We start from the raw sequence: 72089 nt of genomic DNA, 5'->3' as shown, positions 1-72089 counted from the left end.
AAGTAATCCTGGTTGTAGTTGGGAGGATGCAATAATGGTGCATGGGTCAACGTGTGTTTAAATGCATCAAAAGATTTGTTAGTTATCTCATCCCAAAAGAATGGAGTATTCTATTTCAACAACATAGTAAAACCCTTTGTTATCTTGGCATAGTCAAGAATGAAACGACATAAAAAGTTTGTTTTCCCTTGCAAACTTTGGAGTTGGCGAAGAGTCGAAGGAGGAGGCAATTTGACAATAGCTACAACCTTCGAGGGATCGACACGAATTCCAGCTTTTGAAACAACAAATCCCAGTAAATCACCCGTTTCTATACAGAAAACACATTTGTGTGGATTCAGCGTAATTCGTTAATGCCTACATCTCATAAAGATTGCTCGTAAATGAGTGAGATGATCGGCTCTACGTAATGAATAGGTAGATAAATCATTGAGATAGTGCTGCACAATGTGCTTGATGTCATGAAACGCGTAAGACATAGCTCTTTGAAAAGTTGCTCCGGCGTTCTTTAATCCAAAAGGAAATTTGCAGTAAGAAAATGTCCCCCATGGACAAATGAAAGCCATTTTTGGTTGATCAGCAGGGAGTATGTTGATTTGATTGTAACCAGAAAAACCATCCATAAAGGAAAAAATTGCACTGCCGGCACAATCATCAATGATTTGATCGATATAGGGGGTTCGATAATTGTCTTTAGGAGAAGCTCGATTAATATCCCTATAATCGATACATATTCTTATCGTTCCTTACATTTTTTTTAACAGGAACAATATTCGATACACAATCCGTTAAGGGAATTGGATAAATGAAACCTACTCGAAGTAATTTCTCAACTTCAGCTTTAATAGTAGCAGCTTTTTGCGGATGTATCTGACGCAAACGTTGTCGGACAGGTTTAGCATCCAGGTAAGTTTTAATTTCATGAACAACAATTGCTCGATCGATTCCTAGAATTTATTCATATGACCAGGCAAACACATCATGAAATTCTTGAAATAGGGCTTTATAAGTTTGGAGTTCATTATCTGTACAGGAAGCACCTATATGAATGTTTTCAACAATTCCAGGTTTAACTGAAATGTCAATAGGAGTTGTTTGAGAAATATTTCCCAAATTTAACTCAGAATCAGGATGTTGCAATGGATTCTGTGGTTCTTTGACATAATCAGTTGTAAAAATAGATGAAAAATCATTTTCAAAATGATCAAGCTTAGGTAAAAACGAAGATCGATGATGAAGATCTTCCCATGGTAAATCATCAACAGATAAAATTTCATGAATTTGCTCATCAGTATTGTTACAGGGAAAAGTGTCTATGCAGAACTGCTAATCCCACTAAGGCGGGTAGCTACCTTAGAGATAAACAAAGTAAAACTACTTTCATTTTCCTTTATGAAAGATAGATGAGAGAAGAATAAAAGAGACCAACCTCTGTCTTGCACTTGGTTCCTTGCTCGATTCCTCTCTCTTCTGATAGTCCTTTGCTACTTGCTTTCTCGTATACCCAGCTTCACAGAGTACCTGTAGAATCAAAGAAGCATAACACTATACAAGAACATGGATCTATTATCATAAACAATCTAGGATCAGATGTAAATTGACCATAAAAATGAATGAAACATAAATGACACAAGAGTATGGAGGAAAACATGAATAGATTTATTGATAATCAAGAAAGAGCCAAGAGAGTTACAACTAGTTTTTCTGACCCAGTCTCATCCTCTCAGCAAGTAAGCCCTTCTTCACCTCATGCAAAGCTTAGATCACCCAACACTATGATGTTGCCTCAAGAAACGAACAACAATTCCTTACAAGATGCAAAATTCCAGCCCCCTGGATCTCTGGGATGAGGGATCCATATATAGATGTCTGTAAGGGAGATGAGTTAGCTTGTGATTTGATTAGTGTCTTCCCTCTGATAGTTCTTGCTTCCACTTGGAGATTGATGATCTCTTACCCATCCTTGGTTGAAATCAGAGAGGCAAGTGTCACAGGAGAAGTTTCTAGAAGATTCCATGCTTCTACACCTCACGGATTGACACTGCCATTTGTCTCTTCTCACCCATCACACCCCATAGAAGGGATTTTTGAAATGCAATGCCCCCACTAAGTGTACATAGGTGAGATGCAACGCACTTTGCCTATGTAGCAGGTGAAATGATCCAGTTTTTACCAGTTCTAAGTAGTTTTTCATGGAGAACTTCTGGGAGAAGCTGTAATCAGTTAACCTTGTTCCTTTAGGGGTTGGAACAACACTTTTAGGGACTTAGGAGCCCTTGTTTTATGGAGATTTTATGCTTGGGGTTGTAGTGCCCAAAAATGTCTATAACAGTTGCCCCCTGAAGCATGAGGTCGTTAATCTTTTTTGATGTCGGTGAAATGCTTTATCATGAGGATCCGAAGTTCTTTCAAGCTAGAAGGAGACCTGTAATAAGATACAATACAATACATTATCTTCATAATATCTTCATGATCTAGCTGAGGCGGGCATTCCCATGCTCAGCTTTATAAATTCATTTTCATGTACATAGGACAGACAATCGTCTGAGTGTAGACTAATGATTCTAGTAGAGCCATCATCCCTTTGATTGGATGATTATCTGTGCAGCAATGATGTACATTTGATGTCTTTATTTTCCTGAATATATATCGCAGCCTGGATCGATGAAACTAGATCTGGGGTCTTCAATCTCGTTTGATCTTCACTCAAAGTACAAGTCGATCCATGTGAGAGATGTTCTAGAGTCGAACATGGAAAGACATTGCCTGATTACCAGCCAATGATGTAAGTTGTTAACAGGCATGAGAGGAATCATTGATAATGATAATGATCCTCAAGGTACTGCAGTAAAATTCACGTGGTGTGAATAAAGGACTTGGCGTCGAACACCATGCAAAATCTTTCGGTCGAAGGTCATTGATGTAAACCTGTCGCCAGAAGTGAGAAACTTGCCATTGAGGCATGCAAGCTTCAAAGTACTGAAAGGGTTGTTCCTAGATCGACTTCTTGGATAATGAGCTGATGTCGACAAGAAGCGATCCATCATAGGAGGGCCTTAATGAATCCCACATCAATGACACGGAACAGAGCAAATGATTTTAATGGAGGTGAAAACGATCTGGTGATATAAGGTTCAAGGTGGCGGTCATGAAAGAATGGAGTGTAAATGTATTGCAGCGGGTGAGACACAGGTGAATTCTCTGAGTGACTTCTCTTGAACATATCGGCAACACTGACATGATGGATCGGTACCATTAACCCCAAATGTGGATGGTTTGATGTGACCATGGTGATGTGATCGGTGAATGAAACAACCCAACCTCGACTTGGATGCGGAGTGAAAGTATCATGTTCAAGAGCCACTTGCTACCAACAAAGTTTCTTCAAGTTTTCTTCCCAATTTTTCCCCAGTCATTGCTGACCAGTACCTCTTTATTTTTGTCAAGCTTGAGGAGGATAACATATTCTTGTTCTATAATTTGACCTTCGGGCAAACCCATCGCTATGTTTTAACGAGCCTAGCGATAGTGAAACTCGTTCTTGTCTGCTATGGACAAGTTTGTCGCTATTAGGATTTAACGAGTTTAACGACAAAGATAACTCGGTCCTTTTCAATTTTAGAGAGTCTGAAAAGGGATGTAAAGGAAACTCCAAAAATCCTTTTTCGTCATCTAATCCCTTAAGTCCGAAAAAGTATAAAACAATACAGAAGGGATGAATTTTCGATACTTTTAACGAGCCAAATAAAACAAGTGCTCGATCTTTTTGCGTAATAATCCCTTAGGTCCAAAAAGATTAAAATATCAAGGAGGGATAGCACTTCCGGTCCCTTTAACAAGCTGGAGAGGCCAATGGCTTGGCAGCCTTTCCATATTTTACGAGTCAGTTGAAAAGAGCTTAAAGGAGACTCGTCTTTGAGGAACGAGTGATAAATTTGGGTAGCAGCTGATTCCAGGTAAGGTTTGGAATTTCCCAATCATGGTAGTGTTACAAGGATGGCTAATAGGATCACCCTTCGCAGCTGTTCCTCAAAAGGGGTAAACAATCAAATAGAGGTGAATGATTGGCCAATACAGAGTAGAGGTGATGATGAGAACATGACCAAGGCTTCAAAGTCTGAAGTACTACATTCACGATGGTTATTTACCGGAAATTGGTTCATTTTTTAATGAGCTTAAACGCTGGAGGAAACATGTGCTCATTGCTTATGTTTATTTTTTAACGAGCTTGAATTCCGCGATAAAACTGCTCGATGTGGGTTTATTTTTTAATGAGCTTGAACCTTGCAGTAACACTACTTGTGGCGAGTTTATTTTTTAACGAGCTTGGAACCTGCAGTAACACTGCTCGTGACAAGTTTGCATGCCCCCAGCATAATAATGCAAATCGAGGTGCATGCCCCCCAAGCTTCATTGCATTCAACTCGGTGGTTGGAATGAAGGTTTACCTTTGAGATTTGGAAAGGGGATTTGTTTCATTTTTTAATGAGGTTGACACAGTAAAAGAACTATCCTCATGACTCCTTCTTTCATTTTTTCACGAGGTCGACACGAGATAAGAACCATCCTCGAAATCCACCGTATTTACAATATTTGATAGAAAATAAAAAACTGATGGATGATTAAGGTTGTTGGAATAATCTTCATGGTAATCCGGAAGATGGGAGCGATGGTGGTAATATTCCCATGGTGCCTCTCCTATCATCATTGATTGAATGATTCCTTCGTCTGTAGAATGTACATGCGACCAAGGATCTGAAGAGGCACCATATTCCTTAGACCTATCTATCCAAACACTCGATGAGCGTTGATTTGTGTTTGCCCCCCAAGCCAAGAAAATTGATTGCTACAATATTTCTAAAATGGTGATGATCCATGCTGACAAAATGTTTAGGAATCTTTTGAATTCTTTAGATATAGAAGATTTCATATTGCAGGTTTCCAGTGTGGCCACTTCCGCCAAATTACTCGGAGGTGGTAGGGAAAAAGTACCCATTATGGTCGGGTCTTTTAGGAAGCCTACTCCAATATTTTGAAGTGAATGATTACTTCCATGGATCATTGGAATGCTTTCCGTAACTTGTGAACTGTTGGCGAGAAATGTTTGTTGGTCGAAAATTGTAATTCCTCCTTGGAAGGGAAATGCAATCTTCCTAAAGTAGGTCGACACAACTGTGGCCATGGCATATATCTAGGGCCTTCCCAGTAGGATGTTGTAATTGAGGTTTCCGTCGATTACTTCAACATCAATTTCTACTGTTTTCCCCCCTAGTTCAACTCGTAAGTTACTTAGAATACCATGTGGGGTATATGTTCGTCCGTTGAATGTTTTTAATGTCGTCGAAGATCGCGACAAGGTTGGAGGTCCTAAAGTTTTCCAGCAAATCATCGACATAATACATGTAGATGCTCCCTCATCAATAATTGTTCAGTGAACAATTTTGTTGAGGGCTTTCACTTGAACGAGGAAAGCTAGTTGAGCTGGTAACTAAGGATCGTATCCTTTATGATTAAAGGACACAAGATTGGAATCCTTTGGTTCTATCCCACTGATAGATGATAATAAAGCCTGCTTTTGGGATGGGCAATTTTGCAGTACCTCAAGTGTCGACATAGCGGATGGCGATTGGGCCAGATCTTCCACTATATTATAATGCTGTGCTGCTCTAGCATGAGGATTAAATGTCGACTTCTGTACTACTCCCTTTGGCGGTTTTATTATCAGTTCGGGAATGATGGGCGGCGCAACTTCTGTCGAATTTGTTGTTGAACTACTAGGTTGATATTTATCCTTGTTGTTCGACAATAGTGGATTCCCATAGTTTTTGTTCCTTGTCAATATCAAAGCATCATTTTGTTATTTGGAAACCGACAACATCAGCACTTGAGACGGGGAAGCATTTCCACTGTCAACCATATTTGTTCCTGGATTTAGAAATGGATCAGTTAATACTGCTGAGGTCTTTGTATTCTTGAAGAATTATTTAAGCTCAGCTTTATACTAACAATCTGATGTCCAATGATCCTCATCGCATAAAAAGCATGGATGATTTGGTTTCTTATTTCCAGAAGGGTTTGTAGAAGATTTTTCAGGTGATGATTCCTCCTATTTCTTCTTCTTCCCTTTATTTTTCTTCTTGCCTCCTGGTTGCTTGGTTTCTTTGCCTTTATCAGTCGAGATGGCATTTACTTCCAAGGCAAGAAGTTCTTCTTTTGCATTTTGACTGGAAATCTTACAGGTCTTTTTAGATGTAGCCTTTGTAGATTTCATGTCTGTTGCGCCAATCACGCCATCACTGGCATGAGAGTCATTGCTTGATTTAGGAGGAGGAGGGACTGAGAATTCCGGTCTGGGAGCGTCAGGTATTTTATCGTAAAACATGCCAGACTGACTGTAAATCAAGTCTAAATATTGTGCACGAGCAATAACTTGCTCTTCGGTGATGACTCCCCCTTTTGCCACATCTTCTGTAATGGAAGGTAACAAAGACTTAATAAACCATTCAGCTAAAAGCTGGTCAGGAACATACGTTTTTACCATTCTACAACGATGTCACCACTCATGAATATGATCAGATGTGTGAGTGGCCGTTGTTTGTTTGAAATTGGTAAGAAGTTCCGTTCCCATTTCGTACCTTATCGGCAACTGAAAATGGGTTAAAAGGGTTGTGGCTAGGGTACTGAAGTTGTCAAACGAAGCTCTGGGCAATTCGATATACCATTTTGTTGTCGGACCAGTTAACGTCCTCTGAAAAAGGTGAAGTCTAATCGAATCATTGTTTAGGGTGTTTGATGAACACCACAGATGAAAGGTCATCACATGATTCGATGGATATTCACCCAGATTTCCATTAAATTAAGGAATATCTGATGGAAGTTTATGCGGAATCGCTGGCCACCAAGGGGGGTAAGCGATTGGATCGTTTGTTAACGATTTAAATCTGGTAACTCTAAAGTTGCCACGAAAGGTAACTGTTGATTCGGGTTAGGCGAAGCATACCCAGGATAAGATGGAATCGCCTGAGCAGTTTGTCTTTGCATACCAGCATAATGCATCTAATGCTGGTAACTTTGGTAAGGTTGATGGGCATAACCATTGTATAATGGTTGATTTTGACCGTTTTGAATATACGGCTGCCCACTATTTGCAAGGATTTGTTGCTCAGATCCTTGGTATACTTGTTGGAATTGCGGTTGTTGGTATTGCACCAGCCATGGTTGTGAAGCCATGTGCTGTTGTTCGATACTAACTGTTTGACCAAGATGAGGGGTAATTGTACCTGTTTGGGCCTGTGCCATTCCACCAGTCGGTGATTGTGGTTGAGTCGCACGGTCAAGAGGCTATTGCATTACAACCTAAGAAACCTGAGGTTGACATACAATAGGCAGCGCTTGTACTTGCGACACCGTCACAATAGCTGGCGTAGTTGGTATATTTGACATAGGTAAACATTGTTGCATCGAATATACAACTCTTGGTTGTTGAGGTAGTATCGGTACCCAACTGCTAGATGTAATTCCAGCATAACCTGAATTTTGTTGTGAACTCCTGTATGGCTGTCCTCTCGGAGGAAACAATGAAAGGGTATATTGCCCCCCATATGGCGGTAATCCGGTACTTAAAGGAATGGTTTGCCCTTGAGGATCGGACTGCCAAATTGACATCCTGAAGGATCAATTTGTTGAGACTCAACATAAGAGTTTCTGGATACTATTCCAGATGAACAAATAGGAATGGACCATACTGTCGAAATAGACCCTAAGTGGGCCCCTTCTAGCGATTGAGAGCTAGTTGGGACAGATGGTATACCGACGAACATTGTTGGAGGAAGTTCTGCCGTCGCTGTGTCGGACGACACAGTCCTAGATGTCGATGGTTGTTCGGACATTTCTAGTCTATCCAAAAGATTACCTAGCGATTCTACAGGAGCTTCCACTGGTAGTAGACTAATTTCTGATGAAGAAGGATACAGAGTGATCCCGACTCCAAATTGCGATGGAGTACTAGATGGAGGATCCTCCACAATCTCTTCTATAGCAATCAAACCAGGTGGAAGTGGTAGACCGTCAAGTCCGTAAAATATTTCTGCTGCCGAAGAAGGTATGGAATCTGCAAAGACAGATGTTTGGGGAACAACACTCTCTGAACCGATTGTGGATGAAACTGGTTCAGAAACACAAGTGTTTACCCTCAGACTAGGATCAGTACTACTGTCCTTCGGTGGCTGCTGAACTTCTCCTGTAAAGGCAGGGATACCAGAAATGTTTGGAGTAACCAGAGTCTCTGATGTTGTTGGAACACTTGTTCTAACTTTACCAGGAGATTTGGAATCGGTTAAATGAGTTCGCTTTGTCCGTAATAGTTTCGATTCTGGAGACAAAGACGGTTGACTCGTAAGCCTCCGCGAATGACAGGTTTCAATTGACGTTCTTCCACGATTTCATATTACTCGATCAACTAAAAATCAAGGGGAAGTATGTTTCAGAATTAGATGAATTTTAGACGGTGTTTCAGAATTAGATGAATTTTAGACGCTTTGACACAACTTGTTTTTTCAATTTTTAAGAGTCGAGAAAAAACAAAAAGATGACTCTAGTCGCCTTCGATTTTTAATGAGCCTGAAGTGACAAGTGCTCAGATGGACCTTTTCCGTTAAGGAGTCTGAAAAGGAATGAAAGGGAATGCTCTGGAAATCTAGGCAGAGGGATTACCAAACCAATCGCAAAACTGCAGAATACTTTTTACGGTACGGCAATCAATCTTCCCGAATGCTGTGTTCAGTGCATTGCGATCGATAGGGCGGCAGACATGGCTTCCTATGGATAAAGGATTAAGCCTATTGTAGTCTCCCAAAATATACTCGACAGTACGTGGGAGCACAAGTCCGTACTGGCACTTATCGTCTCAAAGTGGAGGAATCACCCAACCAACAGTGAGAACAACAATTACCAGGCTTTACGACGCGGAATATGTCTCTAGCCTAGACTTCTAGATGTTGTGCGTTAGGTTCCAAAGCATTGTTAGATTCATTAAATTTATTTTATAGTTGATATTGCTTAAGAAATTTTCCTTTCAGGTTCACCGCGTGATGTAGATGTACAATTCCTAAAATGCAATCTAAGATGATAAACAGTCTTTTTATCTTCTTTGTGCAATGAAAATCCTAACTACTAAGGAAAGAGAGACAATATTCTTTCAGCAAAGAGCATAGAGCACACACTATATGCACTGTCCTAAATCAAACCAATCAAACAGTCTAAATGAAAATGCACATGCATGTATTTTTTTCAGCCTTCTTAATATGTGAATGATAAAAAGAAAGCTAACGCACAAATCTGAATTATTTTTCAAAGCGACAATTACTAACAAGTTTCTTTTCAAAATCAAAATGGAGACAATGACAACGCTTTGCGATTTGGAAATGAAGACTTGCTTTCGACACTAGAAAAACTACTAATTCAGATCAAATACAATAGTAACAGGGTAATCTACTATCAAGAGCAATCAGACTCTCTTCTATGATTGAAAACGACATTTGCGACACTTTCAAATCAAGAAACGACAGTACAATTACGTTAATTTTTTGCAAAGGAGAACTAAAAATGACTCAACAAATACACAAAAACATTTACAGTTCTTTGCACAAAGGAGGCGGAATAAAAACAAGGAAAGTGGTTTCAAACAGAGGTGTACTGACTACAGGCAGCAAAACTCTTGAATAGATCTGAAAAGAGTGAACACGGAAACCAAAATTTATGAACAATGCCTAGTCTAATCAGGGCACCTGTAACACAATGAATTTGAAATGCAGCACACCTACTACACTCGGCAAGTGCGCTGAATTTGAGATTCACAGAACAGACAGTGCGCTGGGCCAGGGACGAGACTTTGATTAGGTTTCGGGTCACAGTTTTCAGTTCAGCTCAGGGATTTTGGCCGAGCAAGTGGTAATCAGTAAATCAACCACAGGGGTAGATCCAAGGAGGTTACTAGAGCCACCACAAGGGCAATTAGTGAGTTTGTAAATCAGTTGTTTAATTCATAAACAAGACCCGGAGATTGACTGAAGTGGCATTTCTCTAGTTTGCATTTGCATATCAAATGTAGTTCGAAGGCTACCTGGCTCAACTTCAAGCTCCATCTGTAAGTTTATAAAGTAAACAAATGTAGATAAACAAACAACCTAGTCGCTCCCCAGTGGAGTCACCATTTTGTTACAGGGAAAAGTGTTTATGCAGAACTGCTAATCCCACTAAGGTGGGTAGCTACCTTAGAAACAAAGAAATTAAAACTACTTTCGTTTTCCTTTATGAAAGATAGATGAGAGAAGAATAAAAGAGACCAACCTCTGTCTTGCGCTTGGTTCCTTGCTCGATTCCTCTCTCTTTTGATAGTCCTTTGCTACTTGCTTTCTCGTATACCCGGCTTCAAAGAGTACCTATAGAATCAAAGCAGCATAACACTATACAAGCACATGGATCTATTATCATAAACAGTCTAGGATCAGATGTAAATTGACCATACAAATGCATGAAACATAAATGACACAAGAGTATGGAGGAAAACATGAATAACTTTATTGATAATCAAGAAAGAGCCAAGAGAGTTACAACTAGTTGTTCTGACCCAGCATCATCCTCTCAGCAGGTAAGCCCTTCTTCACCTCATGCAAAGCTTAGATCACCCAACGCTATGATGTTGCCTCAAGAAACCAACAGCAATTACTTACAAGATGCAAAATTCCAGCCCCCTGGATCTTTGGGATGAGGGATCCATATATAGATGTCTGTAAGGGAGATGAGTCAGCTTGTGATTTGATTAGTGTCTTCCTTCTGATAGTTCTTTCTTCCACTTGGAGATTGATGATCTCTTACTCATCCTTGGTCAAAATCAAAGAGGCAAGTGTCACAGGAGAAGTTTCTGGAAGATTCCATGCTTCTCCACCTCGCGGATTAACACTGCCATTTGTCTCTTCTCGCCCATCGCACCCCATAGAAGGGATTTTTGAAATGCAACGCACCCACTGAGTGTACTTAGGTGAGATGCAATGCACTTTGCCTATGTAGCAAGTGAAATGATCCATTTTTGACCAGTTCTGAGTAGTTTTTCATGGAGAACTTCTGGGAGAAGCTGTAATTAGTTTACCTTGTTCCTTTAGGGGTTGGAACAACACTTTTAGGGACTTAGGAGCCCTTGGTTTATGGACATTTTATGCTTGGGGTTGTAGTGCCAAAAAATGTCTATAACAAGTATGAACAAGCTTGGAAAATGTTATTGAATCTAAGTTTGGTATTGAAAGTGATTCTCCATGGACCACATTCATTAGATCAATTTCGGTTGAACAAGGGTCAGTAAACGACTCTACAGACTAATATGCAATTTCATAGGGACTCAAAGGCATCGCGTCACCAAATGAATCCACCTCAGATTCGGAAGGTACGATCCAAGGATCATCAAAAGCAATAGTGTTTCATGAAATCATATGAATGGTTGCAGTAGAAGGTGATACATTAGGAGGAGGAAAGGAAAACATTCCTAGTAAACCAGAATCTTTAACCAATCCTACCCCAACATCCTTGTAAGGGATAGTTGTTTTACCGACATGTTGGATACTTTCAGAAGAGGCTGGGTCGGATGAAAAATAAGTCAGCTGGTCTATTGTAATGATCTTTCCATTATGAGGAAATTTTATAAGCTGAAAGACCGATGAAACAACAATAGTCATAGCGTAAGACCAGCTGCAATCCAAGAGAAGGTTGTAATCCAGAGGGCCATCAACCACTTCCACATCTAGATTAATAGTTTTGCCTTCAACCCCTATAGGTAAATCTTGTAGAATGCGAAAAGGATGGAACCCACGGCCATCAAAAGCCTTTAGAATCGTCAGGGATTGATTGAGTGTCTGAGAACCAAGCGATCTACAACACTGGATTGACATAATACACGCAGAAGCTCCCTCATCAATTACAGTCCTCAAGCAAGACTTGTTTTTTACTAACACTGAGATCTAGAAAGCCATTTGATGAGGTAGGCAAGGTGTACTATTCTCTAAATTGAAGATTATAACATTCGAATCCTGAATATCAATAGCTCCTATAGCCGACAAAAGTAATTTATGTTGTGCTGGGCATGATTGCACCACCTCCAAAGCCGACATTGCTGAAGGAGAAATAGCTAAGCCTTCAACAATGTTATAATTCTTAGAAGCTCTCGCATGTGGATTGAAAGCTAACTTTCGAAGTATACCTTTAGTAGGCGGTTTTATTATTAAGTTTGGATTAGGTTTCTCGATCTATAGCGGATCAGAGCCAGAAGGAGTTGAAGTTGATGGGTTTGAATTAGAAGATTCTACTTCCTTACCACCAACAGGAGTTTTACTACCATAATCTTGAGATCGCGTCGCAATCCTGACATGAGACATCATCATTATGGGTTCTTCTAAGACATTTAAGAAAGAATCGATCATCTTACTATCTTGACTAGGAAAATGGTCCTTCAAGATAGCAGGTGTTTGAGAACCTTTGACGATTTTCATAACCTCAGCGCGATGTGGGCAGTCTCTTGTAAAATGCTCTTCATCGCAAATGAGACAAGGATAGTGAGGTTTACGTTTCTCATTAGTATATTCAGTTTTATCTGATTTCTCTTTTGAGCTTTGTTTATTTTTCTTCTTCCCTTTCCTTTTACCACTGGATTTTGATTTGGCCGTAGATGATTCTACAACATGAATATCGGCAGGAATTTCAGTGGAAGTGTCGCCTGTCAGGGAATCTGGTAAAGTTATAATGGGAGAAGAATTCTGTGAAGATTTCTTCTTGATTTTGGTGTTAACTGAACCAATGATACCATCATTGGCCTGAAACCCTAAAGGAGCTATAGCTATTTGATTTTGTTTCAGAAGGTCGAGAATTTTTTCATGTAAAGTACCCGACTGCGTATAAACAAGGTCTAGGTAATGAGCTTGAGCAATTACCTGCTCTTCCGTAACAACTCCTGCCTTAGCTACATCCTCAGTGGTTTTAGGTAATAATGATTTAACAAACCATTCTGCTAAAATTTGATCCGAAATAAAAAATTTCACTAAACGTTGTCAACGTCGCCATTCATGAATATGATCTGAAATATATGTGGATGTTGATTGTTTTAATGAAGTTAATAATTTTGTGCCATTGTCATATTTGACAGGCAACTGAAAATGAGTTAAGAACGAAGTGGCTAACTGACTAAAATTATAAAAAGAAGCTCGTGGTAACTCAATGTACCACTTGGCCGCAAGACCAATCAGAGTGCATTGAAAAAGATGTAAGCGAATTGATTCATCTATAATGGAATTAGATGCGCACCAGAGGTGATAAGTCATCACATGGTTTGATGGATCCTCTCCTGATTTACCTTCAAAATTTGGGATATCACTGGGCAACTTATTTGGCATTGGCGGCCAAAATGGAACATAATTAATCAGATCGTTCATAAGGCGTGACAAATCAAGCAAGTCCAAAGTTGCAATAAATGGTAACTGACAGTTAGGGTCACGAAAACCCTAGGTCATAAGACCAGCCCCAGGAGGAGGATATCCAAGATAACTTGGAATTGGAATCGCATTTGGAATATTGTATCCTCATGGAAAACTAGGATTAATCGGACCAAACTGGGGTTGTTGAGGTTGTTGATAAGTATATCTAGGGTACAGTTGATACTGGTAAACTGGGCTTTGAACAACAGGACTGAATTGGTACTGTCCCTAGTATGGCTGATAAGTAATTTGTTGTTAACTTGTGACAACCGTACTTGGACCAGGTTGTCTTAGAGGCATCTGAACCGAAGTCTGAATCATAGGTCCCGACTGAGGTAAATATGCTTGAGGAGTTGATGCAGGAACAATAGAAACTGGAGCTGTCAATACTCCAGAAGTAGGTGGAGTAGATTGAACAGAAGCTGTAGTAGTTGCAGCAGTCGTTTGAGGCAGAGTTTGAGGCGAACTAGGCCCAGATTGATGAGCTACACCAGGTGTAGAAGTTTGAATAGTAGGCTGGACAGGTTGCTGGGTTGAACCAGAAACCAAAGGTTGTCCAGATTGAGATGACAACTGCACATTAGGTTGCAAGATCTGTGCAGATTGAGATGGATCCCACAGCATATTCATCCCAGGGTATGGACCCATAGAAGGTTGAGCATATTGAGGACCATAACTAGGTTGAGGGTAGGGCTGATAATTCAAAGGCACATTTCCAACTCCTTGTACAAATGATTGACCGAACGGTTGTTGGAAACCTTGGGTTGGGTACTGACCTTGAGGTTGATAACCTTGAGGCATGTACTGAAACTAGGGTTGACCTTGAGGTATATATTGATATTGGGTTGACCTTAAGGTATGTACTGTCCTGAAGGTATGTACTATCCTTGAGGTTGCCCCCCAGGTGGTAATTGACTACCTTGAGGTTGCCCCCCATGCTATAATTGACTACCTTGATGTTGCCCCCCAAGCGGTAACTGACTAACTTGAGGTTGCGAATTTGGAATAGTACCAGACATCATACAAATTTCTTCTACGCTCAACGGTTGAGTTCCATTATTACTAATTGATATCCCATGTTCAATTGGTTGAGGAGATGCTCCAAAAAAAGTACCAATGAGTGACTAATACCCATTAGGAAAAGAAGGACCGCCATATAAAAATGTTTCCGGTGATTGAGAAAACATGCATGACTATCTCGACATATTCAAAGGAGGATAATAACCTCTAGGTGTCGGATGAAAAGGAATTCGAGGTGGTGAAAAACTAAGACCCATATTTTCTAAAAAGTTGGTCAATGAGACGTACCAAGTGCCCCTCCTAGGTGGACTGTAGAAAATTGATTCACGCTCCCTAAGTTCTAAAGTTGGTTGATTTTCACGGAGACTTATATCTTCTTCTGGACTAACAAGTTCTTCAATAGAAATGAGTCCCGAAGGAAGATTTTGGGTAATGATCCTTCCTACCCTGGGTGAACCAGGACCATTAGAAGTTGGAGAAGAAAATCCTGAGGATGGAGTAGCAGCAGGTTCATTTTCAGGCTTAGAAATTTCAGGTTCTTCAGCTAATTCACTAGTAGAAGAAATACTACCAGTAACTTCAGAAAATGAAATTGGTTCAGAAATATACTCTGTTGCTTGAACTTGATAATCGGGATGAACAATTAAAGAAGATTCTCTAGCTTCCAGTGACCCAACTCTACTGTCACTAGGAGTTACAAGAGCTCATAGCCCTTCAAGCTGGCTTGGTGAATACTCGGGAGGTTGCCCCCGAAGTCTACGGGATTGTCTCGGTAATTCAGCCATGATTAAATATTTTAATTACTTCACATGAAAATAAAGAAAATCTCAATAAAACCACCTAAAGTCTCTAAAGAAACAAACAATTGAATCACATGCCTAGAAAATCTAAGTATTCAAACTACACATAAACAGTAACTTTCCATACAAAAAACACTAATTGGTGATGAAATCCAACGTCGCAGAATTCAATACAGAAAGGGTGGTTGGAACAGTTACCCCGACAACCTACTTAATGAAACAGACTAGCACAAGTTTCTTCACAAAACCATCTCGAGTGCAGAGAACCCCCTAGAGAGTCCAAGAGAGTCTAGTCGATGTCTGCTCCAGGTACAGTGGGACCTTCCCTCCACTGTCACCTTAGGAAAGAATCCTATAGATTATGGTCACTATGGTTACCAACAGAAATAAATATACCTAGGGGAACAGTCTACGATCTGATACACACGCAAGGGTAGAGTAACAAAGCTCAATCCCCTTGAAGGCTCCTTGACATAATCTAAGGTTTACCAACAAGTGACCCCAGGCTCCTTGATAATGGTCAATCCGAGGTTTACCATTTTTAATACATGTATATCTGCTATTATTCCCAATGAGGAAGGATTGATTACCTCACTAGTTCAGATATGATCTCATGCTTGACTCCTTTAAGAGGAGCTTCCCAGAGCATACATGTAACAATTGGAATTTATTTCCTAACACAAGATATAGCTACTTGTTTGTTTTAACTATCTTGGAGAGTTAATTACTCTCTACTCCAAGATACTAGCCTAAGCTATGTTGCTGATAAGAGCCCTAGAAATAAAAAGATTGCTATATCAATTTTACTTTAAGCGTTATTTTTATAGGTTGTTTCTTAAGTCAATAGGAATGGAGATGAAACTTTATGGTGTGAAGACTTGACTCCAAAACACTAAAAATGCACCTAATATGATAAACAATTCTTTTTCTTCAATGAATTTCTATCTAAAGAAAGAGTTGATAATGCAATTCTTTGAAAAACAAATCTTTCTTCAACATATAAATGAAAAGAAAATTTTTTTTGTCTTTTTCAATAAACTCAAAACGAGACTACTAATTATGCTCATGAAAAATCCCTTTCTTTTTCAACACTCAAAAACTACAGAAAACAATTTCTTTCAAAAGAGATTCTACAATTTCTAGAAAACACTCAAAACTATAAAAAACTAAGCTTGAGATCTAAAAGTTTCTAAAAACCTAATTGAAGTAAAAGCTTTAAAAATTTCTTTTTGAGGACATTTTACTTAGTTATTCAGCAAACTAAGGACTAATTCGTTCAGAATAACAAATTAATCAAAAAGCAACCAGCTATGTTTTCTTTTTAAAAATGAAATTCAAAACTTTCAAACAAGTTCGTTCAAAGCTTTGCAAAGAGAAAACAAGATCTATTTCTCACCAAGGGAAGATTTCACAAATCAATTAGACTCATCAAGAAGACCAAAAGGAGCAGGGTAATCTGAGGTTTCTTAGGCTTCTAATCTCTGAGTTACTACAAAGACGAAGCAAAAATCAAACCATGCATGCAAAACTTCTAGAAAATCACCTAAAACCAAAATTCCAATGGAACTCACTTACAAGAAATTTTGACAGGACACATGCAGATCTGGGTAGAGACTAAAAAAGCGTAAATAAATCCTAAGCTTAACTAGACAAAAACAATTTAGGTTTTTCAAAAATTTTGACAGGGTCTGCAGGCTTCCAGTAGAACCAGATGCGGTATCGCTCTGTGCACTAAAGGAACAGTGCGGGGATGTCCGCACTGTCTTGTAAAAGAAAGTGCGGTCCTATTCAAAATTTCAGAAAAAAATAAAATATAGTCCAGATCCTAAAAACTACCCAATCCCACACACATCAAGCAAAAACCAGAAACAAGAAAAAGATTCTCAAGTCAAAGAAAAAGGAAAGGAAAAAAACCAAATTCAAGTCCCCAGTGGAGTCGCCATTTTGTTGGCCGGATAAATCGTTCTTGCGGACAAGACCGATCTCCCTAGTATCAATATATATCTAGTGACAAGCAAGACAAGGAAATCTACCTTTCTCTAAATATATTGCGATTTATAAATAAAAACCAAGAGGTGTTTTAGACCCTACCTTAAGTCCAATGCTAGTTTGTGGCAGCCACGCTTCGACTGTCTGAATGAGATTCCTTCTGAGAACCTGCAATCACAAACAAGCACACATCAAATAACAACTACATAGCTAATATAATAAATCGTATTCATCATGGTGATCAAGGAATCCATGAAATAAACCATAAAACAGAGCTTATTGAGAAAAAGAAACTTGACTGTATTAACTTTGAAAATAAAAGAACATCACAACCTTTTGTGCCTTGATGTTGTACAAGCTCCTCCCAGGGTCCAAGCAAGAATCTCCTCTACTTTGACAAGCGTCACACCCTTCTCAATGAGATCAAAAAGGTATGTAATCTCTCTTCTCAAGCTCAATTAGGAAGACTAAATTCCAACAGCATTTCACCTCAAAAATATTCAACTTTCAACCTCTTTAGTAACCAGCCCAATGCCTCATTGTATAGTGCAGAGGAAGGAAGTTACAAGTCCACTTATGAAGGGAAAAATTCCTCCTTAAAAGGGATAAGCTTCTCACATCAAGGGGTTAGCTCCTCAAGGTATGGGATGCATGAACCTTAAATGAGCGAACTTTCCACCTCAAGATTCCCTCTAGAAGCTTCCAGAAATAACCCAAAGTGAGTTTTCTAAGAATCTACTTGCCCCTTTTTTAGTTTTACCAGGGTCCGCACCCATTACACAGAGATAGAGCGGTCAGGTATTCAGGGGACATGACCAATAGCTGAGGGACCGCAGGTAATGCTAAGAGAAAGTGCAGAACCAGAGTTTTAGAGATTTTTAAGGGCTTTCTCTCATTTTTAAAGGCTTGACATGAAGAACTGAGGTTTAAGACTTGCAAAGGAGGAAAGTATGAGTGGTTATAGACTCACACAGATTGCAGAATGTCATGGTGACAATATTTTGTGCAACACTAAGCCAAATGTGCAATCCTAGAGGGAAACCATCCCTACTTTTGGGAATTGCTTAGAGAATCCTGATAGTTATCCTTGCTCTCTATAAACGCACAGAGTAGTCTGACAAAGAAAGTCTCTTAGAGAAATTGTCTAGAGCATCTCGACACTGGGATTCAGCTTAGGAATTTTGCAGACCCAGATGACAACTTTTCTTTAGCTATGAAATTGCACAAAGCATGGGAGGTAGCGAGAGCCACTCAACCTAGGAATTGCACTGAATCATTCCACATGTTGTAGTCTGATTCTTTTGTCGACAACTTGCCCAGTTCCCTCCAAAACTATGCAACCTTCCCATGCATGCATGGCAGTCTTTCCCAAAAAATAAAAACCAAAAGAAAACATCCCTAAAAAATAGGGATTTTTTCTAGCAATGGAAGTTACATGCAAGTTGATTTTAGAAACTTCCTACCAACTGTCACCTTTTCCCAGATTTGTTGCATGCACGTCATAAACCCTAAATATACCAAATCTATTTAATGGATGCCCTAGAGATCATTCTACACATTTGATCTTGGAGCTCTAGCATTCCCAAGATATCTAGGAACCTTTGGCATGGTTTGATATGAAATGAGGGTTTAACAACTTGTTATGCTTACAAGAACCTCCCACTCCAAAGCTTAACAAATATATGATCTAGCTTATGTTGACAATTGCGGAATTAAGTACTTGAAATAGGTGTATGTCTTTGTTTGTTTTTAACTTTTCAAATGCGTGAAGTCCATTTGTTTCTGCTGGTATTAAACACACATAATAGCCATATAATGCAGCAAATAAACATCAACACATAACAACAAAATTAATCTAGGAGTTCACCTGAATATCGTGGGCTACGTCTCCTTGAGCTTTTGTCATCATGACTTGGCTCTTTGGGAGTATGGAAAAGTTTCTTTTACAAGTTCCACACTTAACTCCAAAGGTTACTGAGCTGAACCAATGGGCTTAGAAAACCATCTATATCCCTATCATGGATGTCTTCACTTTGTAAACAGATCTAAGGTCCCTTCGACTTGATTCCTTCAATCAGTGCACTAAGCTACCCTGAGCTTCTTGATGGCACTAACTCCTTCAAAATTATTTAACTGCCACTGAAACCTCTTCTATTTTCTCCAACACATATTAGACACCAACAGTAGACTGATCGTTTGCTAAAAATAAGCACTGCATCCCCAAACTATACCTTCCTCCACAGTTGGCACTAGGCTGCCTCAAACTCCCTTGTAGAATATTTTCCTTTAGAAGTCTCTAAATGCTTCTGAAAACCATTGCAATGGATTCATAAGGTTCACTACAGTCGGGAACGACTATTGGTTCACTGAGAACGAGTATTGGTAGCTCTTGCAACTGCCTCCAACTCTTGGTGGCCCTAAGCTCCAAAATCTACCTCAATGAAAATATCCTTGAAGATGGCTTCTTCAACCTCTCTGAACTATTCCATTGGCTTTAGAAGTCTCCAATTAGCCTAGCTAGCCTCTTGTTTCACTCTCTCTGGTCAAAAATAACTCCTGGAATGCATTTAGCCAGTGTCCCATAGGAATACTCCACTAAAATTGGTTAGCTGCACTTAACTTCAGTTAAAATTGGCATAATCCGCCTTTTTTAGTGCTCCACCAAGCTAACCATCAGAGGTGATTATAACCATAACTGTTGGGCATGCACATGCTGGTGGTATAATTCCCGGCAGTTAGGGATCACGCCACTGTTCTAGCAGTCGAGTTAACATGCAGCCACATGCAACTGCCCTGCAACCAACAGTTAGGTTAACCCACAACCACGTGGTTAGTTTGTAAATGGTGGACATGTGACCAATGTTATGGGGATCACTAGTGGGTAAGACCGCTGGCAGTCCTAACCCCCAATCCGCAACCATTATAACATTAATATGCCATGCAACCCATAGAGGTTAAGAAATAATGGTAGTGGAGGTGGTAGCGCACTGTGCTAGCTTTCCGGAGGTCATGGATTCAATTCCGTCGGACCCGAACAAAATTTTACATGACCATTCCAAGGCCACGTGGTAGCCTCCAAGCTTTGCCACATGTCGGCCCCTGATTGGTCACCCAAAAAGGAATATTTTGGAGAATATTCCAAGGAATGTGCTGGGAACATTCCAAGAAATATTCCTTGGAATATTCATTTTTTAATATTTTCAAAAATCAATTTATTCTTGGTCAAATGTCCATAAATTGTAGTTTACTAGACGTTTTCAAATTGCAATAACTACTTCATACGGTGTCAGTTTTTCAAACTGTTCGAGGTGCCAAAATTAGGAAGACGAGAACTATCTAGTCACTCGGGTTTGACACTCTTTCAAACACTTTGAAAATTGAGCTATCATTAAGGTCCTGGATCAATATCTGATCAGTCCTCCCCATTAGGAATATTTTCGACCCCAAAATACTGATATACTGATATGTACAGTACAAGAGAGTACAACACCCTCTTCTTTTCAGCCTCTATACACTTGCCTTGCATGGGTAGTGCCTTTGAGCCAAAACTTGAAGGTAGTTGACACTTCCCTTCCTAGATGCGCCTGTCCTCCTATTAAGAATTGTCTTCCTTGAACTCATTCAGAATTCAAAGAAGGTAGCTAAACATCACTTCCTTGACCATTGATCCAAGGTGGTTCAACAAACATGATATTACATCTTCTCAGCAAAAATTTTCACAAGCAACATTCAGAATTTCTGTTACAAATTTTCTTTTGACATCTTGTCAAAATACAAGAAAATAACTCGATGACATAAATTCTTGCTCCATCAAAAGAAACAAATTTCACATCATGTGAATCATCATAATGTCTTTACATCTTGTGTGCAAACTATTAACTAAATCACAAGGTGACTAAAAACATGCCTTTTCAAACATTTAACCCTTCAAGTCAAGCATGTACAAAAATAACTTTAACGATTCTTTTTCAAAGATGAAACACTTCATCATTATCTCCCTTTTACAATCTTGGAGACCAAATCAACTTTTCAAAGTCAATATGACATTGCATGCATGTTTAAACAAAGCAATATGATGGTCGATTGCTTTCCATCAAATCAATTACACATACATGTTTAAATACAAGGAAATCATAAACATCCCTGTGTTCACACATACCATTCTCATCCATGTATTCGATTCTTCAACTTTCTCTTAAGAACAATCATAAGTACAAGATCCTCGATCACATGTACATGTATTTTTAGAGTTGGAATGAATATAATTTTGCTACAATAAAGTGAGTCTACATACTCAGCTTTTCCATCCTACAACTGGCATTCCATTAGCAAAGAAATGCATCACATCAGAAGACATGCAACTTTAATTGGATAAGAATTCTAAAAATTTTTTACCAATCCACATCAAAGGTGCTTCCTTTAACTGCACTTCAACATCGATATGTGAATCATCCTAACACACATCAATTATGGAAACTTCCTCTCCATTCTTGCCATACTCTTTTTTCACTTTCCTCAAATTTCATGGAAGCATTGTTGGATTCAAAGTCCAACAAATTTCAGCAATATGTCCTTTCTTATGGCAATAAGTACAACACATGTGCATCTTATTTACAACATAATTCGCCTTGTCCAATGGACCTTTGGATTCTTGCCTTCTTTCCTTCAAAAGTTTCATGTATGTGGCCATTCTCTTCCAACATCTAGAAACACTATAGTTAACCAAACCACAAAAAGGACATGCAATTTTTTTCCAATGCTTATGTGGAAATTTACCATGCTTAACATAATCAAAAGAAGTGTGATTGAAATCATATTTATACCTTTCTCTTCCATCTTTATTACCTTCATGAGGAGGTGAATCAAATGATGAAGTAGCTCTGTTTGGAACACCATCAATCCCTTCAATGCTTTTAGAGCTTTCACAACTCTCTGGTTCAAGTGCATGCTTATGAACACCTTCTTTCTGCAAATGATGTTTCAAACAATTGCATTCCCCATGAATACAATCTTTACAGACTTGAGGTAGGGAACCTGAAATGAAACTCCTTCTAGGAATGGTTTCGATTGCCTTCATGGCTGCTTTGGAATTTTCTCCATAAGTTTGTCCATAGCCAAGACCCAAATACTTAGGCCTTTCCTCAACCATTATTGGCTCAACAATGCCCCGTGCATGTTTTCCCAATCCTTTTCCTTCATAGCCCATTTTTGACATGAACTTGGACCCCATGCCTCTTGTATGTTTTTCAAAAGAACCAACATAATCATTCTTAAAGGAAATTGAAGACAAACTAGAATTGTTTACCTCTTCTTCAAGCTGATACTTAACTAAGGCTTCTTTGGCAGTAAGGAGCTATGTCTCCATCTCATGCATCTTTTCTAGGTTTTTATTTGCAATATGAAGTTGACTCTCCATTTCCTACAATTTGTTAGAAAGAAACTGCTTCTCTTCCTTCATGGAATTCAGCTGCTCTCGAAGTCTGGTGCTCTTCCTTTCATATTCATACATTTCTCTCACCATATCCATCATGGTGAACAAGTCTTGCTTCATGCCTTCATTAAGGAATCTTGTGAAGGAGGAGGATTTTGAAAACTCACTTGTAGAAGTTTTCATCATCAAAATGAACAAAATAACTTCAACAAAATTCACAAATCTTTCAAAGAAGTAATGGCTGTAGAGTCAAACTCTTATTCAAATAGCCCTTTTGCAAACAAACCTCTTGTGCTTCAATGATTGTCTTGAGGTCCTTTGGGTAAGGAGAATACCTTCAACCCTTCTTCCTTCTTGTCCTCTCCTGGACTTAGCTATTAGTAGCTTTCCCTTCACCTTTGTAAACTCAAACAATAGTTAGCTTACAAACAATCAAACAGTGAAATTCTTTGTACTATTTAAACACCTTTCGAGTCAAACAAGCAATGTTTTTCTCTGTCAATCAAGCATCCTGCTCTGATACCACCTGATCTGAAATGAGGGTTTAACAACTTGTTATTCTTACAACAACCTCCCACTCCAAATCTTAACAAATATATGATCTAGCTTATGTTGACAATTGCGGAATTAAGTACTTGAAATAGGTCTATGTCTTTGTTTGTTTTTAACTGTTTAAGTGCTTTAAGTCCATTTTTTTTTGCTAATATTAAACACACTAATGGTCATATAATGCAGCAAATAAACATCAACACATAACTGCAAAATGTATCTAAGAGTTCACCCAAATATCATGGGCTACGTCTCCTTGATATTTTGTCATCTTGACTTGGCTCTTTGGGATTATGGCAAGGTTTCTTTTACAAGTTTCACATTTAACTCCAAAGGTTACTGAACTGTACCAATGGGCTTAGAAAACCATCTATATCATTTTCATGGTTGTCTTCACTTTGCAAACAGATCTAAGGTCCCTTAGACTTGATTCCTTCAACTAGTGCACTGAGCTACCCTGAGCTTCTTGATGGCACTAACTTCTTCATAATTATTTAACTGTTATTGAAACCACTTCTACTATCTCCAACACATATCAGACACCAACAATATACATATCATTTCCTCAAAATGAGCAATGCATCCACAAGCTAGACCTTCCTCCACGGTTGGCACTGGGCTGCCTCAAACTCCCCTATAGCGTCTCATCCTTTAGAAGTCTCCAAATGCTTCTACAAACCCCTGCAATGGATTCAGAAGATTCATTAGAGTCAAGAATGACTAGTGGTTCACTGAGAATGAGTACTGGTAGCTCCTGCAACTGCCTCCAACTCCTAGTGGCCCTGAGCTCCAAAATCTCCTTGGATGAAAATCTCCTCGAAGATGGCTTCTTCATCTTCTCTGGACTATTCCATTGGCTTTAAAAGGCTCCAATTAGCCTAGCTAGCCTCTTGTTTCACTCTCTCTAGTCGAAAACAACTCCTGGAATGCATTTAGTCAGTGTCCCCTAGGAATACTCCACCAAAATTGGTTAACTGCACTTAACATCAGTTAAAATTGGCGTAATCCGCCTTTTTTAGTGCTCTTCCAAGCTAACCGTTGGAGGCAGCTGTGATCGTAACTATTGGGCCTGCACATGCTGGCGGTATAATTCCTAGTGGTTAAGGATAACGTCATGGTTCTGGCAGTCAAGTTAAAATGCAGCCGCATGTGACTGCGCTGCAACCGGTACTTAGGTTAACCCATAACCACATGGTTAGTTTGCAAACATCGGACATGTGATCAATGTTATGGGCACCACTGGTGGGTAAGATCACTGGTGGTCCTGACCCCGAATCCGCAACCAGTTACAACATTAATATGCCATGCGACCCATAGAGGTTAAGAAACAATGGTAGCAGAGGTGGTAGTGTGTTGTGCTAGCTTGCCAGAAGTCACGGGTTTGATTCCATTGGATCCCAAAAAAAAATTAAATGACCATTCTAGGGCCACGTGGCAACCTCTGGGCTTGCCATGTAAGCACTTTATTGGTCACCCAAAAGGAATATTTCAGGGAATCTTCCAAGGAATATTCAAGGAATATTCTTTTTAATATTTTAAAAAATCAATTTATTCTTGGTCAAATGTCCATAAATTTTAGTTTACCAGACTTTTTCAAATTGTGATAACTCCTTCTTACCATGTCGGTTTTTCGAACCATTCACAACACCGGAATCAGGAAGATGAGATCTATCCGGTCACTTAGGTTTGACACTCTTTTGAACACTTTGAAATTTGAGCTATCATTAAGGTCCTAGATCAATATTTTATCATAGTCGACACAACGTTTTTGGGTAAGTTCTTATTTTCAAGTATTTTGATGCATTTTCTATCGCTTTTATTTCTCTGGCTTGTGTGAGTGTTGTTTTGCATGTTTTACTAAACGATCGCTGGAGTTTTAGTTTGTTTTAACTTGTAGAAGTGTTGCTTCAAATTTTGCATTGTCTTTAATAAGAGTCACATGCATAACATCGTTTTTGCAGTAACGGTCACCATTGGGGTGACTCTCCCCACCAGCTTCATTGTTTATCGGTTTGATTGATTATTTCATTGGTTTTGATTGCATGCATTATCATTCACTGTTTTATACACCCTCTTTCACTTACACTTTTAGAACTACTCATTTTCGAGTTTCCCTTTGGCAGATCTAGGATGCCTTAGCTCAAATCTTGCTTTCCCCTGCATGCTCTATGGATTCTTGAATTCAAAGCTTTGCCTTGGCTCCAAGAATTATGGAAAGGATTCATGTGACTAGCCTCCAGCTGTGGTTTGCACAGTTCTAGGGGATAGTGCCCAGTCTTGCCCACTGGGATTGCGCAATGCATAGTCTGAGATAGTAGTCAAGTCAAACTAAACTTCTTATTGCATAGCTCCAGTCCATAGTCAACCCAGTTGGACTATGCTCTACGGAGCTCCAATTAGCATCAGGTCCCATTGGTATCTCGTACTGTGCAATGCACAATTCCAACTGACCATCTCCCAGCCTTTGAGAGTCACTACCAGGAAACCTTTCCCAGCAGTCACCCAGTTTGTTGCATGATCGATCCTTCAAGTGCATTGTGTTTTTAAACTCACATTTTCTTGCCATGAGTGTCCACTCTATCTCTAGGTACATCAATTGTTGAGAATTCTCTCAGTTGTACATGCATCATGGTTTCCAAGAGAGATGGACCAAAGGACATTCTACGGAGCAACACTGGAGACATGGTTGAACAGGTGTTAATGAAGTTTCCCATCTATGCAAACACACAACTATTCATAGAGAAGGACATGAATATCACATGGAAAGAGATAAAAGGCATATTTTTACAAAATTTGAAGGAAGATCTGGAAGATGGACAAGTCAATTTTAGCATTCAAAAGTCAGGCTTGTACAAGGTCAAGCGCATGTACCCTTCCTTCTGATGTGTGGATATAATTCATTCGGTTTTCTCAGATACCAATCTCGAGATGATGACATTTTAAAGGAATAGTGGGACATAGCTTTCCACCTTTGGGAGAGAAAGCTATCATCATATGTATCACTTGTCGCAACTGTAAACTACATGGACACATAGTTCTTCACTCCCAACAATAGTATAAACTCTAGAGAGATCATGAAGTGTTGGGTAAAAGAGCCATCAAAGTTTAGGACAACACCCAACTAGGTCTACAAGACAAGGTCACTCAAAAAGGATTACCAACTGTTGGTCATATTTGCATGTCACTTGTATGGTCAAGAGAGCATAGAGACCTTCCTGCAGAGTTGGGTTGTTATGTTAGATCAATTGAAAAATGAAGCAAGCCCTTTCGATTAGTTGGACATGTTGGCTCTTCAACTGAAAGTGCATGTGTCTAATGCTCGAAATCCACTTAAGGATTGACAAGAAAGATTTTATATGACCGCATACCTGCTTGATGCAATTTGTCCCCAATAGAAGTTCCCTCGCATGGGTCGGACATCGACACCATCAGAGGAAGATGTGAATGTTTATCGCAATTTTCTCTCTAAGTGCAGCTACCAAGGAGTCATGGTGAGGTTCTCTCACCACTTCATTGCCCCACTGTACAGGTTGATATTTGACCAAGATCCACTTTACATGTCCCATGAAGTGATGCAGGCATTGCTCAACATTGCAGATTGGTATGCCTCACCTAGTGGCTCCTTCATTAGGATGTTTGGTGTGGATAAGCCTCCCCATGAGCTACCCAGGTTTGCCACAGACAAGGTAGTCATGTAAGAGGTTGCATACCACATCTCCACAGGGTTGTGAGCAGCACTATATAGGAGGAAGAAGGCACCATGGCCCACTCTTCCTTTGCGGATGGGGTTTTACGAGATCCGTACCTTGAAATATGCAGATGTGGAGACCGAGGACTTGAAGAAGTTTGGATTCAACACCAAGAGTTTCAATCCGTATGATCTGCACTGCATATGAAAGAACCATTCTGTGAATGTGTACTTCCCATGGGTCCACAAGGAATGTCATTGGCCAGAGGAAGATCCTTGGAGGTATATCTACAACTCCTCTAGTCTTAATGAACTGATCAACATGGTTGTAGAATGGAAATCAGCACTGGAGGTAGTAGCACCAGAGGAAGCAACAACAATAGCAATAGTTAGCAGCAAAATTGTGCAAGATAAAGGAAAGAGGAAAATTTCCTAGAGCACAAAGGTTGAGAAAAGCTACAAGTACAAAGAAAATCCACTTGTTGAAAGAGTAGATTTGGAGATAGATGCAAAGAGGAAACATTTTGATAGGAGAGTGGCGTGGAGAAATAGAGAGAAGAAAAGAGTGGAAGAAACAAAGAGGAAGTTATAGGAGACAAAGAAGAAGCTCAAAGCAGAACAAGAGCTTAGGAGGACAAATAATGAAGAAAGGAAGAAATAGTAATGGCAATAATGACAAGATGCATTGATAGAGAAAAGTGCACAGATGCAGGTTGGGACAACAAAGTAGCTAGTAGATGAAGAAGAGGGTGAGCCAGTGTAGGTTTAGGAACTTTCTCAATAGTTTGAGCAGTTGGTTGAGGCAACAGACATGGAGACATAATAAGGGCTATAGGACAAAGACATTGATCTCATTCATAGGGCATCTGAGGTCACACAATAGCCTTTGCCACCTCTAGAACCATAACCAATCTCAAGAGAGCAAGGAGAAGTTGTTCTCTTTGATGATGATCTGAAGACAAATGTGTACAATCTCGCATTTTATGAGACACATCAGAGGGTTGTACAAGCAAGAACAAAGTAGCTCGTGGATGATCATACATCACTTGCACACATAGAAGAAAGGGTGATTGTACCATATGTTAGAAGAAATCCAATTTCCATGATCGATGCTTCTAAGGCTTATGCAAAAGCAACAAGTTCAGCAGTCAACTTCTTGATAGCAGAGAATGATCAAAAGGTGAAGTACATGCAAGAGGTAAGGCAGAGAATAGAGCAGTCTATGGGATCAACCATGATGGAGATGAAGAAAACAATAATGTCAGAGATATCAACTTTGGATTCAACCATGTGGACAACGTATAGAATATTTGTCAACGTGCGCACATAGGTTGTCCATTTATAAGGTTTTCAACAGCAGTGCAAACAAATGGCCTAAACTCTTAAAGACATTCACACTACTATTGTGGACATGCAATAATGGAAGATGAGGTACAAGGGAGCCTCTCTTTGCTTGCACAAGAGAATGAAGCCATAGGATAAGCTAGATAAAGCACGAATTCAAATGTTGATCTGGAACTATGAGAAGCTCCCTCCACTCATCACTAGCATTGAGGCTTCCTATACATAGTTCTTCAAGATTTTGGATGTCATAGTGTGAACGCACAAGATCCCTTCCATCAGAACCCTCACTCAAGCCATGAGGAAGAATAAATTCATGCTGGATGTAGACAAATACATAGAATAGTTGATGGGCATAGCCACCAACAATGACTTGAAACTCAACTTAGAGAACATGCAAAGGTACATCAGTGGTCCAACCACACTCAGGACAATGTTGCGCATGCTTCAAGATAAGCTAGAAAAAGGTTTCAGGACCATATACCCAGATGGCATGGAGGCAAGAATCTAGTTGGACAAACATGTCATCAGATAGAATGGGGACACAATAGTGCACTACCAACCTTGGTATCAATTCCTCACCGAATATCATCGTGAGGAGGTTACTGAGTTGGCATTTCCCCAAGACCTCGAGTTACGTTGTTTTTCTTGTCAGGCTGACTCAGGCCTACTTTTGTCCCACATGGGTATATATGGAAATTGTATTATTGTAAACATGTTGTAAGAGAAATTCCATGTGTCATTAGTGGAATGTGAATAGTCACTATTATAATGTGAAGAGTCATGAGGGTAGTCCAACAGTCAAAGGGAATTTCGAGGGTCACCCCACCATTTGCTATATATAGAACCTGATAACTCAAAGTACAGGATTTTGGGGGACAACATTTTAGCTAGGCATTGCTTAGAGAAGGCTTGGAAAGTATTGTGACAAGCCTTGGCTTCTCCACAGTGTAGAGCGAGTACATCTCTTTGGAGGAGCAGGTGGTGTTGACTGCATTGTTTGACTATTGGGGCTAGTGACTGTCAATGGTGTATCTATGGATGGAACTTTCACTTAATATCTTTAACAGAGCTAGCAGGTTTTATGCATATGTTGTTATTGTTATCAAACTACTCTCATTGCTTTATCAATTTATGTTTTTTAACTTATGCATTTTTGTATGAACTATTTTGTATGCAATTGCATGAATCTTGTTGTAGACATGTTGTTGGTTTAACCTGTCACTTTGGATTGTGGACTATTCCACTTTCCATCTTATGATGTCATTTAGCTCGTGTGTTCCTTTTAGGCTGCGTACTATTATAGGTTTCTAAGGGACACACTTCCTTTTCCCCTCTATTTGTTAGAACCCCCATGCATCTCACTTGACTCGTTGCAGGGTCACACACTTTCTTCCAACGAAGATATCACACTTACCTCTGTTCATTATCATAGTCAAGGAATTTCTTTACTACCCTCCATTGGGACTCCTACTCCAAACGGTATGAGGTTTAGGTTGAGCTTCTTACTAGGGAGATCCCATGAGATGTTGGTGCATCCAGAACCGTCAACATTTCTAGTGCTAGAAGGAGGGCCATATGATAAGATGGGTCCTCAAAGGATATTTTGAAACTCTACACATTCTGCATGACTTACATTACATTTAATCCTCTAACATGCCTGTCTCACGGATGCGATTTTGAAGCGTTAGAGGATCTCTTGGATGAATTGTCATGTAAAACATATGATGGTGAAGGGGGAGAAACTTTTCGTAGTCACGGAGTTTCCATGATGGGATTTTGTGAAAGGAATGAAAATGATGAGGATCACATTGCCCACTCATTGTTTGCATTGACATTCCGAGGGCATGCACTCCAATGGCGTGTAACATTACCTCTAGCCTCCATTCACTCTTATGACCAGATGATCGGTGAGTTTTCTCATGCTTTATATCATTACAATTGTAAAGCACTCAATAAAAAATTTATGGAATTACAGAAATCACCTGATGAATCCATTTTACAATTTCGGAAATGCTTCCAAAATCTCACCTTTCAAATCCTAGAAGATGAAATTGATTGGAAATTCCTCAAAATCCTCACTTGTTAAAATCATTTGAACCCCTCCCAGCATACCTCAGTGTTAGAGTTGTCAAATGCAAGATAGACAAGGTTGTTTTCAGAAGCGACCCTCCATCTACTTCTCATCGCATAGCTCTAGCTCCACAGTGCAAGGTGGGAGAAATTGTGAACCCATCTGTTGAACTATCACATCCCCCCACCCCACCTTCCCTAGATATTTATACAGATTTGGCTTGCACGCCTATTTTCTTTCACTTGAACTTGTTCTCTCAACCTCTGTCGCCTCACTCTATTGATCCCCTGGATTGTACTCTATTGTGTTCTCCCGTTCTAGACTTGACATTTGTTGTTCATGACAATCAAGTTGTTCACAAAGTTGGTATTGAGAAGCCAACCTGTACTGCCATTTATGAAGAGAATGTGTGGGAATATAAAGAATAACTCATGGTGAAGTATGACCGCATTCTATCCACACATCATTTGTTATTTCCTGACATCTTTTGTGATTCTACCATTTCTAGTTTTTATTGTGAAAATCCATCCCCGGATGTTTTTACTTCTGATCATTGACAGAACACACAAGATTTTAGTATGTCATTTGATTACATAGAGGAGATGTCTATATTTCTAAATCCTCCCAATCTATCATGTTTTCTTTCTAGAAAATAAGAGTGTGAACATTCTTATTTCTCATTAACCCCTCTTCATGATTCATCAGATCATGAGGATGTCGATGAACATCGCAAATTTTCTGATCATGGTTGTCGTGATCTCTTTACTCCATTCGATCATAATGTTGATTCATTCGTTGTTGATCTTTCTGAGCCACCAGTCTTTGATGATCTACTCGATGATGAAATGGAAACCCCTCAAGCTATTGAGGCACTTCAGCTCGAGCTGATGGTTATGGGAAGTTATTGTTGTCTTGAGGTCAGTTCCAATTCCGATTAGAAATTTGTTGAAATGCCCCAAGCTCCTCATCACTCTCTTGTTTGCATTGAAGATCAATCTGATCCACATATTTCACATCCTCCACTTGAATCACATGATCCGATCTCTCATGCATTGGAGGAATCATACACAATGAGCACTTTTTCTAATTGAAAGTTGTCTTCCTTATTCATGTTTTCTCATTTGTTATAGTCAAAAGTGTGTACGTGCTCATCATTTGCGCACAATTTGTTGCAACACCATGGTACGTCTGCAGAATGTTTGTCTTATGCTTTCATTCTTTTCTTTTTGTGGACACTTTCAGACTTTGAGGGTGTTGGTATTTACTATCTTATCTTTATTATATGTTAGTTTACTTATATATCTTTCTTGTAAACCATGCCTTCACCAACATTGACCAACCAATGCACTGGTGGCTGCATTGGAAATATCACTCCACATGAGTAGGCCCATGCACTGTTTCATGTAGGAGTAGGAGTAGTGTTTTATTTTTTGTTTTATTTGCTTCTCTGTTAGCTTTGATTTCATGCTTTTATTTTCTTACTTGTTTTTCTTTCGTTTACTTTTTTCCTTTGTTGGTTTTTTTTTTTCTTTTTATGCACTCGTAGGTTTAGCTTCACATGAAACCGCATTTGGCTCTTGAGACAAGCAAGGTGAAGTACCAGAGGACTTGTATGACTATCAACATTTGGTTATCTGATATACTCTCTCTTTATGAAGAACTTGCTGTATTCAGTCAATGATACCTTGATGGAAAATACGTTATATTCAGAGAGAGTCTTGGTGAAAACACAACGATTGCATTTTTGACTAGTACCACCTACTCTATTCAGTTTTTCTATAATTCAGTCAACCCTTGTCATCTCAGTCAACTATAGTAAGGTGAGGGGGAAAACTTTAAAAATTATGTCAAAATTATATATAACATACTTCTCTGAAGAGACAACCTCTTCTGCTCTCAACAAGTTGAGATCCCTCTACTTCCTCATGAAATAAATAAGTGCCTATGTGTTATAGACATATTTGGGCACTATAACCACAATCACATATGTCCATAAACCAAGGTATTCTAAGTCTCTAAAAGTGTTGTTTCATACCCTAAAGGAGCAAGGTCAGCTGATTACATCATCTCCCAGAAGTTCTCCATGAAAAGCTACTCAGAACTGGTCAAACCAGGACCATACAGATTGCCCAGTGCTAAAGGTGCAATGCATCTCACCTGCCACATGAAAAAAATGTGATGCATACTAGAAAGCCCTTCTATAGGGTGCGATGAGCAAGAGCAGACAAATAGCACAAGCAGTTTGCTAAGTGGAAACCCAGGGAATCTTCTAGAAACTGCTCATTTGAAACTTGCCTCTCTGAGTTCGCCCAGGGATGAGTAAGAGATCTAAAATCTCGATGTGGAACTAGGAACTATAAGAGAGATGACACTAATCAAAATCCCAGAAGCTGACTCACCCCCCCTGCAAATATCTATAAATGGATCCCTCATCCGAGAGATCCAAAGGTTGGGAATTGGGTAATTTGCAAAGAGGTGTTGCTGGTTTCTCTTTGAAGACATTGTTTGGTGATCTTGCTTTGTGTGAGGGGAAGAGGGCTTTCAAGCTGGGAGGATGGTGCTGGGTCAGACCAAGTGGTTGTAATCCTCTCTTCTATGACTTTTTACTAATACAGCTATTTGAGTTTTCCTCCATATTCTTGTGTATCTTTAAATATTTTGTTTGTTATATGCATTTGTATGGTCAATATATATATGATCCTATATTGTTTAAAGTGAAATATCTCTATGCTTTGATGGTATTATGCTACTGTAAATCTACAGGTGCTCTTTGAAGGTGGACAAGTAAGGAAGCAGTGGCGAGATTTTGTCAAAGGGGAAAGGAGACAAGCAAGGAGCCAGGCAGAAGACTAAGGTTGGTACTCTCTGCTTCTTTCTCATCTCTCTCTCGTAAAGGAAAAACAAGTGACTTTAATCTGTTTGTTTCTAAGATAGCTACCCATCTTAGTGGGACTAGAAGCTCTGAATAGACACTAGATTTCCTGATCAAAAAATGGCGACTCTGCTGGGGAGCGATTAGTTTGATTGCTTATCTCTATTTGTTTGATTCATAAACCACAGACGGAGCCTAAAGTTAAACCAACTAGCCTTCGAACTGCATTTTCTATGCAAGTGCAAAGTAGATCAACGCTGCTTTAGTCAATCTCCGGGTTTGTTTATGAACTGAATAATCGACTTGTAAACATCCTAAGTGCCCTAGAGGTAGCTTGAGTAACCTCATTAGATCAGCCCTATACTTTGTAGTTATTGACTATCATTTTCTCGGCCTAAATACCTGGACTAAACTATAAACTGTAACCAAAAACCAAGTTAAAGTCTCGTTCCCTGACCACTGCACCCTCTCCTTTAGGAAATTTGGATGCATCGCACCTCCCATGTGTAGTAGGTGGGATGCATCCATGTTTCCTTGTGTTACAGGTGCGATGATTAGACAAGACTAGATCTGCCTCCAGATTTTGGTTTTTTCTTCACTGTCTTCAGTTTTATTCAGGAGTTTTGTTGTCTGTGATCAGTAGACCATAGTTGAAACCCCCCTTCTTTTCATCATCCAACCTCTATTGTACAAAGAATTGTGAATGTTTTTATGTATTGTGTGCCATTTATAGTTCTGTTTTACAAAATAGTAGCTTAATCGAACTGTCGTCTTTTGCTTTGGAAGTGTCGCAAGTGTCGTTTTTAGTCAAAGCAAAGAATCCTACTATTCTTGATAGTCGGTTATACTGTTACTCTTGTATTCGATCTAAATTTATAAGTATTTCAAGTGTCGAAAGAATTTTTCAATTCAAAATTGCAAAGTGTCGTCTTGCCTTCCTGTCATTTTTTGAAAAGAAAATCATTAGTACTCTCACTTTGAAAGAAGAAATAATTCAGATTTGTACTTAGAATTCTTTTTGTCATTCACACATTAAGAAAGCGGAAAATAAATACATGCACGTGCATTTGCATTTAGACTGCTTGTTGATTTTGATTTAGGACAGTGCATCTAGTGTGTTCTCTCTGCTCTATGTTGAAAGGATTTCATTTCTCTTTGCTTAGTAGCTAGGATTTTCATTGCAAAAAGAAGATTAAACGACTGTTTATCATCTTAGATTGCATTTTAGGAATTGTATATCTACATCATGCAGTGAACCTTAAAGGAAAATTTCTTAAGAAAGATCAACTGTAAAATAAATTTAACGAACATAAAAATGCTTTGGAACCTAACGCACAACATCTAGAAGTCTAGGCTAGAGACGTATTTCGGCATCGTAAAGTATGGTAACTATTGCTTTCATCGTAGGTTGGGTGATTCCTCCTCTTTGAGACGATAAGTGCTAGTATGGACATGTGCTCCCACGTATTGTCGAGTATATATTGGGAGACCACAATAGGCTATATCCTTTATCCTTAGGAAGCCATGTCTACCAACCTATTGATCGCAATGCACTGAACACAGTGTTCGGGAAGATTGACTGCCGTACCATAAAAAGTATTCTGTAGTTTTGCGATTGGTTTGGTAATCCCTCTGTCTAGATTTCTAGAGTAGTCTCTTTCATTCCTTTTCAGACTCCTGAAAGGAAAAGGTCAATCTAAGCACTTATGTCTTCAGGCTCATTAAAAATCGAAGGTGACTAGAGTCATCTTTAGCTTTTTCTCGACTCTTCAAAATTGAAAAAGCAAGTTGTGTCAAATCATCAAAAATTCATTTAAAACGGAATAACATTTTCCCCTCTTATTTTGAGTTGATCAAATAAATCCGCAATATGGAAGAAAGTCAATCAAAACCTCATCGTTTGTGGAGACTGACGAGTCAACCGTCTTTGACTCTGCAAACCAAACCATTCCGGGTCAAGCGAACTCTTTTAACTGGGTCAAAGTCTCTTGGTTTGTTTGAAACTTGTGTTTTAACATCCTCGAGACTCTAGTTACTCCAACCATTTATGGTATCCCTACCTCTACAAAAGAAGTTCCGTAGTTACAAGAGGACATTAGAACTAATCCTAGTGTAACAGTAAACACTTCTATTCCTGAACGAGATCCACCCAGGGTTGATTTAGAAGGTGTTACCCCTCCAACATCTGTCGCTATAGAATCCATACCTTCTTTGGCACCATAAATATTTCACGGACCTGACGGTCTGCCTCTTCCACCTGGATTGATTGCTATAGAAGAGATTACGAAGGATCTTCCATCCAGTACTCTATCGCATTTTGGGACTAAGATCCACCTATATCCTTCAACTTCAGAAGTTAATACCCCTTCATCACAAGTTCCTGTAGAAGCACTGGGAAGTCTTTTGGATAGACTCAATATGTCTAGACAACCATCGACATCTAGGACTATCTCATCCGATACAGTGGTAGCAGAACCTCCTGCCACCACAACGACGATGTTCGTTGGTATACCACCTCTCCCAACTAGCTCTCAACCGCTAGAAGGAGTCCACCCAGGGACTATTTCGACAGTATGGTATGTTCCCGTTTGTTCATCCAGAATAGTATCTGGAATCTCTTATGTTGAATCTCAACAAATTGATGCTTCACAACATCAATTTGGACAGTCTAGTCTCCAAAGGCCAATCATTCCCTTGAGCACTGGATTGCCACCATATGAGAGCTCACAACCGAATTCAGGTCAATTTGGAATCACATCCAGCAGTTGGGTACCAATATTGCCTCAACAACGAAGAGTTGTATACTCAATGCAACCGAGTCTCCCTGTGTCAAACATCCCCACTACACCAGCTATTGTGACGGTGTCGCAAGTACAAGCATTGTCTATTATATGCCAACCTCAAGTTTCTCAAGTCGTTGTACAACAGCCCCTTGCCTCCGTGATACAACCACAATCGCCAGTTAGTGGCTCCTTAACTGGAGAAAATCAGGCTCAAATGGGTACTATTACCCCTCATCTTGGTCAAATACCTAGTATTGGGCAACAACAAATTGTTTCACAACCATGGCTAGTGCAATATCAACAACTGCAATTCCAACAAGCTTAGCAAGGACCTGAGCAGCAAAAATTTGCAGGTAATGGGCAGTTGTATATTCAAAACAGTTATAACCAATGGTCTCAAATTGGTTATGCCCAACCACCTTATCAAAGTTATCAACATCAAATTCATTATGCTAGTATACAAAGACCCACTACTCAGGTGATCCCATCTTATCCTGGGTACTCTTCGCCAAGCCTAAACCAACAGTTGCCCTTCGTGGTGACTCTAGAGTTACCAGATCTAAATCGGCTAATGAACGACCCACCCGATTATGCACCTTAGTGGGTGCTGATTCCTCATAAACTTCCATCAGATATTCCTAAATTTAATGGAAATCCAGGCGAATACCTGTCGAATCATGTGATGACATTCCATCTGTTGTGTTCATCCAACACTCTCAATGATGATTCGATTTGGCTTCACCTTTTTCAGCGAACGTTAACTAGTCCGGCAGCAAAATGGTATATCAAGTTGCCTAGAGATTCATTCGATAACTTCAGCACCCTTACCACAACCTTTTTAACCCATTTTCAATTACCAATAAGGTATGAAACAGGAATAGAGCTTCTTACCAATTTCAAACAAACGACAACCACTCACATATCTGATCATATTCATGAATGGCGACGTCATCGTAGAATGGTGAAAACATATGTTCCTGATCAACTGCTAGTTAAATGTTTTATTAAGTCATTGTTACCTTCTATTACAGAAGATGTTGCAAAGGGAGGGGTCGTCACTGAAGAGCAGGTTATTGCTCATGCGCAATATCTAGATTTGATCTATACTCAGTCTAGAATGCTCTACGACAAAATCCCCGATGCTCCCATAGTAGAGTTTTTCATTCCTCCTCCTCCTAGATCAAGCAAAGACTCTCACATCGACGATGACATGATAGGTATGACGAGCACGAAATCGACAAAGGCTACATCCAAGAAAGCCCGTAATATTTCTAATCAAAATGGAAATGAATAAATTCTAGACTTGGAGGTTAACACCGTGTCGACTGACAAAGGCAAAGAACCAAAGCAACCAGGGGGCAAGAAGAAAGGGAAGAGAAAAAATAAGAAACAGGATGATTCATCTCTTGAAAAATCTTTTGCAAACCCTTCTGGGCAAAAGAAACCTACTCAACCATGCCTCATATGCGATGAGGATCATTGGATGAGAGATTGTCCATATAAAGCTGAAGTTAAGAAATTCTTTAAGAATTCAAAAACAACAGCAATATTGGCTGATCTATTTCCAAACCCAAGAACCAATCTGGTTGCTAGTGACAATGCTTCCCCATCCCAAGTCCTTATGTTGTCCATTTCAAAACAGCAAAATGATGCTTTGATATCGACAAGGAATAAAGATTATGAGAATCCATAGCTGTCAAACAACAAGGCTACTGATCAACCTAGTAGTTTGACAACAACTTCAACCGAAGTTGTGCCACCCATCATTCCTAAGCTAATGATAAAGCCACCAAAGGGAGTTGTACACAAATCGACATTTAATCCTCGTGCTAGAGTGGCACAGAATTATAATATAGTAGAGGACCTGGCCCAATCGCCGTCCACTATATCGACACTTGAGGTACTGCAAAATTGCCCATCCCAAAAGCAAGCTTTATTAGCAGCAATAGGTGGGATTGACCTAGTGGATTCCAATCTTGTGGCCTTTAATCATAAAGGATATGACCCACAGTTACCAGCTTAGCTCGCTTTTCTCATTCAAGTGAAAGCCCTCAACAAAACTGTTCATCGAAAAATTATTGATGAGGGGGCATCTACATGCATTATGTCAATGATCTGCTGGAAAACTTTAGGCTCACCACCCTTATCGCGATCGTCGATGACGTTAAAAGCATTTGATGGACAAACATACACTCCATATGGGATTTTAAGTAACTTGCAAGTCAAACTGGGGGGAAAAATAGTAGAAATTGATGTGGAAGTTATCAATGGAAACCTCGATTACAACATCCTACTGGGAAGGCCCGGGATTTATGCTATGGCTGCCATTGTGTCACCATACTTCAGAAAGATTCCATTTCCCTTCCAAGGGGGAATTACAGTCGTCGATCAACAGACATTCCTCCCCAATAGTTCGCAAGTTACGAGAAGCATTCCGATGATCCACGGAAGCCCTCAGTCGCTTCAAAATATCAGAGTAGGCCTACTAAAAGACCCTACATTGATGGGTACTTTACCCTACCACCTCCAAACAACCTGGTCGAAGTGGCAACGATGGGAACCTACAATATGGTATCTTCCATTCAGAAGATGTCCGAAAATGATAATAGCATGGATCATCACCAGGTGTTGCCTCCGAGCCCAATAGAAATATTGTAGCAATAAATGTTCTCGGCATGGGAGGCAAATCCCAATGAATGCTCATCAAGCATTTGGGTAGATAGGTCTAAGGAGTATGGTACCTCTTCAAATCCTTGGTTGCATGTACATTCTACAGACGAAGAAATTGGTCAGTCAATGGACATACAGGGGGCACCATGGCAAGATTAGCAACATCGTTCCCATCTTCCAGATTACAACGAAAATTACTCCAGCGACTTTAATCATCCATCAGTTTTTGATTTTCTATCAAATACTGTAAACATGGTGGATTTCGAGAGAAATATGTCCAATATTGAAGAAACTATCGACATAAATATCTTGACAAAACCAAATGTTGTAAAAAATATTCATGTCGGCAAATCTTGTTCTTCTTCAGAACTGGAAATATATTACGCTCTCTTTCACGAATTTAGAGATGTCTTTACATGGTCATATGAAGAAATGCCAAGCATTGACTCCAGCATAGTTGAACATGAAATTAAGATGTATCCAGATGTCAAACCAGTAAGACAACGGCTTCGGTAGGTGCACCCAAAGAAAGCCGCTGCCATTAAAGTGGAAGTTGAAAAACTTCTCCATGCTGGTTTCATTTACCCAGTTCTTCTAACTGATTGGGTAGCGAACATTGTTCCTGTGATGAAAAAGAAAGGAACAATTAGAGTGTGCGTCGATTACAGGGATGTAAACCAAGTTTGTCCAAACGACAACTACCCTACACCCTTCATCAACCAAATAATTAATGAATGCGCCGGATGCAAAATCTTTTTGTTTATGGATGGATTTTCCGAGTATAATCAAATAAATATCCACCCACAGGATCAATCAAAGACTGCATTTATCTATCCGTGGGGCACATTCGCATGCCGTAAGCTATCTTTTGGTTTAAAGAACGCAGGGGCAACTTTTCAGAGGGCAATGAATTATGCCTTCCATGACATCAAGAACATCGTTCAACCATACCTCGACAATCTTCCGGCTCACTCGGGAAAGTGGACTGATCACTCTCAACATTTGAGAGCAATATTTCTACGTTGCTAACACTACAAAATAAGACTCAATCCGCACAAGTGTGTGTTTTGCGTTAGTTTTGGTCATTTACTAGGCTTTGTAGTTTCAAAGGATGGAATTTGTCTCGACTCGTGCATGGTTCAGGCAATAATCAATTTGCCTCCACCTTCAAATTTGCTTCAGATCCAGAAACTCCAAGGGAAAGCAAACTTTCTGAGGAGGTTCATTCCAAATTATGCCAAACTTGCTAAAGGTTATACATGTCTCTTAAAAAAAGAAGTACTGTTCAAATGGGATCAGGTCGCGCAAGCTTCCTTTGATGCTCTAAAGGAATCCCTAATAAAAGCATCATTAATGTATGCTCCTGATTATCAAAGAGACTTTAACCTGTATCTAGTTGTAGCGGATACGACCATCGCAATGGTTTTAGTTCAAGAAGACAATGGAATCGAACATCCTATTTATTATTTAAGTAGAAACTTAAATGAAATAGAAATAAAGTACTCATATGTTGAAAAGCTAGCTCTCGCAGCTATTCAAGCAATACAGAGATTCCGACACTATGTCCTCTTTCGAAAAACTACCATTTTGTCAGATTGCAACCCCATGACTTACATCTTGTCGCAACAGTTGCTTGGGGGAAAATATTCAAAATGGATAGCAATTTTGCAAGAGTTTGATCTGGAATTCGTAAAATCCAAATCAAAGAAAGCTCTAGTTTTTGCAGAGTTACTATGTGATTTCCCATCGTCGTCCAACAATTCAACATCCAAAGCAAAAATCGTGGATGAATCTTTGTTTCTGATATCTTCAAGAGATCCGTGGTATGGAGATATAATCATTTATCTCCAAACCCAAACATATAGGTCTAATACCTCTCTCTTAGAACAGCGACGTACTCGATACCAAGCAAAGTACTAGATGATCGTCAATGATATGCTTTGCCGTCGTGGTGTTGATATAGTTCTGCGAAAGTGCCTCACCCATGAGGAGGCTGAAAAAGTCCTGAATGATTGTCATTCAGGCGCATGTGGGGGGCACCAATCTGGGTATGCCATGGCACAAAATATTTTATGAGCAAGATACTTCTGGCCAATAATGTTCAAAGATTGCATAACCGCAGCCAGAAGTTTCCATGCTTGTCAAATCTTCAACTGCAAAACCAAAATACCACCCGCACCTCTGCGGCCAGTAGTTACTATTGGGCCATTCACCAAATGGGGCATAGATTTCATGCAATGTAACCCCACCTCAACTGGGGGGCATGCGTATATCATAGTCGCAATTGACTATTTTACGAAATGGGCTGAGGCACTGCCTACATTAAACAATAGCGGCGAAACGACCGCTCTTTTCTTTTTCAATCATGTAGCCGCCATGTTTGACGTTCCACAAGCTATAGTCACAGATGATGGATCCCATTTCTGCAATCACATGATGGCTGAATTGGCCGCCAAATTAGGACTATCCCACGACAACTCTACTCTGTATTATCCACAAGCCAACGGGCAAGTTGAGGCGATCAACAAAGTCCTGAAGCGCATGCTGCAAAGGATTATTGGAGTCCATAAACGGAATTGGCACCTAATCCTGTACTCAGCCTTGTGGGCATACTAGACATTGGTGAGAAATGCGACCAGGTTTACACCCTTTTAACTGGTGTATGGCTTGGAAGCAATCTTACCAGTTCAGTGTGAGATTTCGTCCCTCAAGCTCGCAGTTGACCTCCTCCCCGGAACTTTAGAGGAAGAAGCTCGTTTCTTAGAATTAATCCAACTGGATGAAACTTGTTGTGACACTACCTTGGCTAACAAAGCGCATAAGAAACGAATCAAAGCGCAATTTTACAAGAATGTCAAACCCCGTGTTTTCTCAGAAGATGACCTGGTCTTGCTCTATGATCAGGAATCCGAAAAATTGGGAGCAGGTAAGTTCCAACCTTTATGGATGGGTCCCTATATTGTTAAGCATGTATTAGCAAAAGGAGCCTATGAGCTAGTAGATTATGACGGAATTCCACTGTCGCAACCCTGAAATGGGTTGTGCCTTAAGCGTTACTATGCTTGACTCAGTATGGTAACCTCGTCATATGCTTTTGTTACATTTTTGCTTTCGTTAAGAGTGATCATTTTGGTTAGGTAATCCACTTTTGCATTTTTTTGTAGATGTCAAACCCATTGGAATCATTTGTTGGATATGCCGACAGGGCGAGTCGTAGTATGCGAAACCTATCTTCTGCAGCTTGGGCCATCTTTGATCCAAGCGGCAAGTTAGTGAGTTTCAGAGGGGTGTGTATTAGTCAATCAACGAACAACATCACTGAATATAGCACGTTGATAGAACTCCTCTCTGATGCAATCGTGCATGGCATACACCGACTTGTCGTCAAGCTAGACTCATAGCTCATCATTCTACATCTTACAGGCATCTATTCCATTCGAAATCCAACTATCTATCATATGTTCCTAAGGGTAAAGATTTTGGAAAGATAGTTCGATTCTATTCAATATCAACATATTTCCATAAACTTAAACACATTAACCGATTCATTAGCAAATTATGTGTTAGATAGACATTTGCAACATTTGTAAAAGAGAAGCATTTTGTCAATAAACTGCATCAGGATAATATAACTTAACCAAAATAAAGCTCCGAAAATCAAAAATATATATATAACTGTTTATAGTTTGTACATAGTGTTCTGTGTCCAGGACAAAATCGGTCACATGACCCAAAAACTCAAAATGCTAGAGGGCACCCTAATCTAATGGTGCTCGTGATAACTAGTTACTGCCTGTGCAATCATGCGTAAGAGCCTGGTCCATCGGCTCGGTACGCCAGTGGTATGGCACTATAATATTAGAGGAAGCTCATCAGTCCTCACATCCAAAATACCAAGGGTGAGACCCTCGATCTACTCCTGCAACATGGTAAGGGTCTCTGATACATCCAGGTCGCGAAGAATGGCCCTCCCTACAGTCTCTCCTACTGGAACAACAGCTGCTCCTCTCAGACGTGCTGCTGGTCGCACTGGCCCAATATATGCATAATTACATGAGTTTTGATTAGTCTTGATAAACATTTAAAAAGAACAAGAACATTATAAAAATAATAAACAAAGATATGGTCAGAAATTTTCACCTATGACACCCCACTGCTCGCCAGCCGACAGCACCAAATCCAGGTCACCTAGAAAATCCATCCCAGCATATGGATACTCGGCATAAACCATCTGCTAACGGTTGAACCACTCAAATAAGGCATCAGAGAATGAAACTTGCAGTTGACCAGCATGTCTAGCCATAAGGTCGACCCATTTTTGCATCCGTGGCTCAGCCGGTGGCAGTAGGCCAAGTGAAATGTACTGTGGTTGCATCAGTGGGATCTTCTCCAAGGCAAAAGCAGTCAGAATAGAACCATAGCCAAAGTTCTTGGATCTTCTATTTTTTACCTTGGTGAGCTGTTCTTTGATAACTGGAAGTACTGCATCACACCAGTTGAATACCTTGGGTTCGAGGCATTCCAAGGTGTACTGCATATAGGACTTGTTGGCCAAGTGAAGGGCAGCACTGCTAGCCAATCTAGCAAAGGTGAATAAAATAGTCCCCAAAGGCCAATCAGTGACATCTCAGATGTTGATCTTTCCATCCTTGCTCGGCTGAGATCCTTTCCTACAGTATCGGCGAATATAATCCCTCACGGATTCACCCCCACGGGTAGAACCTGAAAGTGAGAGAGGGGTACCACGCCTCGATAAACCGGTCAAAAAGTAGATGTTCTCAACAGTCATGGGGATGGATTTGCCTCTTATCTGGAACACTTGGTTGGTAGGATCCCATGCATCAAGGAAATATTGCAACAAATTGATTTGTTGCCTCATGCTAGAGATGCGAAAGAAATTCAGCAAGCCACAGTTCCGCAATGCAGTTACCATACCTAGATCGTGTAGGGAAACCATGCCCTCTTCTTCATGCTCACATTCAAATGACCATTTTTCTCTGATGAATCTCTGAAAAACAAACAAGAGAAGAGTCAAGGTCCTGATTTAGCAAAAAACAGGCAAAATTTCCATGAAAAATCAGTGCAAAATTTTTTCTCCTTGCGCCCATCGCACCCTGGCTTGGTACAGAGTGCGATGCATACATTTTGGCTAGTGGATAGTTTAAGATGCATCGCACCTTTTGATATACACTAGGTACGATGGGGGTAGAACGAAATGTTCAAACCCTAGGGGCCCATAAAAGTAGGAAAACATGCTCAAAATTAAAAAAGGAAAGATTGCAATTGAAGAGCTCAGATTTATCTCCTACCTGGTCCAGATGGCACCGAAAATCGTCCACAGAATCTCCCAGAATCAGCTAGTGAAAATCAAAGGGGAAAACACCTCCAGAGCTCCAACAGTCACAAATCCAAATGAAATGGTAAAATAAGGGGTAAAAAACTATTTTTAAGTTACTTTTCATGTAATTTAAGTAGGGTATTGGTTTTTAACTCATTTTTCAAGCATATGTCCTCATTTCTAATTAGTTTGATGGAGCAATTGAATAGGTAGTATGACCGTCAAAAGAATATAGTGTCAATGGTGAATCAAATATCAATGACCATTATCACGAGCAGTTTTACGTGAAGTTCAACCTAGCAATGAGCATATGTTCCACCAGAGTTTAAGCTCATCAAAAAATGAACCCATCTCCGATAAATAACCATTGTGAATGCATTATCATCAACTATTGAGTCTTGGTCGTGTTCTTACCATCACCTCCACTCTCTTTTTTCCGATCATTCACCTCCATTGGATTGTTTACCCCTTTTGAGGAACAGTTGCGATGAGTGATCCTATTAGCCACCTTTTTACACTCTCGTGATTGGAAAGTTCCAAACCTTACCTGGAACCAACTGCTATCTAAAAACATCACTCGTTCCTCAAAAAGCAAGTCTCCTTTAAGCTCTTTTCGTCTGACTCATAAAACATGAAAAGATTTCCAAGTGATTGGCCTCTCCAGATCGTTAAAGTGATTGGAAGTGCAATCCCTCCTCTAGATTTTAATCTTTTTGGACCTGAGGGATTATTACAGAAAAAGATCAAGTGTTTGTCTTGTTTGGCTCGTTAAAACTATCGAAAAGTCATCCCTTTCACATTGTTTTATACTCTTTCAGACTAAAGGGATTATATTACGAAAAAGGAATATTAGAGTCTTCTTTTCGTCTCTTTTTAGACTCTCTAGAATTGAAAATGACCAAGTTATCCTTGTCGTTAAACTCATTAAAACAATAGTGAAAAACTTGTCCATTCAGACAAGAGCAAGTTTCACTGTCGCTAGGCTCATTAAAACATAGTGACGGGTTTTCCCGAAGGGAAAATTATAGAACAAGCATATGTTATCCTCCTCAAGCTTGAAAAAAGTAAAGAGGTACTGGTCAGAAATGACTAGGGAAAATTTGGAAGAAAACTTAAAGAAACTTTATTGGTAGAAGGTCGCTCTTGAACATGACACTTTCACTCCATCACCATGAATGAGTCAGGTTGGGTTATTCCGTTCATAGGTCATATCACCATTGGTCCACTGTACCATCCACTTTTGGGGTTAATGCTACCAATCCATTTCAGTGTCACCAATATGTTCAAGAGAAGTCGCTCAGAGAATTCACCTACCCAGCTTATGTCTCATCCACTACAATACCTTCATGCTTCATTCTTTCATGACCACCACCCTAAACCTTGTATCATCAGATCGTTTTCACCTCTACAAAATCATTTGCTCCATTCCGTGTCGTAGATGTGGGATTCATTAAGGCCCTCCTATGAGGGGTCACTTCTTATTGACATCAGCTCATTATCCAAGAAGCTGACCTAGGGACAATCCTTCCAGTACTTTGAAGCTTGCATGCCTCAATGGAAAGTTTCTCACTTTCGGCAACATGTTTACACTAATGTCCTTCGACTGAAAGATTTTGCATGGTGTGAAATCAACTCATGTATTCACACCACGTGAATTATACTGCAGTACCTTGAGGGTCATTATCATCATCGGTGATTCCTCTCGCGTCTGTTAATAGCTTACATCTTTTTCACATGGATCGACTTGTACTTTCGGGTGAAGATTGAACGAGTTTTGAAGACCCCGGATCTAGTTTCATCCATCCGAGCTGCGATATAATCAGGAAAATAAAGACATCAAATGTACATAATTGTTGCACAGATAATAATCCGAACTAAGGGATGATGGCTCTACCATAATCACCAGTCTACACATAGACGGTTGTCTGTCGTATGTACATGAAAATGAATTTATCAAGCTGAGCATGGGAATGCCTGCCTCAGCTAGATCATGAAAATATTATGAAGATAACGTATTGTATTGTATCTTATTACAGGTCACCTTTCAGTACGAAAAACCTCAGATCCTCATTATAAATCATTTCACCTGACATCAAAAGATTTATGACCTCATGCTTTAGGGGGCAACTATTATAGACATATTTGGACACTGCAACACCAATCACATATGTCCATAAAACAAGGGCTTCTAAGTCCCTAAAAGTGTTGTTTCATACCCTAAAGGAGCAAGGTCAGCTGATTACATCATCTCCCAGAAGTTCTCCATGAAAAGCTACTCAGAACTGGTCAAAGCAGGACCATACAGACTGCCCAGTGCTAAAGGTGCGATGCATCTCACTTGCCACATGCAAAAAGTACGATGCATACTGGAAAGCCCTTCTAGAGGGTGTGATGAGCGAGAGCAAACAAATGGCACAAGCAATTTGCTAAGTGGAAACCCAGGGAATCTTCTAGAAACTACTCATTTGACACTTGCCTCTCTAAGTTCGCCCAGGGATGAGTAAGAGATCTAAAATCTCCATGTGGAACCAGGAACTATCAGAGAGATGACACTAATCAAAATCCCAGAAGCTGACTCACCCCCCTGCAAATATCTATAAATGGATCCCTCATCCAAGAGATTTAAAGGTTGGGAATTGGGTAATTTGCAAAGAGGTGCTACTGGTTTCTCTTTCAAGACATTGTTGGGTGATCTTGCTTTGTGTGAGGTGAAGAGGGCTTTCAAGCTGGGAGGATGGCGCTGGTTCAGACCAAGTGGTTGTAATCCTCTCTTTTATGACTTTTTACTAATAAAGCTATTTGAGTTTTCCTCCATATTCTTGTGTATCTTTGAATACTGTGTTTGTTATATGCATTTGTGTGGTCAATATATATATGATCCTATATTGTTTACAGTGAAAGATCTCTATGCTTTGATGGTATTATGCTGCTGTGAATCTACAGGTGCTCTTTGAAGTTGGACAAGTAGGGAAGCAGTGGCGAGATTCTGTCAAAGGGGAAAGGAAACAAGCAAGAAGCCAAGATGAAGACTAAGGTTGGTACTCTTTGCTTCTTTCTCATATCTCTCTCATAAAGGAAAAACAAGTGACTTTAATATGTTTGTTTCTAAGATAGCTACCCGTCTTAGTGGGACTAGCAGCTCTGAATAGACACTAGATTTCTCGAAACACTATGCATGGATCTATGAAAATTAAAAAAAAAATGAAAAATGAAAATAAAATAAAGGAAAACGAAGAGAAAGGCTTCCTGTGTGGAGGGTTGATGCAAGTAACTTCGTCAGGGTACTGACTAGGCTCATTGGCAGTGGATCAATTCTTGTGTTCCTGCATGACTCCGTCGGGGTACTATCGAGGCCTACTAGTAGTGGAGCAACACTAGAGATGAAACTAAAATTATGATAGTTATATTACTTGTGCACAAATATACCCCTCTTCCCCAATCGAAACAAATTAGTTAACTTGGCTTGGTATTTGTGTTAACTGATCAAGAGAACTGAAGGGACTATACCTTTAACACAAGCTAGTGTAGAATCTATGATGATCAATGAATCAAACAATACTTCCAGAGGAGATAGAATTACTTTACATGAAACAAGGTGCGTACAGAGAGCTGGATTTCTACTAGTGAGTCACTAATGTTGCAGTGGCTACAACCACCCTCGAAATTTTTTCCCTTCGCTTTGTTTTGGAGCCTCCCTCCTCAAAATCTCATCTGCATGTCTTGCACTTCCCCAGTACTTGTGATTTATTTGAAGCTATCTTTCACTTTGCAGCTTGTGTTTTCTAACTTTATTTTGTAACCAACCACAGGCTAATCCCGTGACTTGGTTTACATCTGGTTCTTTTGCAATCTTGGCAAAATACGCAATCCTAGAGGGAAACTAGCCTTGCTCTCGGGAATTGCGTAGAGCAGCTTGACAGTCAGCCCTACTCTCCAGAAATGCGTAGATCGGTCTGATAGACAGCCTTGCTCAAATAAATTGAACAGAACCTCCCGACACTAGGATTCAACTCAGGAATTACATATACCTAGCTGACAACTTCTTTTCAGTTGGGAAATTGCAGAGAGCATGAGAGGCAACAGGAGCCACTTAACACAAGAATTGGGCACAATCATTCCTCATGTTCCTGGCTGATGCATGTTCCGGTAAGTTTCCAGGTTTGTTGTAGAACTGCACAATCTTCCCATGCATGCATGCCAGTATTTCCCAAAAAAGAAAAAATCAAATATCAAAACAAGTATCCATAAAAAATAGCGATCTATTTTTAGCACAAGGAGTTACATGAAAGTTGATTTTTGAAACTTCCCGCCAAGTGTTGTTTTTCCTAGATTTGTGGCATATGCGTCATAAACCCTAAATCTAACAAATCTATTTAATGGATGCCCTAGAGATCATTCTACAAATTTGATCTTGGAGCTCTAGCATTCCCAAAGCATCTCAAAACCTTTGGCAGAGTCGGCACAAATTTTTCGGGTAAGTTTTGCTTTGTAGGTCTTTTGCTGCTTTTCCTGTTGCTTTTATTTCCTAGGCTTCTGTGAGTGTTGTTTTGCATGTTTTATTGAATGAACACTGGTGTTTTATTTTGTTTAAACTTGTAGATGATTTGTTTCAAGTTTTGCATTGTCTTTCTTAAGCATCACATGCATAACATTGTTTTGCACTAACGGTCATTGTTGTGGTGACTCTCGCGAAGAGCTTTGTTATTCATCTATGTGACTAATTGCTGAATTGGTTTTGATTGCATGCATGATCATTCACTAATCTTTGCACCATCCTTTGCTTCCACTTTCAGATCTACTCATTTTCAAGTTGACCTTAGGCAGATCTGGGCTGCCTTAGCTTAGATATTGCTTTCCCCATCATGCTCTACGCATTCCTAAACTCAAGCCTCTGCCTTGGCTCCAAAAATTTTGCAAAGGCTACCTATCTGGCCTTTGGTTGTGCTATGCCCAGTCTTTCCCATTGAGATTGCACAATGCACAGCCCCAACCAATAGTCAATCCGGATTGAACTGTGCATTGCACAGTTCGAGTCCATAGTCAACCAAGCTGGATTGCTCTTTGCAGTTCGAGTTAGTAGCAGGTCTCACTAGCAGTTGCGACTCTGCAATGAAAAGTTCCAGTGAAAAGAATCCCAGACTATGTGAGTCACTGCCATGCAATATTGCCCAAAAATCACCTAATTTGTTTTATGATCGTTCTTTGAAGTGCATTGTGCTTTTAAACTGACATTTGCTTGCTATGAGGTTCCGCTCTATCTCCAAGTACATCAATCATTGATCAGTCTGTCAACAGTACATGCATCACGGTTTCCAAGAGAGTTGGATCAAAGGACACTATAGAGAGCATCACTGGAGATATGGGTGAACAGGTTCCCATGAACTTTCCCATCTATGCACACACATTGTTGTTTGTAGAGAAGAACATCAAGATAACATGGAAAGAAATAAAGGAAATATTTGTAGGAACTTTTGAGGAAGATCTAGAAGATGGACAAGTCTATGTCATCATTCAGAAGTTAGGCTTATACAGGGATGCATGCAGGAACCTCACCTTCCAGTGTGCAAATATAATTCACTAGGTTGTCTCACATACCAATCCTGAGATGATGACATGGAGTAGCATCATTGGCACATAGCATGCCACCTTCAGGATGGAACACTATCATCAGATGTATCACTTGCTGTAACTGGTGAACTACATGGATCCACTGTTCTTCACTCCCAACAACAATGTAAAATCTAGAGATATCATGAAGCATTAGGTAAAAGAACCATCGACGTTCAGGATGACACCCAACCAGGTCTACAAGACAAAGTCACTCAAGAAGGATTACCAACTCTTGGTCATTTTTTCATGTCACTTGTATGGCAAAGAGAGCTCGAAGACCTTCCCACAGAGTTTGGTTGTTATGTTAGATCAGTTGGCATATGAAGGAAGGCCTTTCACCTGGTCAAAAATGTTGGCTCTTAAGATAAAAGTGCATGTCTCTAATGCACATAATCCACCTAAGGATGGAAAAAAAATATTATTTATGTTCACGTACCTTCTTAATGCAATATATACCCAATAGCAGTTCCCTGGCATGGGTTGGAGATGGACACCATCAGAGGAAGTTTTGAGTATTGATCACAAGTTCCTCTCTGATTGCAGCTATCGAGGAGTCATTGCAAGGTTTTCTGAACATTTCGTCACCTCGCTATATAGGATGATATTTGGACATTATCCACCTTGCATGTCCAAGGAAGCGATGCATGCATTACTCAACATTACAGATTGGTATGCCTCACCCAGTGTCACCTTCATCAGGATGTTTGGCTTGGAGAAGCCTTTGCATTAGCTATCAAGGTCTTCCATGGACAAGTTGCTCATTCACAAGGTTGCATACCACATCTCCACAGGGTTGTTAGCAGCACTGCATAGGAGGAATGAGGCACCATCGCCCACTATTACTTTATGGATTGGGTAGTACGAGATCCATATCTTGAAAGATGAAGACGTCAAGACTGAGGACTTGAAGAAGTTGAGATTCAACACCAAGAGTTTCAATCTGTATGATCTGCACTACATATGAAAGAAGGATTGTGTGAAGGTGTACTTCCCATGGGTCCACAGGGCATGTCATTTGCTAGAGGAAGATCCTTGGAGGTATTTCTTCAACTTCTCTAGGCTCAATCAGGTGGTCAACATGGCTATAGAATCGAAAGAAGCACTGCAGATAGTAGCACCACATGAAGCAACAACAATAGCAACAGTGAGAAACACACTGGTGCAAGTCAAAGGCAAGAGGAAGATTTCCGAGAGCACAGAGGCTAAGAAAAGTTACAAGTTCAAATAATATCCCCTTGTTGAAAGAGTAGCTTTCGAGATAGATGCAAAGAGGAAACAACGTGACATGAGACTAGCACAGAGAAAGAGGGGAAAAAATATTGGGAGAAACAAAGAGGAAGTTGTAGGAGATGGAGAAGAAGCTAAAAAAAGAAAAAGAACTTAAGAGGAGAGAGAATGACGAAAGGCAGAAAGATGAACAGGAAGTAGGATAAGGTGCATTGATAGAGAAAACTACATAGATACAGGTTGAGACAACATAGAAGTCAACAGATGAAGAAGAGGGTGAGGAGGTGTAGGTTTGGGAACTTGCTCAGTAGGTTGAGTAGTTAATTGAAGCAACAAACATTGAGATGGAACAAGAGCTAGAGGACCAAGAAATTGACCTTGTTCCGAGGGCATCCGAGGTCATACCATACTCTCTGCCACCTCTAGAACCACAACCAGTCCTGAGCAAGCAAGGAGAATTTGTTCTCTTTGATGATGATCCAGAGACAGATGTGTACAATGTGACATTTGACGAGACTAAGTAGAGGATTGTACGGGCACGAATAAGTAGCTCCGAGATGATCATACATCACCTACGCACAAAGAAGAAATTATGATTGTACTGGATGTTAGAAGACATGCAGTTTCCATGGTCAAGGTTTCTAAGACTTATGTAGAAGCTATGAGTTTTACAGTCAAGTTCTCGCTAGCAGAGAATGATCGAATTGCGAAGGACTTGTAAGAGGCCAGGTGGAGAATAGAGCAGTCCGAGAGGTCTGCCATGAAAGACATGAACAAATAAATAGTGTCAGAGATATCAAATTTGGAGGCCACCATGTGGGCACTGTATAAAAGATCTGTCACCATGCACAAAGCAGTTTTCCATTTATACGTTTTTCAGCAGCAGTGTGCACAGATGACCAAAACCCTCAAATACATTCACATTGCTATTGCACACATGCAAGAATGGACAATGAGGTACAAGGGGGGCTTGCCTTAGTTGCATAAGAGGATGAAGCTAGAGGCTAAGCTAGACAAAGCACACCTTCAAATGTTGATGTGGAACTGTGACCAACTCCTTCCACTCATCACTAGCATTAAGGCTTGCTATGCACAGTTGTTCAAGATTTTAGATGTGATAGTCTGAATGCACAAGATTCCTTTGATCAGAACCCTTACCCAGGCCATGAGGAAGAACCAAGTCATGCTGGATGTCAACAAGTACATAGAGTAGTTGATGCACATAGCCACTAGCGATGACTTGCATATTAGCACATAGAACATGTAAAGGTACATCAATTGTCCACCCACACTTAGGACAATGTTGCGGATGCTTCATGATGAGTTGGATAGAGGTATCAAGATCATATACCTCAAAGTAATGGAGGAAAGAGTCTTCTTCGAAAAATATGTCATCAAATAGTATGGGGACACACTAGTGCAGTACCAAGCTTGGTATCAATTCGTCACCGCAGATCACCACGAGGAGGTTACCAATTTGGTCTTTCCTGAAGACCCCAAGTGATGTTGTTTGTCTTGTTAGGCTAATTGAAGCCTATATCTGTCCCACGTGGGTATATGTGGAAATTGTATTATTGTAAACATGTTTTAAGTGAAATTCCAAGTGTGATTAGTGGAATGTGAACAATTATTATTGTAATGTGAAGATTCATGAGGGTACTCAAAGAGTCAAATGGGAATGTGAAGGGTCGCCCCACCCTATTCTATATATAGAATGTCATAACTCATAGTACAAGCTTTAGGGAGGCAAGCCTTTAGCTAGGCATTGCTTAGAGAAGGATTGGAGAGTATTGTGATAAGCCTTGGCTTCTCCACAGTACAGAGTGAGTACATCGCTTTGGAGGAGTAGGAAGTGTTGGATGTAATGTTCCAATATTGGGGCTAGTGGATGTCAATGGTGTATGTATGTATGGAACTTTCACTTAATATCTATAACATAGCCAGTAGTTCTTCATGCATATTTTTCTATTATAGTTGGACTATTCTGGTTGCTTTAGAAATGTATTTTATTTAACTTACACAGTTGTGTATGAACTATTTTGTATGCAATTGTATGAATCTTGTTGCTGGCGTGTTGTTGGTTTAACCCATCACTTTGGATTGTGGACTACTCTTCTTTCCATCTTCTGATGCCATTCAGCTCGCGTGTTCCTTTTAGGTTACGTACTATTACTAGCTTCTTAGGGACACACTTCCTTTTCCCCTCCATGTGTTAGAACATCTCACCTGACTCACTACGAGGCCACACACTTGCTTCCGAAAAATATGTCACACTTACCTCTGCGCACTATCCTAGTAAAGGCATTGATTTACTACCCACTATTGCGATTCCTACTCCAAATGGTCTCAGGTCTAGTTAGGAAATCTTACCGGGGAGATCCCCTGACATGTTGGTGTGTCCAACACTGTCAACAAATCCCTACAATGACACATTGACAAAGCCATGAGTATAATTTTCACATGTAGACCTTAAAAATTTCCAACTCATCGACAGAACATTGAGTGGAAATTTCAAATTGAGACTTTTGGACCTTTTGCATGACACCATGAAAAGGCTAGTGGAAGTTTTATATTAAGATTTGAAATAACACATTTACAAGGTATTAAGTGGAAGCTTCACATTGAGGCTTTTAAAACAATGCAAGGAAGAATCAAACTTTAAAATGAAAAACATGTGACAGTTTCAAAATTCAGACTAGGAATGAAAAAGATTAATAACATTTGAATATATTTCATGTAATCAAATATCAACTGTTATGAAAAACTATAACATTTTTCCATACTAGATTCCATTATGAAATATCAACTTTTGATCTTACCTGTATGGAATTGAAAGAACTAAGGTACTAAATTAAAAATTGTGCTTTGTACTGGTATAGTGATTCAAGCTAAAAAAGAAACTTTGGTGGGTACAGGAGAAGTATTTCATCATAAACATGTTACCAGCCAGAATGAAATTTTTAAATACATACAACATTGTTGGTCTTGGAGCTACTGAAGTGAACATTGTACCATATATATATTTATTTGGTGTGTTGAGTGGAAGGATTCAAACATTAACAAAGTAAAATTATCTATATCACAAGTCTCAAACAATGAATCCATAAACAATACAAGTGTTGTTAACCTCGCCAAGTCTCAACCAGAATATAATAAACGACATGATAAGCATTGGAGAATTCTTGCATTCCAGTTTGTAACTCAAGTATAAAATGAAAATTCAATCTATCAAAAATTTTGAATTTGAGAATTTGGCATGCCTTGGTAAATGCGGTGTTTTCCTACGGTAATTTGCATTTGAATCACTACTAATGAAACGTTCCTCTATAGTAAAAAATGATCATATAGGTTGGAAATTAGCACCTTGGATAGACTAATTTACTCAACTATCAAGAAAGAATTATACATTGTGGCATACAATCTGTGCTTGATACTCAATAGCTACAACAAAGATCAAAATTCAATGCTTTAGGTGCCATTTTAAACAACCTATGTGACCTTGTTCTTCTTCTTTTTGATTAGCGAACAATTTCAGTATGAAAAATTGTGTTGTTCTTTTGGAGTAACCTCGTCAGACTTGGAGAGATGTGTGTTGATTCCAAAAATTAATTTCAAACAACTATATATCACCATTTCTTCCTAGATATATACCAGGAACATGCATCCATGAACATTCCCATGGAAATAGTAATTTCAACTTTAAATATGTCATTCAACCATGTAGACCAGGAATAAGGTTCTTTAGGCTTTAAACAGTCTCAGATAATATGGCATCATGTTTACTTTCACACTTGTCCACCTTCAATTTATGCCATTGAACATCTATTTCATCGACCTTATGTTTCAAGTTATCATATGTGTTCTAGATTTACGAATTTTATGTTACATTTGACCGAGTTCATTCTACACTTTTAGTAGATCCTTTGTTTTCTTTCCAAATGAGTCGAGCAACTTTTCAATTGAGCTTGCATTTGCACCTTTTTATAATGCATATTGGGATATCCCTTCATGTGTGCATACCTTTGTCTGGTAAGTGGTATATAGTGATATATTTGTGACATGAAAGTGGCGCTTCGAAATTGGGCGTTGAAACTTATATATTGTGGCACTTCGAGATTGGGCCTTGAAACTTATATCTTATATATTGTGTTACGACTTCGATAAAAATAATCCCTCCGTATAAAATCCCGAGAGCACCAATAACATTATAAAACCCAATTTTGGTAATTTGTATACAATGATATATTATCTCATGAAATTTGGTAATTGGTATATAGTGGTATATTGTGTCATGAAATTCGCACTTCGAGATTTTGCATTTAGTAATTGGTATACAGTGATATATTGTATCATCAAATTGACACTTCTATATTGGGCCTTGAAACTTACAGTGATATATTGTGTCATGAAATTGGCACTTCGAGGTTGGGCATTGAAACTTATGATATTAATAAAAAGTGTGTCAGGAAATTGGCACTTCGCGATTCGGCCTTGAAACTTATGGCGTTAATAAAAAGTGTGTCATGAAATTGACACTTCAAGATTGGGCCTTGAAACTTATGTCTTTAATAAAAATCAAAGCACCTCTCTGCATGAAATATCGAGAGAACAAATTACATTATAAAACCCAATTTTGGTTAAAGAAAAAAAATCCCGAGAACACCAATACCATTATAAAACCCAATTTTGGCTGAAGAAAAAATAAGGTTAAGAAAAAATCATAATCATAAAAATATCTGACATGTAATATCATAGGTTCGAATGAAGATGTTATCCCAATTTTGGTTAAAGCAAAAATCAGGTTAAGCAAAAATCATAATCATAAAAATTTCTGACATATAATATCATAGGCTCGAATGTTTCCTGACATTAATAAAAACACTCCTCTGCATAAAATCCCGAGAGCACCAATAACATTATAAAACCCAATTTTGGTTAAAGCTAAAATTAGGTTAAGCCAAAATCATAATCATAAAAATTTCTGACATGTAATATCATAGGCTCGAATGAAGATGTTATCCTTCCTACGAGGCAGTAAACAACCAAAATACTCGGTTCCTTCAACATTCCATGAGTTTTACTTAAAAAACCTTTATCATTTTCACCTTTGAGATTGGGCCTTAAAACTTATGACTTTAATAAAAAGCACCCCTCTGCATAAAATCCCGAGAGCACCAATAACATTATAAAACCCAATTTTGGTTAAGAAAAAATCAAGTTGAGTAAAAATCATAATCATAAAAATTTTTGACATGTAATATCAAAGGCTGGAATGAAGATGTTGTCCTTCTTGCGAGGCAGTAAGAAACCAAAAGACTTAGTGTCTTCAACATTCGATGAGCTTTACTTGAAAAACCTTTATCATTTTTACCTTGCAAGATTTAGCTACAACACACTCCATACCCCTCCATACCCCTCATTAGTCAACAACCTCACATAAAGTGTAATAAAATTTATTAGACATTTTCAGTTATAGAAAACCAATAGTACCCTAAGATTATAGAGCCTTGGAATAGGATTTGGAGAGGAAACTCTTCAATGATATAGAATTGAAAGTAGATCGACTGATGCATTTAAATCCATTTTCATGTTATATGATTGTCATAAAGATCCTCTCACACAAGAGCTAAGAGTGCCGTGGCACTCAACAGTTATGGAGTGGCATCCCCACTCTAAAGCTACAAGTGTTAATTGAATTGTGTGTGTTACAAGTAGATTTCTTTGAGAGGCATATAACTTGATTTGAGAAATATCTTGGTAGGTTCTAGGCTTAGTTACTCTTCTTACACATGATTTTTATCACATCAGTCATTTTGGTAACCATATTGGCCTATTGTCTAGGGATTTCACCTAAGTGACATTGGGTGGGAAGTCCCCATGGTAACTAAGGAAGATGTCAATAACCATATCAGTGCACCTAGAGGGTAATTATCATCCCCACTGAGGTAAATTGAACTATTTAAGGATGATATAGGGAGGTTGGCATAAGTCCTTCATTAGTCCAATGTCCCTTTTGTCTTGATCTCCTCAAGCATCATTGATTTTAAGATGTACCTATTTTTAGTCAATTTTCCTACTCAATCTCTTAGGGAAATTATAATGTGTGCTATTTTCTTTGATTCTTGTTGGCTGTAGGGGTGTCTAAAATTAATTTATTAAATAGTAAATATATATTCACCATGGATAACCAAACTATCTATAATTCTAGGAGAATATTAAAACTCTCATGAAGAGGAGGCTCCACCACCTTAAAGACATATGATAGCACTGGTATTTTAGGACTTAGATCAAACCCGAGACTTGATCAAATAACCTTAGTTTTGGGGGAAGACTTTGTCATTTTAGATGTTGTAGATGCAATTCCACTTACACATGTCAACCCACCTTTAACTAACCCTCCTTACCCAATACTTGTACAATAGAGTGCAAGTTTCACAAAGCATTTTTCCTTGTTGTCTCATTTGATGTGTAGTGAGAGTGGGACTTCTACCATGGGGTAAATGTGTCTCTGATCACCATATACATTGTGAGTGTCATCCATCATGTATTATTTACCACTGATTGGTGTGATAGGTCCCACTATGTCAATTGCAACTAGATATTGGTCCTTGCAATGGGGCATCCCACTAGTTGTTGTATCAACCCCAACAATTTTTCTGAGTTTTCAAGTGTCCCTCCATCCATCCAACTTTGTGTTTGGAACTAGGGAAAAGTTAAGTAAACCAATAGGAGCATTTAGACTTCAACCTACTTCATATATCTCTACACTCATGATATTTAGTATTTGTCATTCACCTGAAACAAACTTTCCATGGGGATCTAGATTTTTTCTTGGTTAGTTTAGTGGCAATACAAGTTTTAGAGGAAACTATAATCTTTCATGTACTTGTGAGTTTGTAGAAATTGCATCATATAGAGGTTTTCAACCCTTCAGAGGGGCTAATTTACCTAAGGGAAATATCCCCACTAGTGCCACTACACAATATTTCACACTTACGATGATGCTTTTTCTTTAGGATACCTTCCTTCTAGTGTTCAGTAGCATGCTATTGGAAATCATTATTTAACAAGTTACTTTATCTCTTGGGGAAATTTTCTTGGGCGAAATCATCCTTTCACTATGATCGCTAGTCTAGGGCCTCTATAGTCTTGCTTCAGTCAACCCTTTGTTCATCCTTCATCTTCTAGAAACCTCTCTTTGGGGGGATCATGAATTCCATCTAATGGTTCTTCTTTACCTTCAAACCCATTCAACCAAAACCAACATTTATTTCTCGCATCCTTTGATTTTTCAGATTTGGACAAGTTAACCAATGACTTGATATTAATGATCACAGGTGGCCTCTAGGCTCTAACACCTATGAAATTACCTTAAGATATTTTCAAGTTTGAAGAAAGTCGAGAGATAAAACAAAAAACATGCATATCACCATATATCACCTATGGTGTTCTTCTAAATTCATGGTGGCTAATTTTGTGACGTTGCATCCATTCCAAAGAATCTTGAATAGAGATAGAAAAAATGGTATATCAAATTAGCTAAGGCATCTTATAACCAGTATGCCTCCTTGGCCCGAGCATTCGCAAAATTACTTTCAATTACCTTTGTGACAAGAGGTTGAAACTTCCCTCCTATCTATATTTAAGCAGGAGACATTTACACATATATGTTATTACATTCATGAGTGGATGAGTAGAAAGAAATTAATTATGACCACGATTCCTGACCAGTTACTCAAATATTCTCTTACTTGATCCTTGCTAGCATCTATTGTGAGGGATGTCTCTCTGGGTATGACGATTATTGAGGTGTGGGACATCTTACATGCCTAACATCTTGTTGTGATCTATTCTCAGTTGGGAAAATTCATTGATATTATAAATAATACTCATTTCCCTTTAACTGATCCATAATGACCTAAACTTGGACAACAATTGGATGGTGTAATTTTTTAGGTCTCCTCTAACGTTGTTAGCTAGTTAACTATTCAATTGGGAAAATTAATCAATACTATAAAATCCCCAAAAACTGTGTCATGTTCTCTAAAGGCCTCATCTTCTGAGAAACTTATCAAGATTCAAATGGTACAATCTACCAAACCTAGAAATTCTTAGTAACCTAGTACGAAAAGGTAGAAAATCAAGTAGACGTTTTTTTGTTAAACTTGCCTAGGCGACTCAATAAGCCCAACCTAATCTCGGTGGACGCACAAATGAGAAATTTAAGAAGATCATATTTTGTTACAACGTTTCTTAGAAGACTCATTTAACTCATCAGTTCCCACAAATGGATGAGATTCATCACTTGCTTCTGTAATTGGATACCACTCAAAAATAGTTTATTTTGACACATTTGTTCCCCACCCAACCTTAGTAAATTGTTGCACAAACTCATCCACCTCTTCCAAGGGGCATCATAGGGAAAAGCTCTCTTAGAGGCAATATACCTATCCTTATGTGAAATGAGAAAGTTAACTTTTATACGAGAGTTGAATTTTATGACACTCAACTATTGAGTTCTGCTTTCCCAATCATCCTTGCTATGCCCAATGGACCTCTCATGCTAGATAAGTTATTGGAGCCATTATTTCTCCCATTTAAGGGTGTTCTTTGTAAGCCAAAACATAATCCCAATGCAAAGGATACTTAGCATTATAGAATTTTTGAAGAGTTAGCCCAATTTACTTCTGTCATTGTTTTCCTTAGAGGTTTCGTAGAGTTATCATGTGCAATGAAAATCCTTACTGACCAGTATCGAATGTCTTGATCCCCACTACACCGAATGGACATTTTCACACTATATAATTTATTAGACCCAATGTTTCATTCACCCATTGGTTTTCTCTGTAAGTTACCATCCAATACCAATGCAAGGGATCCTCAACATTATAGTATTCTTAAAGGCATAGCCCGGGTTCCTTATGCATGTCTACCTTAGAGGTTTTGCAGAGTTTTCCTATGCAATGTAGATCGTTTTGACCCTTATGAGAGGGGTTTATCCCTTGAAATAAAATTTTCTTATGTTTGACATTAATGCCATTTTTTTTATTATCTTATCAGGTCATTTTCCAGATCATCTTGCACATCTTTATTTAAGTTCTACATCACAGTCTTGTGGATGAAGGATATTCCACATGTATTATGGACATGTTATAATGTAAATCCATCAATTATAAATCACTTGTTAAGTAAAGTACCATGCTTTAAGCCTTTGATGAACATACCTTTCTTCCCAATGGTGCTCTTCCTTCTTTTTCCAATGGGTAGGGGGGAAGTTGTTATAATAAATGTAGAAGTTGTTCACACCTAACTAATTATAATTTTCTCCTTGGTTGTGGTTCTATACTATGATTGTTGTTTTTATCATTGATAATATTGGCATTAATGTCAATGAAAATAAAGTATGCATAACTGTGTGAAGGAGAAAAAGTGGGGAAATAGCCAAAAAAATTATATCACAGTAAATTGGTGCAGGCTTTCAATAGTTAAGTTTCCTTCCATAAATTAATAGAGAAGTAGCTTTACATTGGTATATTGTCAATCATATGGGGTTAATCTAGTCTCAAACATATTAGACCAAGTAGTGAAGGAAAAAGTCTTAGGAGGAGTCCCACATCGAAAATTTTCATCCTGGGTCTTTAGACGCTTCTGGTTGTATCCCCTTAGAAGCTATACCAAAGTTTTGTTGAATACTTCTCTCTGCACATTTGTCTGTCGATGGAATGTTGTAGATCTCTTCAACTTTGTGTCCATCTTCTCCCACAATGTAGTCCATAATGCACTAATAAATCTTGTGTCCCTCTTTGAAATGATGCTCCTTGGTATCCAAAAGTGCACCTAGACCTATCCAAAGAACAAGTTTGTTTCTTCTTGTATGTTGATCATATTTTTATAGGGCATGAAAACACACATCTTTCTAAACCCATAAACTACCACAAACATGTAGTCATGTCCCTTCCTAGTTGTCGCTAAACCTCCCACAAATTCCATGGAAATTATTTCCCAAAGGCAAGTAGGTATAGGTAAGGGATGATACAGACCCTGTTTCCTATTGCTAGGCTTGTTGGTACAACAAATCATGCATCCTCTTATGAACCTAGATACTTTCTCTTGCATATTGGGCCAATACACATACCTTTGCAAGTTAGCCATAATCTTCCCTACACCAAAGTGCCTAATGTTAGTGTCAGTCTTGTCTTCCTATCACCAATGATCAAATATGCTTTTACAAAGTCTGTCAGGAGTCTCAAGGTCAAATTTTATCATGTCACTATGTTTACAAAGTAAAATTTGGTCACTGGATAGTTTTTCTAGGAATGTCTTCATTCTTTTGGAAAGATCACGCATGCTGGTTGCCTACCTCACTCAGAAGAAGGAATCATAATAAAAATGATGTTTTCAGTATATCACTCATCACCATTACCATTCCACTCAGTCTCATGTCTTCATTAAGTCACTAGTGTTTCAAGGTCCCTCATCATCATGTGTAAATCCAACATTCAATGAATCATGATAAGCAGCTCTCTGGCATAAGTCTAATGAATTTCCATAAGTTCTTTATGGTTTCAATCTCAAAGGTTCTAGAAGAATTAGTATCACTGTTCAAAAAGGTAAAAAGAAGCTCAGGTTTTAGCTCTCCAAAGTGGCTCAGTTCTAAAGGTGAAAAATCAGGTTTTGGAAAGGTGTGTGGGGCCCATTTCTATTCAAAAGGGAATCATACTTGCCTATAAAAACTCAGAAGGTCCCAAACTAATTCCATTTTCCTTCTATTCTCCTTTACTCATCGACCTCTCCCCTCCATTAGTGAAAAAAACACGGGTTTCTAAGAAAATTTGGTCAAAAATTGTCGACGTTGCTCTTCCAAAGACTGTGTTGCGCTTCTGAGTCCGCCACTGCGCTTCAAGAAACTACATTGTGCTTTGGCGCTACACTTCTAGACACTGCACTGTGCTTGTGCCATAGTAGCCCCAAACCTTACAAAACTCACCCGAATTCAACTTTGGAGCTTGCAATGTAATTTTTTACTAATTTAAGCTTTTCTACAAGTAAGTATAACACTTTCCTTATCATTTTCCTTTAGCAAGATGAATTCAAATGCAAGTTCTCTTAATCTACGGTTATAGCTGTAAGTTAGGCTAAATGATGGTTTCTCTGGTTTTGATATTCCAAACATGTAAATCTTCACCTCACTCCTCTGTACATGCTTTAAATACAATTTGATTCACTAAACAACCTATAAATCATCAAATTTCCTTACGTTTAACTAAACCCTAGCTCATACCTAAAAGTTTGAGCAGATTTCCTAGAAGCTCTATTTTTTAATTTCTCATAGGCATTCCTTTCCCTCATTTCACTTCATTTATACTTCATAAGTTTCTTTCAGTCCCTATCCATCTCGTAAAAATTTCCCTACCATCATTTCCATTCCTCAAACCCCTCCCTTCATCACTTCACTCATTCCTCACTGTTCTTTCCATTTTCCTGATTCTAGGGTTTCTACCATCATGGAGGGAGATTCTTCACTAGAGAGGAAAAAACACCCTAAAGGAGGCAAAATCCTCTGATATGAGCCTACCAATTGCAATGAAATCAACTCATCACCCTTCATCAAGCATTATTTTGAAGATGTAAATTGTGTAGAGTTTTGCAAAAGGGTATGTGAAGTAGGTTTTCATGAACAGTTGACAGATTAGACTACCACTCATCTGAAAGGGGAAAGGAACATCATAGTTGGGGTTGAGTTTACATTTTCAGTGGCTGCTATTTCACTTTCTACAAGGATACCTAATCATGGAGAATACTAGTTTAAGGGTATGAATTTGGATCTTGAACATTAGAGGCCCTTCTTGAAAACACTTTATAGGGAGACCCATACACACATAATCCCATTTAGGTACTTGTTGGGGAAGTATGCTCCATTAATGAAGATTGTCATGAAATTTTTCACCTGTGAGGGAAGGTTTTCTAGATTATATGCCTATCACATCTGGCTTCTAAGGCATTTCGCAGCTCAAAAAACTCTCAACATGTGCAATTATCTGTGTAGAAGGCTTGTAAAAATGTCTGAGAAGGTATAGGTGAAAAACAAAGAACACTACCCTAGTCTTTTTCACCATAGCTTGATAAAGACTGTAGTTCTCCATCAGCTTGTAGAGAAAAACATGACATGGGATTCTTTCATAGAAACAACTTCGAAATTGCATGAGACTAATGTTTCAGTTCAGCATCGAAATATACCAACACAATAGATGGAAGTACGATCATCAAGCCAACCAGTGGAGGTTCGTAAGGCATCTAGACCTGAGGTGACTAGAATGTATCAAAGAGGAAAAAGGATTTTGTTTACTTCTCATCTTGAGAAAAGGACCAAGTCTTCTACATCGGCAAAACAGGGATCACAGGTACAGGACGAAGACTTGATTGAACATGAATTTCAATTGGTGGACTTGGAAATAGAAAATGAGCCTTTAAACATGCAACAAAATATCAAAGAGAAAGATTCTTAGATCATAGAACTCATGGATAACATGGCCAGAGCAAGGTTTGTTATCTCATTCCTTGAACAAGAAAACAGTTAGCTCAAAGCTAGACAACTCATCATGGAGAAAGAGAAAACTAAATTGTTGCAGCAAGTAGGAAAAGGCAAAGCAGTATTAGAACCTAGTGAACCTAAGGAAACTGAGAAAAAAGACATGAAAAAGAGGCCAAGGACCAAGGGACTCAAGAAGGCATTAAAGGAGGAGAAAGAACACAATTTGCTAGCTGAAGACCTAAACATGGAGGACAGAATTGCCTTGGAGATCAATGAGGACAGAGAGTATTGGTTAGATAAGGTCAATGACCACTTGGAAACGCTTCTTGACAAATCCAATAGAGATAACCAGCTACTAAGGCACATGGCACATCACTATCAAACCAGGAACATGATATGTAACATCAAGCTCAAATAGTTGGAAAATAAACTCAAGGAAACCCTAAAAGAAAAAAATGAGAGGTATAACTTAGAGATGCTTGCTAAATCATCCATGAGGGCTTGAAATAAATAATTTTTCACCTCATGACCAATTTTGAAGGAATTATGAGCATTTTTGTTTTTTGGTTATTTTGGTGCCAAATTAAAAAAAATGGCTAGTCAAGTAGCCACGCTTTTTCCTCAGGCATCCAAATGACAAATGGTTTGCAATTTTGGAAAGCTTATGGCATATTCTCAAAACGAATTTCTCATAGAGGTCCTAAATTTTGAGAAAAAGGAGAAAAAAGGGTAAAAAATCAACATTCTGCCCCTCTTTTTGACAGGGGTTATGCTTTTGGAGACACCTTGGGAGAATGCATTTTTGAAGACATTCCCATGGGTCATTTTCAAAAATTAAAGGTGTTTTGGAAACTAGACTTGAAAATATACTTGACCATTCTTTCAGATCTTCATTTTCACCTCAGTAAGGCACCTTAAAGTGGGCTCAAATTTGGTGTTGTGCTTCTACAAATTTCTGTGTTTTTCATTTAAATTTCAGTGTATAAATTTCTTAGTTTTTAGTTTGACTTGGTCAAAGTCAAAACTCTTGATGTAGTTGAAGTTATTTTGAGGTTATATGATGTAAGCATGAATAAATAGACATGATAGTTTGTTTTTATGGTTCATTAGGCCTCATTAAGGAAGCAAAATCCAAAACAAAGTCTACAAGAAGTGTTTGTATTTGACCTTATCACTCTCACCTCTTGGTTGAGAGAATCTTGGAAACAGTTCCACCACCTAGGAATTTGACTCTTCAAGGTGGGGAAGTCGTTCAATTGAGTCTATATGTATCATTTCTCATTCATAGAAAAGGGTTGGACTTTTTTGGAGAAGGCTTTATCTTATGTTCTCTTCAGCTAATACAGGAGGAATTGCAACTATATTTCAGGAACTCTAGTTCAGTGAGTCTATGCTATTGTTTCCTTTTTCTATCAATTTATAATGAATAAATCATCTCCCTTTACATGATTTATCCTCTTCCTATGAATTTCCTTGCAGTTACATAGACATAAATGTTGAATTTAAGCTATGTTTATGTGGAAGTCATACTTGCGTTTCTTTTCTTCTAAAGCTAATGAATTCATGATTTTACATGCTCATTAGGTTCTCTTCAACTCATAAATCTATACTACATTGACAAACACTCTAAGTGCACCATAAAATATTGATATCTAGTTCCTCTTTATACTTGTCTCTGCATACTTGAAGCCCTGACCTAATTACCTGTTCTAAGCCCTAATCCAACAAACCTAAAAAACCTAAATTCACAAATACTCAGAACAAACTTATATATCTAACCTAGAACGTGTTTCTTTACATCTATTCATTGATAAACCATTTGAGAGATCCCTCTCTAGATCAGTAGGGCTAGCTACTGAGATGAAAGTGGTTCTAGGTTACCTCTTTTGATCTCCTCGTCAACCTAAGAAATTGTAGGGAATAAAACCTAGAAAACTTGGAGGTGTGAGCCTATCTAATCAGCTGCAAATGCTCACCTTTAGGAACATGTAGCTTATTCAGCCCGTAGAGTAACCCATCCAGGAGATGGTAGTCAATGATTTTATCGTCATCGTGAACATGAATCCTGCTCTGCAACTGCTGATACACCTCGTTGAAGTCCTCATTTTCTTAATATGCTTCTTTGTATACATCATGGGTGAATGGTTACATGTGCGTAAGAGTCCCCAAAGTTGTAATATTTGATGTGGGTGGCCTTGAAAGAATATCATCCAACTTGTTTGTGTTGCACTTCATATAGTTTATAACCAAATCAAACTACTATAAAAACCCCATCCACTTGTAATGCCTTGTTTGTTGTAGCTTACACTGGGCCTGCAAGTACTATAATAGTTAGTGATTTGTGTGGATTACTGTCTCCTTTCCCATCAGCTAGTACTTCCACCTCTTCACGTCTTGCACCATGGCATAAACCTCCATACCATTGGTAGGGTGGTTAAGAACATCCCGATGAAATATTTCAGAATAATAGTGAATGGGTCTTCGTCCTTGCATCAAGACAACTATCACAGCATACCCAGTACTCGCATATTTCTCCACTTCAAATGGCCACTGCAAGTTTATTAAATGCTAGAACTAGTGTTTGATTGATATTGTTATTTAGCTCCTCAAAATCCTTTTGCTCAACTTTTCCCCAGTGGAAACTCTTGACAATTGCTATTATGGTGTCGAGCGATGATGCTACCACTGAAAATGAGACTATGAATTTCCTCAAGTACTGTGCACCGACCATTCCATGATGGCCTCCATATTGGAAGGATCTATCTTCAACTCTCCCTCACCAATAACATACACTAAAGACTACTGCACAAACTCACACTCCTTGATATTTACTAGCAACTGGTGCTTCATCAATGTTTCGATCACCTACATCATGAAATATGCTCCTCCCAGGTAGCATTATATACTAGTATATCATCCAGATAGATAATAACAAATGAATCTATTTATGGATGTATTATATCGTTCATTAATATCATAAATGTAGATGGTGCATTACATAGGCCAATTAGCATAACTAACCACTCATACTATTGGCTTGAGGGGGCCTGACCCAGGTTCAGCATTAATTAGCCAAACAAATCTCTACACTACTGGCCCTTTTGGCATCAACTCGTGGAGCGCAAACCGAAGTCTCACCCGAAGCAATATGGGGGGATTTTGGAACCAAGTTTCTACTCCCTGGGATGGTTGTGATGTCGTTTGATTTCTTCTATCCCTGCCTTCACCCAGGTGATCTCGCTCTAGGGGTTGTAAGACAAACCCTTTATTCTATCTTTTAATACCTTCGCAAAATTATATGATCAAACTTCGCGCAGCCCTAACCTGGGGCTCAGGTACTTTTGTACTATTATGGCAGCGTGCCTTGCAGATTCCTTAATTACCCTAAGTGATTTTCTTATCTTTTCGAATACTTAAATTTATCATCGCGTAATTAGATATTTGTAATTGCATTTAATTATTCAATGTAACTGCATTCAATCTCGCATCATAGAAGCATAATAAAGGAAATTCATACAAAAAATTATCTAAACCAATTAACGTAACAAATACAAAGAAATCATAGAATAACTTCTTTTATTAATATCTTCCAAGCATTATAGACTCTGTCCACCCTAGGCACACAGCTGCATGAGTCCATGCACTTAGCTGCGGACTTCTACCCTAGGCCTCTACGCATTCAGCTTCAGAGCCTCTACCTATACTAGAACCCAAGACATTAGGTTTCTTTCTCTAAAGCTATGACTCTCTTGTATGTTCGATCATTCTATTACTCTAACTACTGAGATCTTAGCTCTTTTTATACAATCCCATGGTCTGAGGACCATGGGTAGATCTCTTACAGTCAACTTTACTTTACAAAACTAAGGGTGGACTACCCTTTGTGATGCATAACACCTTCGCACTCTACGACCACAAAATGCGGAGTCTTTACAATAATATTACCAAAATTTGACTTAAACATGGGCTTTTAGCCCCAAAATTTCCCTTGGGGGCTCTCGCTCCCAATAGGCCCCCAACAAAAACATCGTGACTCGCCCTTGAGTTACTTAGTAGGCACAGAGATCTTTGCGTGAAGCCCATCTAGCTTGACCCTGATGACCACAACTTTGGTTGTGCACTGAGCTACTACCTGCTTCACATCTTCGACTATCTTCTCAGTGACTTCCCCTAAGCTGTCAGCCTAGAGCTGTTGTTGTGTCGCTTGCACAGTCACAAGCTTGCCTTCAATGTTTCCTATAACTCCATAAGCTTCCTCGAGCTAGGGCTTTAGTCGTGCCTTCAACACTACTTTCTTATGTAGCATGACGTCCACCTGTTCTTTGAGCTGCTTGGCTTCTTCAATATCCTCCTCTTCTGCCTCTAGGTTTATAGCCTTGCCTTTCTACTGGGTAGTGGCCTTTGGTGGGTTTCATCTTGGTGACGTGCACACTAGTATGGTAGGCTTCTTGCCCTTCTTGTCTTTCATGGTTTCCTTGGTTGGGGTTGGCTTCGGTCTAGGCATTCTTGAGGATTTAGTGACCTCTATCAATACTTCAGCTACTTCTGAGGCAACTACTCCAACCTCTCTCTCCATTCCTTGTGCCGGCTCCTGTACTACTTGTTGTGTATTGATAACTTCTCGGGGTGCTGACATGATCCTCCACAATAATTCCTTTGTGTCCGCTGACAAAGTCACAAATACTCCATGAACTATCAGAAGCTCATATTGCTCATGATTCATAGGCACATCAGAGCTCAACCACTGAATACCCAAAATGCAAAGTGTTTTTCGCTGGACAACCACTTGTAATTTATAAGGCATTTTGAATTCAAATCTGACCATTCCCCCCAAAAATCTATTCATTAATGTCAGACTTGTGGCATATTTTCAAGGATCTAATCCATAAATTTCCTCTTAAATACTGGTCACCCGCTCCATTTGGCCTCACTTCTACAATATTTTCATGAATAGTGACTTTAAAAGTCACTTTCTAGCTAACCTGCACGATTTCTCCCTGGGTAGCGCAACTCTCTCCACGTTGTCGTAGACCCAGTGACACGACATTGCTTCGCACCATCTTCCAATCTCGCAGCTCCCCCACCCGGCCAATGTAGATTATAGTTAAATGCCTCCTTTCAGCTGCCTGGAGTGCTAAGACTGTGCCACTTTCATTTAGTCACATGGATAGACTGTCGGTGTATGGATTTAAGCGACTGCCATTCAACTTTCTTGGGAAGGGTTCTCCATTTAACTTGACTAGTTGTACCACTCCTCCATCTGTAATCTCCTTAATAACATAAGGCCCTAACTAGTGCATCCTGAATTTTCCAGGAAGTTTATGAAACTCACTATCATACAAGAAAACCAGATCATTACCTTAAATGTGTGTAGCTTGATGTGTCGATCATGCCACCCCTTTTCGCACTTCTTTTGGACCTACTGGTGAAATCCAGGCAAAAATATTTCTTCTTCGAGCTCATTTATCTGCACAAGCCTATCTTCTAGGGCTTCACGATCCTTCATACCTATGAGCACTGTTATGCGTAGACTAGGCATGATGTCCTCCATAGGGATTACGGCTTCCACACCATAGACAAGCCTGAAAGGGGTTTGTCCCGTCAACTTCTTGCATGTCGTTTGATAATCCCACAATACTACAGGTATGCGTAGGTCCCAATAACTCAATGAGCATTGCAAACCTTGGTCAGTGCATTTTCAAGCACTTTGTTGAATGCCTCCACTGTCCTGTTAGCATGTGGGTGGTAAGGTGTGCTCTTCTCATGATATACCTGAAATTCCTCTTTCAGGAAGTGCATACCACAATCACTCCCCAAGATCCTTGGACATCCAAATCACGTTAGTACTTGCTCAAGTAGGAACTTCATGGACATTGCACCCATGCAATCCTTCCCTGGATACGCTTCTTCCCAACAATTCAAATACTACGTCATAGTGATAATGTACCTTGGTCCTATCTTCCATTGTGGATGAATGGGCCCTATAAAATCTATTGTCCACTTCTCGAAGGGTTGCAAAATCATTTGTGGATTGAAAGGAATTTCATCCCTCCATGATGGCCTACTCATTCTTTGACATACATCACACGACTTGCAATATGCTTATGAATCTTGATGAAGGGTTGGCCACCACAACCCTATGCATAGAATTTTCTGTGTGGTTCCTCTCCCTCCATAATGTCCTCCCGTGGCGCCCCCATTAGCGTCTGCAAGGATGGTGCTTCTCTCGAACTCAGGTACATACCATCCCAATGTCTCATCAGTACCCATTTTGTACAGATGCCCAGCAATGACAAAGAAATCTACTGCTCGCACCACTAATTCCTTCTTTTGCTGGATAGTGTATCCTTCTGATGAAGTTCTTGTAGTTAGTAAGTGTATTATATCCTCAAAATGACCATCCGCAACTCGCACTGCAAATAGCTACACGTCAGGTGATCCTTCTTCCATGTTAGTAGGTTCCTCCCTTGTTTCGATGTGCAACAGATGGTCTAGCCGCGCATTCAATCATCCTCACTTCACAACAACCTCAAAATCGTACTCTTGGAACAAGAAGAGCCATCTGCAGATTCGCGCTCCCAACACAGACTTATTGACCAGGTACTTCGGCGTGGAGTGATCCGTATACATCTTAAAATGGCCTCCTAGCAGGTAGTGCTGGTACTTCTAGAGCACATACACCATAACTAACCCTCATGTTCATTGCTAAAATAGTTCTTCTCTGCTTTCGATAATCTGCGGCTTGCGAATGCGATAGGATGGTCCAAGCATTCTCCGCCAGCCTGTGTTAGTACTGCTCCTAGTGTTATACATGACGTGTCAACATGTACATGAAACTCTTTCTTCCAATCCAGGAAGACTAGAATCGGTACGGTAACCATCTTTTCGTTCAGTATATCCAAGCTCTTCCTACAGTCGTCATTCTAGCAGAACGTGAAATCCTTATTCAACAATTTTTCCATAAGCACAGTGATCTAGGTATACCTTTTTATAAACTTTCTGTAATATCCCGTATGTCCCAGAGTAGTACACAGTTGTTTCACACTCCTTGGTGCTTCCAAGTTCAGCATTACCATGATCTTCACAGGGTCTACCATCAATCCTTGTCTGCAAACCACATGCCCCAATAGGTTCCCAAAAACAAAACAAAACAGACACTTCTTGAGATTGAGCACGATCTGGTATCTTCGATAGGTATCCAGCATCAGACGCAAGCTTTCTACATGGTGCTTAACTAGCCCAAATACAATCCAGTCATCAAAATATACCTCCAGGAACCTATGAATAAATTCCTTGAATTCCACAACAACCACGCACGAAAAGATTGCAGGCACATTATTCAATCCAAACGGCATTATAGTGTACTAAAAAAAACCCCACTCAGTTGTGAAGGTTGTCTTGCTCCTATCCATTGGCACGATTTTGATTTGGTGGTACCTAGAGAACCCATCAATGAAGGGATATGCTTCCTAGCTGCCTACATTGTCCAATACTTCATCCGCAAATAGAGAAAGGAAGGGATCCTGCAGTATCCTAAAGATAGCTGCTTTCACCTCTTGGAGCGCTTCATCAATATGATCAAATCCATCCTCAAAACTGAATATCATCATGAATCCTTCATGTAGGATATCCCATTCATCTATCCAATGGCACAACTCTATTTCTATATGCCAATTCATTGGGATAACATCTAGGGTATGACAACATAGTTGCACCAACTCAAGTTGGGGCTTTTCTCCATAAGCCTGGGTCCATTTGGCCAGATGTGCGCGTGGATCATTCTGCCCATCATACCTTTATGTCAATCGCATATTAGGCTTCCCAAATCATGTTCTCATCATCCTCCTACATTTACGCCAATCATCAAAGCTTCCCTTGTGCATACCTCACCATCTTGCGGCCGTAGTGCATAGTGCCCTATCCAAGGCCTGGAAGCACTGCTTCTGTAGTACCTCCCTTTCAAATGCATCCAAAATGATTTCTAGCTCATTCAGACCATAATCAATAGGTAGATTTCTTACCTCTAACGACACACACCGCACCGACTGGGTCATCATGTTGTAATTCATCATAGTTACTTGATGTAACCGATTCTACCAGAGTTCTATTTCTTCGTCAGAGTCTAAAGTGTAGGAACTCTAGCGATCCAAGGTAATCCATCCATCCACGGTGGGATTCACCCAATATTGGTCTCGCGCTGTTATCTTATAGATACAATCCAGGTCATCATCACTCTCATAATCGTGGACAGGTTTAGAATAGCACGATCCTTTAGCAGGATTGAGGAGTACTATTATGCGCAGCGATTTCTTCTCAAAGATCATCTTCCGCTTCTTTAGATTGATTACCCAATTCATATCAGTAGCCGAGACAATTCCCAGGAGCACATGATAGGGATTATTGTCATTCACTATCTCTATTACTTCAAAATCAGCAAGTGTGCTCGCTTCGTCGATATCCATGGTCACCGCTTGCAACTGCCCCATGGAGATGATTTTCTATTGATTTGCCATCCTTAGCTAAATCGGAGACCATTGCAACATAGGACTCCCCTTTCACTCCCAAGTCTCTTTTGGTACGACATTTGCATCTCATCCCAAGTCCAAAATGACCTGATCCATTTCATACTCTCCTATATGTGCGATCATTCT

The sequence above is a fragment of the Pinus tabuliformis genome, chromosome Q, assembly GCF_031772625.1.
Source record: "Pinus tabuliformis cultivar Carrire ecotype Pingquan chromosome Q, CPIR1, whole genome shotgun sequence".
Lineage (NCBI taxonomy): Eukaryota > Viridiplantae > Streptophyta > Pinopsida > Pinales > Pinaceae > Pinus > Pinus tabuliformis.
This window is presented reverse-complemented; position numbering follows the sequence as displayed.